The 72089-nt window shown below is 38.2% G+C and overlaps 2 pseudogenes; both read left to right on the top strand.

The window, feature by feature from the left end:
• The first annotated feature begins 32913 nt into the window (after nucleotides 1–32913).
• LOC138071876 (developmental pluripotency-associated protein 4 pseudogene) lies at nucleotides 32914–36780 on the top strand (annotated as a pseudogene).
• A 354-nt stretch (nucleotides 36781–37134) lies between these two features.
• On the top strand, nucleotides 37135–38542 carry LOC138071875 (poly(A) polymerase alpha pseudogene; annotated as a pseudogene).
• Nucleotides 38543–72089: the final 33547 nt, after the last annotated feature.

Genomic DNA, 72089 nt, shown 5'->3' with positions numbered 1-72089 from the left:
CGTGCTATAGCTTCTCATTAGTGGGAACTTCTCATTAGTGGGGAAACCAATGTATGTTTCAAGCACACAGGATAGCATATTGTGTCAAAGTGAGACTTATTACTTCTATGTGTAAAATGGCCCCTCAAAGCCACTTTAACTTCAGTCACTAACATTTTCAGGATGGTTGAAATTAAGACCTTTTATGTATCCTCACATTCTCATCATAGCTCCTCTAATAGCCTCAGGAGAGTGAAACACAAGCAGGTCCATTTCTAAGGGAAACAGGTTGCCTCTTAAAGACCAAATCACAAGTTCTGGCTGCTCAAATGGATGAGTCACAAATACCAAAGAATGCTATGGAAAATTTTCTGCCCTCAAGGAGATAATGATTTATTTAAAGAACCAAGATTCTCAACACAATTAGTAAACAAAGCAGAACTGCCCCAAATTATGTACAGAATTCAAGTGCTACAGGAAATAAGAGCAAGGAAAATTGCTGCTGACTAGGGATACCAGAGAAGGGAAGGCTTCTGCAGGACCCTAGTTCCCGCTCATGACCATCTCTCCAGCTGTAAATTGGGCATATGCCAGAATAATCCGAATGATTGCTCTTATAATTCATCACAAAATACTCCTTTCTTCCTGATCTCCTTCTGATTAGCCCAATCTCATTTGAGTCTCTTTGGATCCATTTCACAACACTGAATTTTCAGTTGTTGTTGTTCAGTTACTAAGTCATGTCTGACTCTCAACCTCATGGACTGCAAGCCAAGCCAAGCAAGCCAGGCTTCCCTGTCCATTACCAACTTCTGGAGCTTGGTCAAACTCATGTCCATCGAGTTGGTGATGCCATCAAATCATCTCATCCTCTGTCGTCCCCTTCTCCTCCTGCCTTCACTCTTTTCCAGCATCAGGGTCTTTTCCAGTGAATCAGTTCTTTGCATCAGGTGGCCAAAGTATTGGAGTTTCAGCTTCAGCATCAATCCTTCCAATGAATATTCAGAACTGATTTCCTTCAGGATTGATTGTCTTGATAGGTACACAATAAATACTTCGGAGAAGGCAATGGCACCCCACTCCAGTACTCTTGCCTGGAAAATCCCATGGGCGGAGGAGCCTGGTAGGTTGCAGTCCATGGGGTCGCTAAGAGTCAGACACAACTGAGCGACTTCACTTTCACTTTTCACTTCCATGCATTGGAGAAGGAAATGGCAACCCACTCCAGTGTTCTTTTTTTTTTTTAATTAATTTTTTTAATTTAATTTTAAAATCTTTAATTCTTACATGTGTTCCCAAACATGAACCCCCTCCCACCTCCCTCCCCATAACATCTCTGTGGGTCATCCCCATGCACCAACCCCAAGCATGCTGTATCCTGCGTCAGACATAGACTGGCGATTCAATTCTTACATGATAGTATACATGATAGAAATCATCCCACCCTCTCCCTCTCCCTCTGAGTCCAGAAGTCCGTTATACACCGCTGTGTCTTTTTTCCTGTCTTGCATACAGGGTCGTCATTGCTATCTTTCTAAATTCCATATATATGTGTTAGTATACTGTATTGGTGTTTTTCTTTCTGGCTTACTTCACTCTGTATAATCGGCTCCAGTTTCATCCATCTCATCAGAACTGATTCAAATGAATTCTTTTTAATGGCTGAGTAATACTCCATTGTGTACATGTACCAAAGCTTTCTTATCCATTCATCTGCTGATGGACATCTAGGTTGTTTCCATGTCCTGGCTATTATAAACAGTGCTGCGATGAACATTGGGGTACATGTGTCTCTTTCAATTCTGGTTTCCTCAGTGTGTATGCCCAGCAGTGGGATTGCTGGGTCATAAGGTAGTTCTATTTGCAATTTTTTAAGGAATCTCCACACTGTTCTCCATAGTGGCTGTACTAGTTTGCATTCCCACCAACTACCAGCCATATTTTTCACAGAACTAGAACAAATAATTTCAAGATTTGTATGGAAATACAAAAAACCTCGAATTGCCAAAGCAATCTTGAGAAAGAAGAATGGAACTGGAGGAATCAACTTGCCTGACTTCAAGCTCTACTACAAAGCCACAGTCATCAAAACAGTATGGTACTGGCACAAAGACAGACATATAGATCAATGGAACAAAATAGAAAGCCCAGAGATAAATCCACACACATATGGACACCTTATCTTTGACAAAGGAGGCAAGAATATACAATGGAGTAAAGACAATCTCTTTAACAAGTGGTGCTGGGAAAACTGGTCAACCACTTGTAAAAGAATGAAACTAGATCACTTTCTAACACCACACTCCAGTGTTCTTGCCTGGAGAATCCCAGGGACGGGGGAGCCTGGTGGGCTGCCATCTATGGGGTCGCACAGAGTTGGACACGACTGAAGTGACTTAGCAGCAATAAATAGTTTGATGAAAACGCATCCAACTGTTAAATGAATTGACTCATTAGTCACTATTCATCTCTTTGTTATCAAATTAATCAGCTAATAGATAGCTTTACATATGCAAGTAATGAGGAAACAGTTTAGCTACCCTAAGCAGGTATGACTTGGGAGTGAATTGTGGTAATTGGGATATATTACCTCCAAAATATATGTGGGTGCATTGCTGTAGACAGAGTTTGAAGTCTAAGACCTATATCTTTGTATAGCACTTTCTCATTTTTAGTGTAAGTATGGTTATATAAAGTATCCGTCCTAAAAATTAAACACTGCCCAACCATTTTTCTGTGTCTCTTTTATTGATTAATTGTCCTATTAATTCATTGTTTGCTACATTTAAAACAAAAGGTGAAAACTGGACCAGGCTTTCGAAAATGCTGGGTGGAGAGTGACCTATAACTAGAAAATACTTAATGACCGTAATGTTTCTTTTATTGATAGAGATTAAAATATGTAGAGTAGTGAATTTCATAACTTAGGCTTTTATTGAAACCTTGTCTCTACATCATGCCATATCCATACAATGGAAAAACTGGATAACAATGAGAATAAACTGCCTACTACTACTGTCAATCTTATGAGTGAATCTCACAGACCTGGTGTTGAAATAGAAAAGTACATTTCCTAATGATTCTTTTACTGTAAAATTCTACAAGTGGCAAAACAAATATGTACCGTTAGAAGTCAGGGCACTGGTCTCCTTGAAGGGGAAGGATTTGTGATGGAAAGGAAATAGAATGGTACCCTCTATGATCTAGTGCTGATCATATTCTATTTCTTCATCTGACTGCTACTTTCACAGTTGTGTTCAGTTTGTGGAAAATCATGGGGATATATAATTTAAATGTATTCATTTACCTATATTTTTATTTTTATAAAACATTTTAAAATTAGGTTAATATTTACCTACTGGGGTTACCATGAGGACTGATTCAAAAGGCATTTATGAAATTGCAGTTCATTCAATAAACAATCAATATACCTTACTTCCTAATATATTGATGCCTATACCCCAATGATTTTACCAACAGGGTCCTCGCATAATCTGTTTTATATATATATTTTAAATTTTTTTTATTTTTATTTTTTAGGCTGCACTGTGTGGCATATGGGATTTTGGTTCCCTGACCAGGGATGGAACCCGTGCCCTCTGCATTGGGAGCATGGAGTCTTAAACCAGTGGACCATCAGGAAAGTCCCCTATCGTATCTATTTTAATACATGATATAATGAAGCAGTACACAGGTATGTTTCAGAACATGCCTGCTCTTTCTTCTTCTATCCTGTAGACCTTCACAAACAACAAATGATGCCTTAATAGATCTGCTTGGTCAGGTTGCTCCTCACTGAAATTGTGTGCACATAGAGCAACTGTGGAATAGTATCCATCATAAACTAATAACAAACAGCAGCAGAATGGTGCTCATAGAAAACCCAAAAACTAGCTACAATCAGATTAAAGCACCCTTCTGTTTTTTCAGCTAGCAAGGAAAATATTGCTTGAAATTTTGACTTGGCAGTCCATCTCAAAGAAAGTAATATGAAAATGACTTCCTATATCATCAGTTTACTGATCAGGGCCTGGCAGATATACACGTTGTGTTGAGGAATTCTAACTCTTGGACCGAATGCAATGTGCTGAGACTTGTAATCCTTTGGTTCTCTGATTGTGCTTTTCTTGCAGATTGACTGAAATTAAGAACTGGATAATTTTAAAAGAACAGAATCTAATATGACTACTTTTATTTTTCAGGTTTTATCTAATTCTAGTCAGTTGTTTAGTCTGGTTTGCTCACTAATGGGAGCCAACATCCTTCTTATTACATATCATCCATTGCCCAATCTAATTATCAGATTGAAGTTAAAGGTGGGTCTTTGAGGGATTAGGTTTTACAGTGAAAGCACTATATACTGGAACTAAGCATCTCTAGTAATTATTATCATGCTTGTGTATTGTACACTTGGGCCTCCATGTCTTCATAAGAAAAAAGTTCCTGTGGAAAAGTATTTTATGGTTGCTGGAATTGCTTTGCATTTATTTTATTTTATTGATACAAGTAACTATATTAAGGCTTGAAGATCAATGTTGATCCTGCTTTCTGAAACCTTAAATAATCTACATGTCCCTAATGGAAGCAAAACTAGAAAACCTGAGTCCTATTGTAATTGATTTTTCTTACAGCTGCAAAATGTTTGTGAAGCAACAAGAAAAACAGAGGGAAAAAATCTAAAACAATTAGACAGGACGTTTCAGACAGTGGACTTGTTTATGTAGAGACAAAACACCAAGTGAAAAATCCTTCTTAACAAACTTTACGGCAGCACTTGCTCCAAAGCAATGATAAAAAAAAAACCCATGTTTGTAAAAATAAAAAATAAAGAAACCACCTTATTGATTTAAAAACAGAAAGGATAAGGCAATGTGGATTTAGAGGAAGTAAATGGAACTCTAATGTACGGGCAGAGGTTTTCATGATCCTTACACATGAGTCTTACTAACCTGTACTTACGTGATGTACCCATCAACCATGGATGGTTTTATTTAGTAATGATGTTAGCAGTCATAGAAAGTACACAATAGCAGACATTTGCCATTTCTAAAAGCTAATGTTTCTGAGAATAGTGACGATGTTGATTTGTCTACTTATTCAGGGTTGTTCTAATGAATAACGGGTAGATACACCAAGATCCCCTTTTTCTACAAGGGGAAGGGCTACAGATAACATAACTGAAGTCATGTAACTTCTAGAAGTTTTGAACATAACATAATTTCAGAAATAATTATTCTGCTTAGATGACATACAAATGACCAACAGCTTATATGAGAGCATCATCAATTGCCAGGGAAATGCAAACCAAGTCTATAATGAGATCCTCACACATGCTAGGGTGACTAGCATAAAAAAAAAAAAACCAAACAAGCAAACTCCAAAACAAACAGACAAGCAAAAAAATAAAACCAAGAGACTGAAAGTGTTGGCAAAGATAAGGAGAAGTCAGAACACTTGTACGTTGTTGGTGGGAGTATAAAATGTTGTAGCCGCTATGGTAAATAATTTGGAGGTTCCTCAAAAAATTAAAAATAGTATTACCATATGATTCAGCAATTTCACTTCTGAGTATATATCCAAAGGAACTGAAATCAGTATCTCAAGGAGATACCTGCACTCATGTTCATTGCAGCACTATTCACAACAGCCAAGATGTGGAAACAATCTTAATGTGCATCAGTGGATGAATGGATAAAGAAAAAGTATATACAAAATGAAAAATATTATTCAATCTTTGAAAAAGTGTCCCTAGTATGCAACCACATGGGACAACCTGGAGGACATTATGCTAAGTGAAATAAAGCAGATGCAGAAAGACATGTGGAATCTAAAATAGTCAAAGCCATAGAAGCTGAAAATAGAATGGTAGTTTCTAGGAGCTTGAAGAAGAGGAAAATGGGGTGATGTTGGTCATAGGGTATAAACTTCCAGACAACTTTTCTATTGCTATAAATTGCAAAAGCATGCTCGTGAAGATAGTATAAATGATTTCTCTCCTGCAGAAAGAACTTAATAATGCATAGTTCCCCAGTCTACCTTTCCATCCATCCATCCATGTTCGTATCCTTTGTTTATCCATTCAACTATTCATTCTTTCAACCAAATATTTACTTAGTGAGATTCCACTACATGTCAAGTAGTGTGCAATTAAATTGTTTTTAAAAAGATGTATTTGGAGATAGAAAAACGTGATAACAACTGAGAAACCCCAAACACTTGAAAGCTATAAGGAAATAAAAAACTTGAAACTTTTCATTGAGCTAAGTGGCTTCAACTACCTTCTGCATGCTCTGCTGGGAAGGTGCATTATAGATTGCTTGCACCTTGTTTGGGAGTGATTACCAATGGTGCTACTAGTTGCATTTGAAGAGATGACAGTGGAATTTTGCGTTTTACATTTCTCTTTAAATACTTTCTTAGGTTATATGTTTCAAGGGTACAACATATAACTTGCTATGATGTTTTCCATAATACCCTTCACTCTCTGTTGACCACATGATTAAGAGAAATTTAAAGTATGATAACACACCTGGGATGAGAGTATACACATTCTCCTTGAGGTATTGAAAACTGTTTTTATTTCCCCCTCCTCAGTACTACAGGTACAAGTCTGCCTTTCAAGTGGATCATACAATTAAAATTTAATTCTTAAATTAAGAGGCACTGTTAAAAGTGTTTTATTTTAAATCCACATAGAGGCAAATCTTCTAACAGATTATCTAAGAACAGACTCATTATTATCCTAGTTTATATGAAACTGAACACCCATTGGGCAGCTAACATTACTTCTCTCCTTGCTGTGGGCTTTATGCCCGGGACTTATGTTCAGTAGGAGTTTTACCTGATGAGCTGAGGAGGGTTGCAGCATCCGGCTTTGGTGGAGAGGTTCACACTCTGGCTGGGTGAGTACAGAGTGCTCATATTTATTCTTCCTCATTGTCTCATGTTCATGTGTCCTCTTAATAGACATTCATGCAGTGATGAGGCTATAAACCTCCTATCCAGATGGCAGACCCCTCTTTGAAGGAATATTTGCAAAGATCCCTGCCCAATCGACAGCAGTTTATTCCTTCCTAACACACTTATTTGCTTGCCATAGAGCAATAGGAGGTACCTAATTTGGGCAATATAAACTTGGCCATTTCAGTGTATAATTGTTGGCTTATTGAGCCAGGGGTATTTTCACTTTTATGACTAAGCTCACTGATATACTCTTGTTGATGAGTTTTCTGGTGCCCAAACATAAGCCCAAACTGCTTCCATATTCATTGGTCATTATTCTTAACTGGGAATTTCTTATACTTTCTCATATACAACATGAACAAGAAACAACCAATGGAAAAGCAACTATTGCACTGTCCAATTTAATTTTTACTGAAAAAAAATGTGTTTATATTTAGAAAAGTACACAAATTATAAGATTATTTCTCACGGAATTTCCATAAAGTGAACATGTCTAACCAGCACTCATATCAAGATAAAGAATATTACCTAGAGGCCTCAACTGACCCACGTGGTCACAATCCTCCTTCCTGATATATAACCACTATCCTGATTCTAACACCATAAATTAGTTTTCTCTGAATTTAAACTTTGTAGAAGTGCTGTGTACTCTTTTGTGTCAGACTTCATTTTCAGTTCAGTTCAGGCACTCAGTCATGTCTGACTCTTTGTGACCCCATGGACTGCAGCACGCCAGGCCTCCCTGTCCATCACCAACTCCTGGAGTCTACTCAAACTCATGTCCATCAGGTCGGTGATGCCATCCAACCATCTCATTCTCTGTCGTCCCCTTCTCCTCCTGCCTTCAATCTTTCCCAGCATCAGGGTCTTTTCAAATGAGTCAGTTCTTCACATCACGTGGCCAAAGTATTGGAGTTTCAGCTTCAACATCAGTCCTTCCAATGAATATTCAGGGTAGATTTCCTTTAGGATGGACTGATTGGATCACCTTGCTGTCCAAGGGACTCTCCAGAGTCTTCTCCACCACAGTTAAAAAAAGCATCAATTCTTCGGTGCTCAGCTTTCATTATAGTCCAACTCTCACATCCATACATGACTCCTGGAAAAGCTGTAGTTTTGACTAGATAGGCCTTTGTAGGCAAAGTAATGTCTCTGCTTTTTAATATGCTCAGTTGATCATAACTTTTCTTCCAAGGAGCAAGCATCTTTTAATTTCATAGCTGCAGTCAACATCTGCAGTGATTTTAGAGCCCCCAAAAATAAAATCTCTCACTGTTTCCACTGTTTCCTCATCTATTTGCCATGAAGTAATGGGACCAGATGCCATGATCTTAGTTTTTTTGAATTTTGAGCTTTAAGTCAACTTTTTCACTCTCCTCTTTCACTTTCATCAAGAGGCTTTTTAGTTCTTGTCCGCTTTCTTCCATAAGTGTGGTGTCATCTGCATATCTGAGGTTATTGATATTTCTCCTGGCAATCTTGATTCCAGACTGTGCTGAGAGTCCCTTGGACTGCAAGGAGATCCAACCAGTCCATTCTGAAGGAGATCAGCCCTGGAATTTCTTTGGAAGGAATGATGTTAAAGCTGAAACTCCAGTACTTTGGCCACCTCATGTGAAGAGTTGACTCATTGGAAAAGACTCTGATGCTGGGAGGGATTGGAGGCAGGAGGAGAAGGGGACGACCGAGGATGAGATGGCTGGATGGCATCACTGACTTGGACGTGAGTCTGAGTGAACTCCGGGAGTTGGTGATGGACAGGGTGGCCTGGCGTGCTGCGATTCATGGGGTCGCAAAGAGTCGGACATGACTGAGCAACTGAAATGAACTGAACTGAACTGAGGTTGCTTCCATGTCCTGGCTATTGTAAATATCACTGCAGTGAACATTGGGATACATGTGTCTTTTAGAACTGTGGTTTTCTCAGGGTATATGCCCAGTAGTGGAATTGCTGGGTCATATGGTAGATTATTCCTAGTTTTTAAAAGAATCACCAGTGGCTATATCAGTTTAAATTTCCACCACCAGTGCTACAGGGTTCCCTTTTCTCCACATTCTCTCTAGCATTTATTGTTTATATAATTTTTGATGATGGCCATTCTGACTGGTGTGAGGCTGATACCTCATTTTAATTTTTATTTGTATTTCTGTAATAATGAGCAATGCTGAGCATCTTTTCATGTGATCATTGGCCATCTGTATGTCTTCTTTAGAGAAATGTCTGTTTAGATCTTCTGCCCATTTTTTGATTGGGTTGTTTGTTTTTCTGATATTGAGCTGAATGAGTTGCTTATATATTTTGGAGATTAATCCTTTGTCATCTGCTTCATTTTTCAGCTAATTCTCCCATTCTGAGGCCTGTCTTTTCATCTTGTTGATAGTTTCCTTTCTTGTTCAAAAGCTTCTAAGTTTTACTAGGTTCCATTTGTTTAGTTTTGCTTTTATTTCCATTAATCTAGGAGGTGGATCAGAGAGAATCTTGCTGTGATTTATGTCAAAGAGTGTACTGCCTTTGTTTTCCTATAAGAATGTTATAGTTTCTGGCTTTACATTTAGATCTTCAATCCATTTTGAGTTTATTTTTGTGTATGATGTTAGAAAGTGTTCCAGTTTCATTCTTTTACACATAACTGCCCAGTTTTCCCATCACCACTTATTGACGAGGCTGTCTTTTCTCCATTGTATATTCTTGCCGCCTTTTTTAAGGTGCCCGTAGGTACATGAGTTTATCTCTGGGCTTTCTATATTTCTATCTTGTTCCATTGGTCTGTATTTCTGTTTCTGTGCCAGTACCATACTGTCTTGATGACTGTACCTCTGTAGTGTAGTCTGTGGCATAGTCAGGAAGGGTGATTCCTCCAGCTCAGTTTTTCTTTCTCAAGATTGCTTTGGCTATTCTATCCATCATTTTGTCAGTGATATTTATCCTGGCACTTATGAGTAGTTATAGTTTATCTATTCTCACTGCTCTATAGAGTTTCATTGTATGAATATGCAGTGATACAGTTACCCTTTTACTATTGATGGGTACCTGGGCCATTCCCAGTTTGGAACTATTACAAATAGTGCTGCTATTGTGCATTCTTGTACATGTCCTTTGGTGCACATGTCTTTTGACCTGTCTTCTTCTTGCTATAATTAGAAGAAAAATTATGAAGTAAGGTGAAAGTACTCACCTAAAAAAGGATAAGCCCACGATGCCACTATTATTTGGAACTTGCTATGTGACTAATTGTATTTTGAACACAAACAGTTCCCTCTATCACAGTACTTTCCCTCAGGAACCCAAACTCATTGAGTAACTTAGAAAAGTGGCCCCAAGATACTTTTGTTCTCATTTGAAAATCAACGAGATTTCAGTTAGGGATGAAAGCAAAATTTAGGATAAAAATATGCAAGCTTAAAGCCATATAGAACAGCACAGCCAAAGCACTCATTAAAATTACTCATGGACAAAAGAGATTTGCACTAATTAAAATGCCTAGTCACTGTAGTGTGGGTTAAGAGGGAAGATTGACTTAATACCAAATGGCTTTATTTTATGGCTTTACATCAAACTTTTGAAATATTTTCAGTTAAGGAAATGAACGGAAAATGAAAAAAAAAAACCTCATAGGGCAGCAGATAAAATACCACAGATCTAAAGAGATTCATTATAATCATTATGGCAGCATTTTCTATCACATTTATGAATTTGGGCAATTTTTATTGCACTTGTTGTTAAGGGACGATTGAGCAGGTGCCATTTTATGAGCTACTAATTCTTCAGTGATTCCCAAGTGGAGGATCCACACACAAGGGTCAATTATTATGACTCTAATAGAAATGCTGTGATTGGGAAAAATGCAAAGTAACATTAATCTCCCCATTGCTCCCTTGAGCAGAGTTCGGCTGTCAATTTTAGTCCTGAGGAGCTCAGAGACCACCAACATGGCCAGAAGGGTTTTGGATTTGTTACATCAAGGGCACAGTGAGCTGAATATTTTTAATATGACTTTTTAAAAACCAGTTCTGACTTTTAACATTACAGGAATATTTAAAGGAAAAGAAGCCTAAATATGAGTCCTATAATTAAAATATAGACTGTGTTTCAGTATATTATCCCAAGATTTTAGCCTTTGATTTCAAAATCAGTCCTAGTTTAGACCAAAAGTCCTGATTCTTCTCTGGCTTTTATTTCAGTCTTAACATGACTAAGCATAGAAGATTTTATTCAGGTGACAGAGAATTTATATTCTTGTTTCCCATGAAAATTAGAACAATCACAAATCTTTCTACAACTTGAAACAATCATTGTGGAATACTTAGCACCATCATTACACTTTTGGCACCCAGTAAGGTTAGGCTCCTTCTTGCAAATGTTTGTATGATATTGACACATAACTAGCATTTACTATATATGGATAAGGCCATAGAAATAGGAAGAAAAATAAGGAAGGGTGAAAGGAGATTAATATTTATTGATAACTTTTTATGTGCAAGGCAATAAGTAGTAGCTGATTTCACTCTTTTGATAATGCTGCAGATATGACTTATTAGATTAGAAAGTTAAGATTCAGCTAAGTTAAATATCTTCACCAGTATCCCTCCCTAGTGAATGGCAGACTCAGGAATTGGAGCCACACCTACTTGCCCACAATACTATCCACTATACTATGTGGCCTTCTCATTCTAAGAACTGACTCTCAGTAGTTAAGATCCTTAATGTCCTCTGGAAGGGTTCAAAGGGAAAATGTTGGTTCACCTGCCAGTGCACCAAAAGGTGCTTCAAGTTCAAGATTATTGTGTCTCAATCAGTTTTGACATCGGCAGCATTTCTTGAGGAATCTAAAGGGATGCCTACCGCTTTCCGGTAATGGGTCCCAGGAAAACAAGGAATGCTCAGCTAACAGCTAAAGGCCTCAAGAGGGCCATGTTCATGAGGGGACAAGACTGCTACACTTCCTTGTCTCCAGGCTGACCCTGCCTCTCAATTTAGAATAGTCTCTACCTTCATTTCCTCATTCCTTGTACTCAGTTTGCTGTCTTCTCTATATCCATTCTCCTCAGACTCCAAAACATTCTCTAAGCTGCTGCCAAAGATCTTGAGGCTTATAAAGTACAAATCAGACCACATCTTTCTCCTCGAAAAAAATTCTTTCATTCCAATAGCCTTATGATTAGATTAGCAGTGAGGAATTGGGCCTTTCTTCCTTCTCTGGCTGTTCCTCTCCCCTTCTCTCCATTCACCCTCATATTTTTTTTTTCCTGACCATTCTGAAATATTCAGGGTATTTCAAAATATCTGTCAATGTGACAAGCTGCTTCATATCTCCAAGTCTTCTTTAATGCAGTTTTATTGACTTAGAACATCCTTTCTTCCCTTTCCTTCTAAGAAAATTTGTCTTTCATATTTCAGCTCCAATTTTAATTCATTTAGATCTCTCTGTCCAATTTCTCTGTCCCATTAAATACTCAAATATGATAGTATTATATTGTTGAATCACAATAATTCACTTGACTGTTTTTCACATTACATGGTAAGCTGCTTGAGGACAGGGCTATGTTCAGGTATTTTATTCTCTATACACAGCATGAGAACCTAGCCTCTGTGTCTTGCCTCTTGAATGAAAATCTAAGCTCTGCCACTTACTGACTGATTTGTCACTTTTTAGCCTCACTTTTCTCATCTGTGAAATGGATAACTACCTACTTTGTAGGGTTATTGTTAGGATTAAGTCAGATTAATTTATGTCAAGAAACTACAATGTCTGCCTGTGTTAAGTAGGCAATCAATGTTAGCCATTACTATGATGAGAAGAATGGCAACCACTTATTTAATGAGTAATCACTCTCAATGTATAATAAAAATCATGAATTCAGTAAATCTTTTAATAGACTTTTGAAGGACTTCCACCTTTGTCATGCCTATCAGAGGGACTGTTAACAAAAGCTAAAATTTTTGGTGTCTAATAGAGAAAAGGAACTAAGATACCTTCTAGTATCCTTGTTACATTTTACAGATGAACTCATTGAGGCTGTGTAACATCAACTCTATCACTTAGGGTTTCAGAAGAGAAGTAGAGCCATTCTGAGTGACATCAAATAAGGCCTTTATTAAATGGATTAGATCATGGGCAGCTTCCCAGGTGGCTTGGTGGTAGAATCTGCCTGCCAATGAAGGAGATGCAAGAAACACAGGTTCGATCCCTGGCAGGGAAGATCCCCTGGAGGAGGAAATGGCAACCCACTCCAGTATTCTTGCCTGGGAAATCCCATGGACAAAGGAACCTGGTGGGCTACAGTCCATGGAGTTTCAAACAGTTGGACATGACAGAGCATGCATGCACAAGATCATGGGCAATTTTGAGAGGTGGTAGAGAAGTCTCTAGAAAGCTTTTGCTTTCATGTCTGATGGTGAGTCTGAAGTCACAGTAGGTCAGCAGAACCAGAAGTCAGAGAGCAAAGCTTGACCTGAGGTAAAGGAGCATGAAGACAAACTGGAACCTTCAAAAACAAACTGTGACAGACTGGAACTCATGTTTGTCTCACCACCTACAACCTTGAGATACAGGTAAGCTGAAAAAGGAGACATCTGCCCTTGAGCCGCACATATTCCTGGCCTAAGACTTGGAGAAACTGAAGGGCAAGGTGTGGCAGGAGCCAAAGGAGCTGAGAGCTAGTAGCTATTGGCGCCAACTGGGTGTGCGTGTGCTGCAAGAGAGCTCGGGCCCTGAATTCACCTTCAGAGCACCCTGCCTGCTGCCTAGCTTTCACCTCCTACATCTCATGCAAATTTCTTTTGTGGCCAACTGTAACTTGGAGAAACAAATGACTGGAAATGCAATTCCAGCTCAGATAAACTGGCACAGTTTAAAGCTACTACATCGAGTAACAAGTCCAGAAATAGGCAATTGTAGAACTGCCCCCCTGCTAGAACCCAATGTTCTTTTCATTAAATTACTCTCCCACCTGTAATAAATAGCATCAGTTGCAAGCTTAAGAACATACATTTTACTTTGGAAGGAGTGTTAAATTTTTGAAAATAGACCTCAAGTCACTGGATTTTCATCTAAAGCAATGCCAATCTTTCCAGTAATTCTCAGAAAATTTGCCTTTGTAATATCAGATGGTTTGTAAAGTCATTTAGGTCCAACTTTGTCGCTCAATATGATGTCCACAGTGGAAATTAGTTGGCTTAACACCAGTCCACGCAGGTGGTGTGTGTATATTTCTTGACAATATAGGGAAGATTTACAGAGTTCTGGTCCTGGTCAGGAAATTCTGAATTGTTTGATTTTGGTCAAAATCACACAAACTTATTTATCCATGGAGGCTTTTGGTCTCCCAGAGATGGCCTAATCTAAGACCACAAAACCAGAAGCAGCCAACAGCTATTTTTTGTCTGATTTTGTGAAAACCTAATACTCCAAACTCTCCTACTTAGGAGAGATGGAAATTTTACCTGTAGGAAAATATGAATTTCTATGAAAGTTTGGTTTAAGTAGCTTCGTCCACCTTATTACATATGGCTTACAAAGTTATGCGAAAAATACAATGAGCAGAATACTCAGCTGACAGCTCAAAGACTTTTGAAAAACCACCTCTAGGTGGCGTTAGAGCTCTGTTTCTGCTCTGACATCTTTGGGTTCCTATTGAAACAGTCTCCACTAACAATTTGTGATAATTATTAACCTGATGACTATCAGTATTCCCTTACCTTTCGTAGTTCCACTTACCTTAATGATAATTTCTTTATAGTGCTCTGTTTAGAAAACACATTTCTTCGAGTCTTCCCACAGATCTTGTTTTGCGTTTCTTGTCAATGACTTGGCTCAAAAATATGGACCAGTAGAGTCTCATAATATCCTATACTGTATAAGGCGTCTTTATAATATACTGATTTTTTTTTTACTGTCATTTGCTTTGAGGAGGACAGTAAGAGCCCTTTAAGTGTGCCTGAAAGCCACTTTTTCCCCATGATAAATGGCAGATTCCAAGAATTTTCTTTCTTTTCTGTGGGTGAAACTTCACTTAAAAGGCTTTGCTTATGCAACCTAGGTTCTCCATGGTACAAGCAGGGTTGACTCACAGGGCACATTCACTTTGTTGAAATAGCTGAGTCTCCATGGGTGAACTGAGATGGCGGAAAGCACAGTGTGAGAATGGGAACTGGCTTCAGAGTCCAGTTTTAGGGCAGTGGCTTTTCTGAATTGAGGAATCAGAGTTTAGCATCTTCAGAGGACCTCTTGTATGGAAGCCAGTGTCAGGAACGTCTCTCTACAAAACTCACCTCACCTCCTCCCTTGTACCCACTTTTTTTCCCTTCTGGGTCCAATGCTGCCCACCATCCTTGTTAATCCTTTTCATTCTATTAAGTAAAACAAGGATATTTACTGATAATAGTCTAATACAGCACAGATGTTTTCATTTAACAGGTATTCTTTACTATTGGGATAGAGCAGTGGTTAAGACCTTGGAATTTAGAGTGAGAGATGTAGGCAGAGTTTAGCCTTGCCACTTACTAGCTGTGCAGCCATAGGGAAATCAGTTCACGTCTCCAAGCTTGGTTTCCTGAACAGTACAGTAAAAACAAGACCTCAGAGCCTCACTGGGAGGATCAAATGAAATGTCAGTGGGTATAGTGATTAGCACTGAGAGAGCATGTCATAAGTGGTAGCTCTTACTATTTTTAATATTATTTATACAGAAGTAAAATTATAATGGCACCTGATAGTGATTTTAAAGCATGGACTTGGATAATAGTTTATAGAGAATTTTGCCATTTTCTTCGTGCTTTCTGGTGCTTTCAAGGTTTTGTATTAACTACATAATTGGAAATTTTTAAATAGGATATTTTTAAGATTAAAAAAGTCAATATATATTTGCTGCAATGCTTAGTAAACTTATTTGCCAAGACAACCGTGGTGGGCAAAATAATGCCCCTCCCTCCAAAGATGTCCATGTTCTGATGCCCAGAAAATAAATGTGTTGCCTTAAATGGTGAAAAGGGACTTTGAAGATGTGGTTAAGGGTTTGCTAAAGACCTTGTGATGAAAAGATTTCTACTGGATTCTCCAGTGGACCCAATCTAGTCAAATGAGCCCTTCAAAACAGAAAACTTTTGTGGGCTGTGGTCAGAAATGTAATGACAGAGGGTGCAAGAGATGTGATGTGGAGAGAACTCAGTCTGCTTTTGCTGACTTCAGAGGTGAAGGGAGAGGGCTACAAGACTGGGGCTGCCAGCAGTCTCTAAAGCTAAAAGAGACAAGTTAACAAATTCTTCCCTAGAGAGGAATACAGCTCCTGCCAACACCTCATGCTTAAGCCATTGAAATCTGTGTTAAATGTCCAAACTACAGAACCAGAAGATAATACATTTGTGGTGTTTTCAACCACTAAGTCAGAGAAGGCAATGGCACCCCACTTCAGTACTCTTGCCTGGAAAATCCCATGGACGGGGGAGCCTGGTGGGCTTCCATCTACGGGGTCGCACAGAGTTGGACACGACTGAAGCAACTTAGCAGCAGCAGCAGCAGCAGCAGCAACCACTAAGTTGACAGTACTTTGTTACAGTAGCAATATGAAACTAATTTTTAAAAAAAGCTAAATATTTACCAGTGTTTAAGTTTTTTGCTCATGTATAGACCCTCTGCCATAATCAGCAACCAAATTGCTGCCCTTAGGGACAGTGTCATTAAAATCATAAATGCTAATAGTGGGAACAACTTCAGCAATCATCTAATTCAAGTCTTATATTTTATACATGAAGAAATTAAGGCCTGGAGAGGTCTGTGACTTCGCTTGGAAACATTATAATGCTTCAAATGGCCAATAAGAGAAAAGCTTCAATCACCCCGATTTTTAAAAAAATATGTTTCTATCTTTTGGCCATGCCATATGCAGGGTCCTAATTTCCCAATCAGAAATTGAACCCATGCCCCCTGTATTGACAGCACAGAGTCTTAACCACTGGGTCGCCAGGGAAGTCCCTCACTCACCCTTTTTATACAATAAGGAGTTTCATCATCTCATGTAAGAAGAAACAAGGCAGGCTTCCCCTCAGCATATCAGGACTCTGACTGTTGGAATCTCCCTTGGCTCTGGGTATCAGCAAGATGATTGCACCAACACTAAGCCTCACATCCACATGTGACAATGCCCAAAAAAAGAATGGGAGTGTCTCATCCTGTATCTCCTTAACAGTGAAGAATAATTTCCCTTACGCCCCCCTCAGTTAGATGTGCTGTGAGTCTGAGCATGAAATCTACATCCAGACTGACTGTGTTTGCATAACAATGCTGCTACTTAGCAGCTTCATAACCTGACTTGGGCAAATTATTTACCCCCTTTGTGTCTCATTGTCCTCACCTGTAAAATGGAATGAATATATTTTGCCTGCCTCGCTGAGTTTGGGGAGGACTGAAGCAGTTATTGTGTTGCGTGACTTAGAACATTTTCTGGCACATGGTGAATATGTACTCATGTGTGCTAAGTCACGTCTGACTCTTTGTGACCTTATGGATTGTAGCCCATCAGGCTCCTCAGTCCATGGGATTCTCCAGGCAAGAATACTGTAGTGGGGTGCCATTTCATTTTCCAGAGGATCTTCCCAACCCAGGGATTGAACCCACATCGTGTGTCTCCTGCATTGCAGGTGGATTCTTTACCACTGAGCCCCCACTGAAGCCCCCATAGTGAATATAGAAGCTACCAATTTGTTCAAGGGTGTCCCAGGTGACTCAGTGATAAAGAATCTGGGCATCAATGCAGGAGATGCAGGTGACGTGGGTTCAACATCCTTGGGTCAGGAAGGTCCCCTGGAGAAGGGAATGGCAACTCACTGCAATATTCTTGCCTGGAAAATCTCATGGACTGGGGGGCTACAGTCCATGGGGTCGCAAAAAGTCAGACATACCGAGGGACTAAGCACCAATTCGTACAAGCCTCCTTGGATCCAAAACCTTAGAGTAGTCTCCTTCCACAGTGACTCTGGGCCCAGCCACATGACTTGATCCAACTGTTGAAATGATCCTGGGCACGACAATGGCAGAAACTTGAAAGACACTTGTTGCTCTTGAACACCGCTCTTGGATGAAGCTGCCTAGGTAGGATAACCTGCTAGAGAAAAGAAATACATTGCTTGTGTAGCCCTGGCCAACAGGTAGATAGATGAATGAGGCCATCCTAGGTCAACGAGTCACCAATCATCCCCCAGGCTGATCACAGACAGCTGTGCAAGCCCTCATGAGTTAAGTTGCAGATTAAAGTCACTGAGTTGTAGGATGGTTTGTTATATAGCAAAGGCTAACTGATACAGTAAGCACTCAAAAAGAATTAGTTATCCTCTGCTATCAATTCTCACTGATTCATCACCAACAATGGAGTGATGTAAATAATCACGGCAACGGTTCGCTCAGACCAGAGGCCCTCCTCCTTGCCTGTGTGTCATTAATCCTATGTGAAGTATTAGCAAGTGGCAGAGGTGATTGTGCCATGCAACGAGGGTTGGGAGGAATCATTTGATCAGGAGTAATCACGGAGAAGGAATGGATGTTGGAATGTCAGTTGTCAAAATCATTACACCCATGATCACACAGCTGGTCAGTAGCGGCACAGTGAGATTGTCTGGCTCTCCTGAGCCTCTGCCTGCTGGTTTTTCTATCACTGCATGCTGTGGAAGACGGTGATACCCTCAGGCACTCACAATAAGTTAATTATTGGGCATATTGTCCAACAGCAGAGGGAAACTTGTTCACACTGTTTTTCTTTGAGCTGCACATATTCTCAGGCAAAATAGAAAACTTCACATACCATTACTGAGACCTCTTTTCCTTTTTTCCTGTATGTCCAGCAGCTGCTGAGTGTTCAGCATCAAATATGAGAAAGTAAGCCAAATATACTGGAGGAAAACCTAGAGAAAGCAAGCTCAGCTTTAAAAAAAAAAAAATATGCTAAGTTTGCTGACTCAAGAGCCCAGGACAGCTTAATAAAATTGAACAGAGAAAAACCAATTAAACACTTTAAACTGCTATTCTGGGGCTCACCAAAACAACACAGATCAAAAGAGGAAATATTCAATTATTACTAGCAGCTGGATTTTCATGAAAGTTTTTTTTTAGTTAAGCCAAGTCCCCTCTCTTGCTGCTGCTTCCAGGAGGGCTAAGAGATTTTTCAATCTCCAGAAAGTACTCCACTGTGGATTTGCCCACAGAGATATTCAAAGAAATCCTAATGGCCTAATGCACATCTCTGAGTGGCCCGCTCTTTTCAAAAACTTTCAGGGGCTCCCCATGGCTTGTCAATATCCTTGACCTGGAAGACAAAGCTTTTTGCAGTATGATCCCCTGCCCTATAGCTTTCTCTATTACTCTACCTACTTGTGGCCTGAATTCTTGACATATTATGGGGCTTCCCTGGTGGTTTGGATGGTAAAGAATCCACCTGCAATGTGGTAGACCTGGGTTTGATCCCTGAGTTGGGAAGATCCCCTGGAGGAGGGCATGGCAACTCACTCCATTATTTTTGCCTAGAGAATCTCAAGGACAGATGAGCCTGGCGGGCTACAGCCCATGGGGTTGCAAAGAGTCGGACAGGATTGAGCAACTAAGCACAACATACCATCATTTAATGAATCCTGTCCTCTACTTTCATTGTCTGTGTCTGTGCCCCACTCCATTCCCATTTCTTCCATATGTCCTCATCGACAAGTGCATTTTTAAAAAACCTCAAATGCAAACTTCATGAAGCCTTTCCTTATCTTTAGTTGCAACTCACCAGCCGTGGACCACCTGCCATACTTGCTGTAGCTCAGGAGAACACATACCAGAAGAGCCATGAGGAATCTGCATTGTGCTGGGTGATTCTAAGGAGGTGTCAAAGAGGCGAGGCCATTTCTGGACCAGATGCTGTCGGAAAGTGGGAATGCTTGGTAACTTGGTATTATGGTAACCTTTATCTAAGAGGCAGGAAAATTAAAGCCATGTTAGAGCTCTTGGTGCAGAAGTACATATTAAACAGAAGAGTGGATCATTTTGTGACTTTACTGTTGCAGAGTGTCCTTCCCTCTGTGACTCCGTTTGATCATTTTTTATGTACACTGCATCTATATATTCTGTTTATAAACCTTGTGTGTTATGTTCAGTGGGGACATCTCAGCTCTCAGGACTGTTTGTCCTTTTCTTCTGTGAGGCTGGTTTGATTCATCGTCTCAAGATCTCCATAGCACACCGATGAGGGAAATGTCCCACAGATACATCAACAGGGGCCCTCATAGATTGTTCTTTTGTTTCTAGTTGACACTTAAATTTGTTACATATCCCATTAAAAACACAACTGATTCATGTCAATGTATGGCAAAACCACTACAATACTGTAATTAACCTCCAAGTAAAATAAATTTAAATGAAAAAAAAACACAACATGTTTTTAAAATGTAACATGTTTTGCAAAAGAGGAAAATTTGGCATGACTTGACTTGTAGGTCTGCATGGAAGAAGCTGAATAGCAAGTATCACTTTTGGATAGATGGACGTGTTCCCTCCAGTTGCCCACAGCCCCAGCCTCTCACACTGTGTAGGCTTGTCCATTTACACTAGACTCATAGTCCTTGCCAGCTTCCCTAGGGCTGTCTGAGACTATGGTCTCATCTCATCCATGTTTCAGAGTTAAATAAGGGACTGTATAGAACAGTAAGAAGGATGAAACAGTGCTTGTGAAGGACCATATACTAAACATTTTAGGCTTTGTGGACCAGGCAGTCTCTGCAACAGCTACCCAACTGTTAACACTAGAGCAAGAAGGCAGCCGGAGACAATACATAAACCAATGACATGGACCCAAAGAAACTATTGCCAAAAACAAGTGGTAGACAGGCTTTAACCCACAGGACTAGTGCTAACGTTGAGGCCCATTTCTGCCATTTGATCACAAGCCCAATGATCATGTCCGAGTTTCACATTCTCATCTATAAAATGGTGATACTATTTGCCTTACATATGAGAATCCAGATGGGATATTGTGATGTGAAAAATCTTTTTAAAATATGAAGCACTGTATATTTAAAAGATACTCTTAGCTTGTATAGCCATATATTTAGGGAACAGAACTGTTTATCTTTCTGCAGCAAGATTGTGGTAGGCCTGGAAATGTACCACGTAAATCTCCCTTCAAGGAAAGACTGTGAAGAGTGTGCTCAGATGCCGAGAGCAACCTCACCCAAGGCAGACATCATTGTGAGTGAGCAAGATGGGAGTATGAAGTCTCTGCCATTTTGGCCTCAGTTCTCATAGGCAGTACTCATTGCAGAGCATTGCTAGATTGGCCAAGGCTTTGTGGAATCTGCACGATGTCAGCCCAACTTTTCTTTCTGCTCAATCATGCTTCACGAGTGGATCATTAGTAAATATCTTGTACCCTGACCTCCACCTGGGATATGCCTCTGGAGAGAACAACCTGTAACAACAATAACTGACTGAGCTCCTACTATGTGTGTTGTTCCTTTTGCATATTTCCTTTCTTCATTCCAAGAACATACCCAGACCTTGCCTTGGGACCATTTGTGTTCTTTGAAGATAATCCTCCCTTTGGGCCAAAATCTCTGATGCAAATATGCTTGAGCTTGAAGGGTCTGGATGGAGGGATGACCTGAGAGGGGAGTAGCCAACCCCGGGGGAATGGGATTAGTCTGGACCAGGAAAGGATCAGTGGTTTGAGCTCTGTGTTCTGTAAGCATCAAGACCTGCCCACCATGTATGTATAGCACCCCAGCAGAATTACATAACTCAGAGTCTGGAACTGAGAAATCGGGGTACTGATACTAGCAAAACTCCTGGGTCCAGAGGACCTCTTCAAGTCAGGCTTGGCCCATAGATCAGAAGCCAGATGGGAACTGACAATCAAATTTATTTTAAACTTTGCAAAGAAAAGTAATGTGATACATTTTGCATAGCGTAGTTATTAAACAAAATCCAGCCAGCTGCAGTTATATCCCTTTAAGAAACATTTTCCAAACAAATATGCTCAATTATTTTTGAGAAAATCTACAACAAATGTTCAAGTACTCATTGGATCCATAAAGGTATATGAAGCACCTACTGTACCCCTGGCCTTCTGCTGGGCACCTAGTGATAAACAAGATAGATGTGATCAGTAAAGAGGTTGCAGCTACCTTTTCTTCTGCTACTGCCAGCAGTGTGTCAGGGCCAGGCAGCTGGAATTACAAGAACCCAACAGGGCCTTCTAATCTTGAAGAGGTCAGTGCAGCCTCCTGCCACTTCCTGGGAGATGCTGATTCACTTCAGTGCGGACAGAGCATCTCAGAGGCTGCCAGGACCTGTGACTCTCTTCTGAGTGCTTTCTTTGACTGCATGAATAAGACAGGCCTGAGGTATGTGGGCAGGGAGAGAGGAGGGTGTGGATTTAATGTTTTTGGGAACAGCCCTCAACCACTGAAAACAGGAGTTGGACGATAAATACCCCTGCTTGCTTGCCCCTGGGGTGGGAGAACCTGCAGATGTGCTCTGCGACATCTCCAGAGGTCCCCAGCGGGATTCAGCCACACTTGCCCACAGCAGTAATATGCTCACTAACACAACCTGTCTTGGCTTCCTTCCTTCCCTTCCCTGTCTTATTTTCCCAGTCCTATTCCAGGATCACCTAGCAGACTACAAGCACTTATATCCCCATCTTGGCATCATTTCCTGGGGAACATAAACTAAGATCCTACCACCTTCAGACATGCATCAGTCTAGGGGGAAGGGACGCTGTGACCACTCCCATGTCTACTCCAGTACCATGTATGCATGAAAGATTCATCTCTGGGTCCATGTTGATAAATGCACACTTACAGAGTGTTGTTCAGTCACCAAATCATGTCCAGCTCTTCACAACCCCATGGACTGCAGCACACCAGGCTTCCTTGTCCTTCACCATCTCCTTAAGTTTGCCCAAGTTCGTGTCCATTGAATCGGTGACGCCATCCAACCATCTCACCCTCTGTTGCTCTCTTCTTCTGCCTTCAATCTTTCCCAGCATCACGGTGTTTTCCAATGAGTCGGCTGTTCCTCTCAGGTGGCCACAGTATTGGAACCTCAGCATCAGTCCTTCTAATGAGTATTCAGAGTTGATTTCCTTTAAAATTGACTGATCTGACCTCCTTGCTGTCCAAGGGACTCTCAAAAGTCTTCTCCAACACCACAGTTCAAAAGCATCAATTCTTCAGCACTCAGCCTTCTTTATGGTCCAGCTCTCACTACTACTGGAAAGACCATAGCCTTGACTATGTGGACCTTTGTTGGCAAAGTGATGTCTTTGCTTTTTAACACACTGTCTAGGTTTGTCATAGCTTCCCTGCCAAGAAGCAATTGTCTTCTAATTTCATGGCTGCAGTCACCATTTGCAGTGATTTTAGAGTCCAAGAAGAGAAAAAATCCATCACTACTTCTACCTTTTCCCCTTCTAGTTGCCATGAAGTGACGGGACTGAATACCATGATCTTAGTTTTACTGATATTGAATTTTAAGCTGGCTTTTTTACTCTCCTCCTTCACCCTCATCAAGAGACTCTTTAATTCTTCACTTTCTGCCATTACAGAGGTATCATCCGTACATCTGAGGTTGTTAATGTGCTTACAGAGTAGCATATCTCTAAGCACGCTGTCATAGGCTGAAAACTGTAGACAAACAATTTGCTCTGTATTCCTAATGAACAGAAAGTGCACTGAGGGCAGGTGTGGGTTACTCCTGCTTCCCTCCACGCTAAGCATGATGTTGGGGACCGAGTAAGGGCTCATGATGGAACTGAGTTTCTTCTCCAGGGAATTGACCCCTGCTAGTAGACAATGGCATCCCACTCCAGTACTCTTGCTTGGAAAATCCCATGGATGGAGGAGCCTGGTGGGCTGCAGTCTATGGGGTTGCTAAGTTGGACATGACTGAGCGACTTCACTTTCACCTTTCGCTTTCATGCATTGGAGAAGGAAATGGCAACCCACTCCAGTGTTCTTGCCTGGAGAATCCCAGGGATGGGGGAGCCTGGTGGGCTGCCATCTATGGGGTCGCACAGAGTCGGACACAACTGAAGTGACTTGGCAAGTGACTTAGCAATAGTAACTAAGCAGATGTTTAAGAAGTCAAGTAGTTCCCTTAATCCACATTTCTAGTTACTCTTTGGAGTCTGAAGGAATGATCTTGTGGTTTCTTGAGTGAAAGAATTGAATGCCTCTGCATTTCCATGGAGTCTTTGAGCATTTATATGCAAAGTAAACAGATATGATTAAAAGCAAATATCAACAAACATGATCTAGAAAGGGCCATATACTAAACATTTGAGGCTTTGTGGCTGGTCTCCATCACAACTACCCAATTGTGCCATTCTAGCACAAAAGGAGCCAGAGGTAATGCGTAAATGAATATTTCAAAAAAAAAAAACAAACTTTATTTACAAAAACAGGTGGCAGACTGGATTTAGCCCATGAGACTTAGTTTTCTGACCTTTGGTCTAAGGCAGCATTGTCAAATGGAACTCCCTGCAAGATGAAAATATTTTGTAATCTGAGATATCCAGTATGGTAACTAAACTGTGGCTAATGCTACTGAGATTTACATAGGCATATGTGGCTAGTGACTACCATGCTGGACACCACGTGGTGGTGTTGGGCCAATCTTGACAAACCTCTGACCACTTAATCATGTTTCTGTCAACATTTCTGCCTCAACTGCTTATTCATTGGGAAACAGTGTTGGAAATAATGAAAGTGAGAATGACATAATGTTCTGTCTTTCCAGTGGAACTGACAGCCTCCCTTTTGCTTTCTGTTTGGTTGGCTGAATATCAAACATATGGAGGAGACAAGCCATGATTTCTCCATGGGCATGCTAAGGCATGGGTAAAGCTCTTAGGCATATAGTTCATGAGTTTCAGTGTCTCTGCCAATAATTCAGACATCTTCAGGTGGTCTGAGGTATGAGTACAGGCCTCATCAAGATTGGGGCTAAAGTTTTTCTTCTCAATAGGCTTTTTCACTTTACTAGTACTGTCAGCTCCAAAATTCTGACCTTTGAGCTGTTGATGACTCAGTTTTGGCAAGCTCATTTCCCATGCCACCCCCTTCTCCTTTTTAAAGTGTGCTTTTCAAAACTAGCCTAACAGGGATCATTTCAGTGCACGATGGAATGGGCACTTATTGAGCAATAAAATTGTGAATTTATGCTTATGGGTTTCCGGAAGCAACTTTGCCACAATCCTGTGAAATCTTGCTCACAGTTCATCGAGCTCTGACTGGATCTTGAATTATAGTTGATGCTCCAAACAGAAAGTAATATTTGTCACATTCTATAACTATATGTTCTACAGCTTTAGAAAACTATGAATTGCTTTGACAAATTCACTCTGCTTGAGCTGAAATAACTCTTTACACCCTGGACCACACACTTCTAGGTGCCACTATGTTTTACTTTTATGTAGGAAAGTATACATACTGAAATTTGAGGCATTTTCACAAGCTCAACACAAACATGGAACCAGCGTGTGGAATCGATATCTTTACTTGTAACTTTTTTTCTATTATTTATTTATTTAGTTTTTATTTTTTTGATTTCACATAACCATAATCAATCATGTATGCACTATATCTGGATCCTTTTACATGTGAGATCCATCTATTCCATTTTGCTATATACAGTTATAGATTGTTCATTTTCATGTATTATGATATTCCATTGTGTGAATGTTCCACAATTCATTTATCCATTCAACTCTAGATGAATATTTCTGATTTCTAAACAACTCTAAACAAAAGTTTATAATAAACAGTTGTTATGAACATGCTGGTACATGTCTTTGGTGCACATATGCAGAATTTCTGGATCACTGGATATGCATATACTCACTTTAGGAGATCTTGCCAAACAGTTTTGTAAAATGTTTGAATGATTTCACACTCCCACCTGTAATGTATGAGAATTCCACTTTAAATCCTTACCAACACTTTATTTTTCTTAATTTTTATAATTTATTTTATTGAAATATAGTTGATTCACAATGTTGTCTTAATTTCTTCTATACAGCAAAGTGATTCAGTTATATTTTTTCCATATAGAATAGGGAATATATTAATATTTGCCTGTGCTATCCAGGAGGACCTTGTTGTTTATCTATCCTATATATAATAGTTTGCATCTGTTACTCCCAAACTCCCAATCCATCTCTCTCTTACTCCATCTACCCTCTGGGAACCACAAGTCTGTTTCCTATGCCTGTGAGTCTGTTTCTGTTTCCTGGAAGTTCATTTGTGTCATTTTTTACATTCCACATAAAAGTGATACTATATGGCATTTATCTTTTTCTGACTTACTTCACTTAGTATAATAATCTTTAGGTCCTTCCATGTTGCTGCAAATGACATCATTTATTCTTTTTTATGACCGAGCAATAATCCATTGGGGGTGTGTGTGTGTATCACATCTTCTTTATTCACTCATCTGTCAATAGACATTTAGATGATTTCCATGTCTTGGCTACTGAAAATAGTGCTGCTATGAACACAGGGGTGCCTGTATCTTTTTGATTTATAGTTTTGTCCAGATATATGCACAGAAGTGGGATTGCTGAATCATACAGCACCTCTATTTTTAGTTTTATAAGTTACCTCCATACTGTGCTCCATAGTGGCTGCACCAATTTACATTCCCACTAACAATGTAGGAGGGTTCCCTTTTCTCCACACCCTCTCCACCATTTGTTATTTGTAGACTTTTTAATGATGCCCATTCTGACCAGTGTGAGGTAGAAACTCATTGTAGTTTTGATTTACTTTTCTCTAATAATTAGCAATGATGAGCATTTTTTTATGCCTATCAGCCATCTGGATGTCTTCTTTGAAGAAATGTCTATTTAGGTCTTCTGCCCATTTTTTGATTAGGTTGTTTATCTTTTTATATTGAGTTGTATGTGCTGTTTTTATATTTTAGAAATTAATCCCTTGTTGGTCACATCATTTGCAAGTATTTTCTCTCAGTATGTTGTCTTTTCATTTTGTTTATGGTTTTCTTTGCTGTGCAAAAGCTGATAAGTTTAAGTCTCACTTGTTTGTTTTTGCTTTTATTTCTGTAGCCTTGGGAGACTGACCTAAGAAAACATTGCTATGATTTATATCAGAAAATGTTTTACCTACGTTCTCTTATGGTATCATGTCTTCTACATAAGTCTTTTAAGCCACTTTGAGTTTCTTTTTGTGTATGATGCTGGGATGTGTTCTAATTTTATTGATATAAATGTGACTGTTCAACTTTCCCAATCACCACTTGCTGAAGAGACTGTCCTTCCTCCGTTGTATATTCTTGCCTCCTTTGTCAAAGGTTAATTGACTGTGGATGTGTGGCTTTATTTCTGGATCTATATTGTTCTATTGATCCATGTGTCTGTTTTTGTGCAGTGTCATGTAATTTGATTACTGTATCTTTATAGTATTGTCTGACATTTAGGAGAATTATGCCTCCTGATCTGTCCTTTTTTTCCTTAGGATTACTTGGCAATTCTGGGCCTTTTATGATTCCATATAAGTTTTAGGATTATTTCTCCTAGTTCTCTGAAAAATGTCAGGGGTAATTTGATAGGGATCACATTAAATCTGCAGATTGCTTTGAGTAATATGGCCATTTTAACAATATTAATTCTTCCAATCCAACAGCATTGGATACCTTTTCATTTCTTTGAATAATCTTCAGTTTCCTTTATTAGTGCTTTATAGTTCTCAGCATATAAATGTTTCACTAACTTGATCAGTATTATTTCCAAGTATTTTCTGATGTGATTTTAGATTGTTTTTTACAAACCCTTTCTTATATTTCATTGTCAGCGTAAAGAAAAACAATTGATTTCTGTATGTACATCTTGTATTCTACTACCTTACTGCATTTGCTTATTCTAATATTTTTTTGTGTGGAGTTATAGGATTTTCAATATAGAGTATCATATCATCTGCATATAATGATAGTTTTACCTCTTCACTTAAGGTAAGATTTTATTTCTTTCTCTTATCTAACTGTTGTCACTAGAACTTCCAATACTATGTTGAATAGAAGTGGTGAGAGTGGGTATCCTTATCTTCTTGCAGATTTTAGTGGGAAAGCTTTCAGTTTTTCACTATTAAATATTATATTGGCTGTGGATTTATCCCATAACTTATATTATGTTGAGATATGTTCCCTCCATACCCAGTTTTGTAAGAGTTTTTTTTTTTTTTTTTTAATCATAAATGGATGTTTCAGTTCAGTTCAGTTGCTCGGTCGTGTCCGACTCTTTGCGACACTATGAACCGCAGCACGCCAGGCCTCCCTGTCCATCACCACCTCCCAGAGTCCACACAAACTCATGTCCATCGAGTCGATGATGCCATCCAGCCATCTCATCCTCTGTCATCCCCTTCTCCTCCTGCTCCCAATCCCTCCCAGCATCAGAGTCTTTTCCAATGAGTCAACTCTTCACATGAGGTGACAATAGTATTGGAGTTTCAGCTTCAGCATCAGTCCTTCCAATCAACACCCAGGACTGATCTCCTTCAGAATGGACTGGTTGGATCTCCTTGCAGTCCAAGGGACTCTCAAGAGTCTTCTCCAACACCACAGTTCAAAAGCATCAATTCTTCGGTGCTCAGCTTTCTTCACAGTCCAACTCTTACATCCATACATGACCACTGGAAAAACCATAGCCTTGACTAGACGGACCTTAGTCGGCAAAGTAATGTCTCTGCTTTTGAATATGCTATCTAGGTTGGTCATAACTTTTCTTCCAAGGAGTAAGCATCTTTTAATTTCATGGCTGCAGTCACCATCTGCAGTGATTTTGGAGCCCCCCAAAATAAAGTCAGCCACTGTTTCCACTGTTTCCCCATCTATTTCCCATGAAGTGATGGGACCAGATGCCATGATCTTCATTTTCTGAATGTTGAGCTTTAAGCCAACTTTTTCACTCTCCTCTTTCACTTTCATCAGGAGGCCCTTTAGTTCTTCACTTTCTGCCATAAGGGTGATATCATCTGCATATCTGAAGTTATTGAGATTTCTCCCGGCAATCTTGATTCCAGCTTGTGCTTCTTCCAGCCCAGCATTTCTCATGATGTACTCTGCATAGAAGTTAAATAAGCAGGGTGACAATATACAGCCTTGTCGTACTCCTTTTCCTATTTGGACCCAGTCTGTTGTTCCATGTCCAGTTCTAGCTGTTGCTTCCTGACCTGCTTATAGGTTACTCAAGAGGCAGGTGAGGTGGTCTGGTATTCCCATCTGTTTCAGAATTTTCCACAGTTTATTGTGATCCACACAGTCAAAGGCTTTCACATAGTCAATAAAGCAGAAATAGATGTTTTTCTGGAACTCTCTTCCTTTTTCCATGATCCAGCAGATGTTCGAAATTTGTTCTCTGCTTCCTCTGCCTTTTCTAAAACCAGCTTGAACATCTGGAAGGTCACAGTTCACGTATTGCTGAAGCCTGGCTTGGAGAATTTTGAGCATGACTTTACTAGCGTGTGAGATGAGTGCAATTGTGAAGTAGTTTGAGCATTCTTTGGCATTGCTTTTCTTTGGGATTGGAATGAAAACTGACCTTTCCCAGTCCTGTGGCCACTGCTGAGTTTTCCAAATTTGCTGGCATATTGAGTGCAGCACTTTCACAGCATCACTCCCAGGATTTAAAATAGCTCAACTGGAATTCTATCCCCTCCACTAGCTTTGTTCATAGTGATGCTTTCTAAGGCCCACTTGACTTCACATTCCAAATGGATGTTAAATTTTGTCAAATGCTTTTTTTGCACCTATGGAGAAGACTGTGTGGTTTTTGTCTTTTGTTGATTTGGTGTATCACATTGATTTGCATAGTTGAGCCATGCTTGTGGCCCTCAGTTGAATCACATTTGGTTGTGGTATGTGGTCTTTTTTATGTGTTGTTGGATTTGGTACCCTAATATATTGTTGAGAATTTTTGCATCTATAGTCATCAAAGACATTGGCCTGTAATTTTTTGTTGTTATTGGTGGTGGTGTCCAGTTTTGGTATCAGGGTGATGATGGCTTCATAGAATATCTTTGGGAGTATCCCCTCCTCTTCAGTTTTGAGAAGAATTTGAGAAGAATTAGTGTAAGTTCTTTTTTGTATGTTTGGTAGAATTCCCCTCTGATACCATCTGGTCCTGGGCTTTTGTTTGTAGGGAATTTTTTATTCTATTTCACATTGACTGATCTGACTCTTTGTGACCCCATGGACTGTAGTCTGTGGAATTTTCCAGGCTAGAATACTGGAGTGGGTAGCCATTCCCTTCTGCAGGGGATCTTTCTAACCCAGGAATCAAACCCAGGTCTGCTGCATTGCAGGCAGATTCTTTACCAGCTGAGCCACATGGAAGACTCATCTACTGATCAGTTTATTCAAATTATCTACTTCTTTTTGATTCAGTTTTAGTGGGCTGTATGTTTCTAGAAATTTGTCCATTTCTTCTAGGTTGTATAATTTGTTGGCATATAATTATTGCTAGTATTCTCTTACAGTTTTTTTTTTTTTGCATTTCTAAATTATCAGTTGTTATTTTTCCTTTTTAATTTCTTATTTTGTATTTTTGGGTCCTCTCTCTTCTTCTTGGTGAGCCTAGCCAGAAGTTTGTCAATTTCATTTACCCTTTCAAAGAACCAGCTCTTGATTTTATTGATTTTTTTCTATTAAAAAATAATTCTATTTGACTTATTTCTTCTGTGATCTTTACTATTTTCTTCCTCCTGCTTGTACCTAACTTTGTTCTTATTTTTCTAATTCCTTTAAGTAGTAGGTTAGGTTATTTGAGATTTTTCATGTTTTTTTTTTAAATTATTTTTTTATTTAATTTTAAAATCTTTAATTCTTACATGTGTTCCCAAACATGAAACCCCCTCCCACCTCCCTCCCCATAACATCTCTGTGGGTCATCCCCATGCACCAGCCCCAAGCATGCTGTTTCCTGCGTCAGACATAGACTGGCGATTCAATTCTTACATGATAGTATACATGATAGAATGCCATTCTCCCAAATCATCCCACCCTCTCCCTCTCTCTCTGAGTCCAAAAGTCCGTTATACACCGCTGTGTCTTTTTTCCTGTCTTGCATACAGGGTCGTCATTGCCATCTTTCTAAATTCCATATATATGTGTTAGTATACTGTATTGGTGTTTTTCTTTCTGGCTTACTTCACTCTGTATAATCGGCTCCAGTTTCATCCATCTCATCAGAACTGATTCAAATGAATTCTTTTTAACGGCTGAGTAATACTCCATTGTGTACATGTACCAAAGCTTTCTTATCCATTCATCTGCTGATGGACATCTAGGTTGTTTCCATGTCCTGGCTATTATAAACAGTGCTGCGATGAACATTGGGGTACATGTGTCTCTTTCAATTCTGGTTTCCTCGGTGTGTATGCCCAGCAGTGGGATTGCTGGGTCATAAGGTAGTTCTATTTGCAATTTTTTTTCATGTTTTTGAAGAGGATCAACTGCTTTTCTTTGTATAATTTTTGAATTTAGTTTTTGAATATATAATATAGTTTCAAGTTCAAAAACAAAAATTTTTTTAAAAATATACCAATTATATCCCTTCCACTGTCATGTTAAGTTCAACTAGGTCCCACTATTCCTCTCTTCATGAAGAACCTTTTTTTTATTACTTTTAGTTAGGTTTAGTATTTTATTATTTTTCTATGACTTCAGGACTTCTTTATGCAGTGTGTTCCAATTTAAATGTGCAACAACTTTTCCATGGAAAGTAGCAAAAAATCAAGACAGTGGCCCCACTTTGAATAATGCAGGAGGTGGGCTTTTAAATTAATTATTAATTAATTTTTATTTACCCTAGGACTTTTTTTCACACTGTCAACACTATATCAACAACAGTTGAGATGATAGCCATTATGTTCAATCATAGAGCAAGAAGCAGAAGCCTAATTTACTAATTATTCCACATCTGAAAGATGAGATTTGTACATGCTATCTAGTGCAGCTATTTTGTCAGGACTAAAGAAATGGGTATTTTAAGAATAAAGCTTGAAAACCAAATAGCTAAGATGTAAGTCATTCTCTTCATCCTCTAAGCTGTGAATTCTCTGAACAGAAGGACTCATAGGCATTACAGGAGTTACATAAGCAAGCATGTATGATTTGCTGTGGATATGCTGACTTAATTGGGCTGGCTAATATTGGGCTCTTTACTCCCCAGTTCCTGAGCACCTCACTAGTAGTAAGTTGGACCCTTCAGAAGGTGCATTATCTCTTTGGATCCACCTGGGCAACATTACCACAAAAAAATTTTACATAAAGAGCATTGCTTTCTCTATAAATGTTTCTTTTTACAAGCTTGCTGAGGTGCTTAAGTTCCACTTTGAAGAAGAATCAAATAACATATTCATGAAACTTTGGACTTCTATGTGTACCCTGTGCCACAGTGGTCATATGTTAGACTTCAGGAGGAAAGTCCTATGTACTCTACAAGTTATTCACCAAAGGTGAAGTGTTGTCAAAAGTAGCAGAGAGAAAAACACTTACGATCACAAGTAGTTACAAGTGTATGTTTCAGACAATTAGAAAACAATCTTCTAGCACAAAATGATCTTGATTTTCCCTCAGCAATAGTAGACATGTGGGAAAGCCTTTGAAATTTCCTTAGGCTCATATCTGGGAGAACTCCGTGTATGGCTGTACATAGGTGTAGAATATTGTTTGGCCTCTGGAAATGGAGCTTCTACCTTGGAGTATTTTAGGGTCATATTTTCCCAGGAAGGGCCTCCAAACACCTTTTATCTCTCCCCAGGAGAAAAAAAGTCCAACTATAGCAACTGCTTAGTCAGAGAAGCAACTGAATATAGGTACAGTCATGCGAAGCCAGTGCCAACAAATGTAATGCATAAACAGGAGAACATTTCAGCTGATGCCAGTTGCCATATAACTGAAGGAAAATCTCTTGGTAGTTTTTTGGGCAATGGAGCTAGGCACCAAGGTGGTTGAAGTATTTCTGATGACATTTTAAATATACATTGTTATTAATTTTAAGGAAAGATTAAGTGTGCTAACCATCACAGTTATTTTGATTTACAATGTGTTATGTATTATATATTGATACATTTATGTAATAAGTACATTAAATACTTTGCAGCAACTAGGAAGACTTCTAAGTTCTATATAAAATTATATAATAAATATAGTACAATACTTTTAGAACATTCCACAGTTTCAAATTGTAAATCAATCCAAGTTACTTTAACTCCCTTTATTAAATAAGGCAATCTGATAGGCTAAGCCATATCTAAAGTTTGCAGGTTCCAGAGAAAGCTGTAAATTAAGCTAGCAGAAAAATAATGTATGTTCTGTCCTCATACTGTGTACAGTAAAGAAATGACTGGTCTCCAGCCCAACCTCCTTTCCCTCTCCTCACCTTGGCTCTGTTTCAAAAGGGGTCACATAGTCACGTGAACACTCAACCCACATGTCCAATCTCCATCCTCCATCTACCTAACTCCTCTGCAAACAGCCACTTCTTAGCTAATTCTCAGACCCAGGGGTGCACATACCAGCAGCATTTCCACCCTAAAATGCATATAACCAATTAAAAAACCCATATACACCTTGGATGAAGAAGGAAATAGCAACTCACTCCAGTATTGTTGCCTGGAAAATCCCATGGATAGAGGAGCCTACTGGGCAACAAGTCCATGGGTTAAAAGAGTTGGACACGACCGAGCAACCCACACACACACCTTGGAAGCTGAAGCGTGGTCTAGAATGAGTTGAGAAAGACTTGAGTTCCAAGTGGACTGCTCACACTTGGCAGGGTCATAGTAGAGGGCTAAAGCAGGCCCTCAAAGGTACAGGGAACAAGGCAGGAGCTCTTCTTAGCTCTTTGTAACAATGATACAACTGCCCAAGTGGTTGCTTGAGCCAGTGGGAAATAACAACAGTAACAAGGATTCCAGCTCTCACACAGCTTGCAATTTAATTGATGGAATAAATTTCTTCTTATAAGAATGAGTACAACTCTCAGATATATCTTACCAGGAACTTAAAAGGAGTTGCTTAAGGCAACCTCTTTCAATACACAAAAACAGTGCTTCCTTTTAGGAAATACTGTAAGGGGGCTTTTCTTTGGAAACTTCCCTGTTGCTCACGTCCCTTCATTACATCTCCAATAACAGACACTCTTGAAAGGTATTCTTATCACCTATATCAGGAGTCATTACTTTTTTCTGTAAAGGACTACATGGTAAATATTTCCAGTTTTACAGGCCATATCTTATTGCATCTGCTGCAAACATTCAGCTCTGTCTCTGGAGTGCAAAAGCACATCTAGATAATACATAAACACATCAGGAATAGCCAGGCTCCAATAAAACCTTATTCACAAAAGCAGGCAGTGGACTGGATTAAGGCCCTAGGCCATAGTTTACATGATTTATATTATGACCAAATAAGGAAGAAAGATAGGAGTTGGAGGCAGGAAAAAAAAAAGAAAATCTCTGGGAAATAGAGCCAAATATACATACTCAAAGAAAGAAATATTCTTTAAAAAAGACACGAAAGAAGCTGTGTCATAGAATGATATACTGAAGGAATGATTGCAGGTGTGTGTGCATACACACACATGGGACATACAGAGAACAGCAATAGAAAGCATGATAGATAGAAGTACACAAATGCCAACATCTGATCCTATTCTTCAATTGTATTTACATACTTAAATATAAATTTATGGAAGAATATTGCAGTAAGTTATTTTAAATATTAAGCCAATTTCTAACATTTACTAACTAAACCTTTTCAAATCCGCTCTGCCTCATCTTAACTCCAATTTCATATTCTTAAAAAAAAGATGTTGTATTTTATTGCATAGAAAAGTAGCTATATTTTAAAATAGCATCTATTTATCACCTATGCGATATGTTATCAAAAACTTGCATTGCCTTTTTTAAATTTCAAAATGTGGTTCTAGCAGAAATTATCTTGGGGACTTGGTCTAATTTAATGGAAGGCCAGTTTGAGCCTGAAGAGCATAACATTCTCACCAGTGACCTGAACATCAAGGACGATTTTATTTCCTCTCTTGATTCAGGGAAAGAATTACTGGAAAAACACATAATTTGATTGAGGAAAATTTTACTGAAACTGGAATGATTTAAGTTTAGGATGCTTTCAACAATATTATGAACTTCAGCCATTGTTTGCTTTGCATTGGTTGCCTCTCTGCAGTCAGCCATAGCCGAGGTTTTCAAGGACATCTGGATTGTGGAAAACTTTAGCACATTTATCCTTGACATTTCCGTGAGGGGAAAATGATATTTGCTAATGTGAGAGCTTATTACACATTGCATTTTACCTTGAGAGAGTGTTGATTCTTTGTGATATGTGGATACTCATGAAAGTTACATTTGACAATAGAAGTTGTATTTTCAGTTTGCCTGCAACTGGAAAAATGTACTTTCCTGTAACTGGGGGAAGAGAGTGCTGCCTTTCTACACTGCTTCCCTAAAGAACTGATAGGATTTTGCGGACTGTCTCCACTAAGTGTTTGCATGCTTGCTTTCCCTTGGCCACACTCCTTCAATATTTGAGAACTACATATCAGAGCATTTTGCTATTCCCAGCGTAAAATATCAACTTCATTTGCTACATGTTGGACAGATGGAATGTTTGGGTCCTAAGACAGGGGGAAATACTGCTGTAGGAAAGAAAAGCTTAAAAAATAAATAGAAAAATCTAAGCCTAAGCCCAGGGTCCATCTTAATATCCAGTGATGTTAAACCCATTGTTAGGATTCCAGATTGTCAAAGTTGACAGGAACTTTTTTAAAAATCATCTCATCCAAATGCAACAGAGAAAAATGGAGGTGACTTATAAAAGGTCCTATTACTAATTTATAGAAGAAGACAAACAAATCTTAACCATCCCAGGATCCTTTCTACTTTGCTGTAACACTGCCTCCATTTTCCACAGTCTTTTCACAGTTCAATCTGTTCATTCCTTTAAAAATCATTTAGGAGAAGTCAGGAGAGTCTTCATTTTATCAACCTTGACCTTTCTGAGCATGGAGAGCACAAACAAGGAGTTATGTAACCTCTGAGCCTCAACTTCTGCATCTGAAAATTGAAAGAAAAGGAGCATTGTCCTGTGGAACAATACCTGATGGAAGAACAACTCCAAAGAGAAATCTGAAGAACATACGAGTTGCAAACTTACATCAGTAGAAGCTGAAGAGGGACAGGGAACTTCTGGTGAAGCAGAGAAAGCAAAAAACTCAGCACAGGGGACCAAAAGAAAAAGAGATACAAAAAATAGCACAGCTTGCGGTCCAGGAGACACATCACAACGCTGTGCCGGTGTGAAACCTCTGAAGACACCGACGCGGATCCCCATCCCCCCTCTACCTGAAGTCCTGCCGCCTGTCAACCTGGTCCACAGGGATGTCATTCGTGCTTGGTGCCAGCAGTTAAAACTGAGCACCAAAGGCCCGAAACTAGATGGATATAAACGACTCTGTGAATATGCTTACCCTCATCAAAAAAACATTCCTGCCACAACACAGGAGGCCAGGATCCTGTCACTATCGAAAAGGATAAAGATAGAAAAGGGGGAACTACCACTGGAATGCTCTGTTGAGAAAACATCTTCTGATGGGGCTGCTCCTCTTGCACGGGGGCCACCTGCCCTTGAGGGAGCTCCTCCGCCTCTTGAGGCAGTTGTATCAACTTCTGCCCTCGACTCAGAAGCTGTGTTTGCCTCCTGGAGCAGAATGACAGCCAGGGCTGTGAAGACGGAGTCAGTAGGATCACAAGAGACCTGTGGAATAAAGTATTAACAAAAAGCCTGCAGTGAGATCATAATACCAGTAAAAGGGTACAGCTATGATCATAATTAATGATAGAGAAGTGACTATAATCAACGCCACGGTGACTAGACAGCTGAACTCTGGGCCGCTCCACTCTCTCCATGCTTCCTGCTTCCAGGGTGCACAGCCTGCTTACAAGGTTACATGAAAAAAGAAAGCCTGTGAACTGATGGGAAACAGAAGCAGAAGTGACTGACTGTCCAAAGATGCCCAGCCCTAAGGGAGCAGAGGACGAATGAGACTGGGACATTTGAAAAATACTAAGTCACTGAATGGAATTAATTTGCTTGAAAATGCCTCAAGTAAATCTCTACATTGGACAAGATGGATCTTATAGGCAACAGTGGAAATTTGGTCATGTACACCTTAACCAGATACTCAACCTTATCATCACCAGGCATGGTACAAACAGAAATGTGTTTCCTGACGTGATACAATGTATCACTGACAATATTCTTGCCCCAAAGAATCTATTCACAGGGAAGCAATCAGTCATGATTATGCCTCTTGTCTCAGCGTAATTAGGTAGGCTTACCTTCATCGGGGTGTCAGTTACTTAGATGCACCCATCCATATGTAAATATTCACAGCCTATGCACTTAAGATGTCTATATTTTATGTGTATTTTATGTGTAATTTTTTAAGTGTTCCGGATTAACTGATACATTATAGTGTCTCTAGTAAAAAGGCAGCTAGAAAATTTTAAACTTAAAACTTTTATTTTAAAATAAAATTATCTAGGCCAGAGCAGGAGTGAGGCTGGACCAGGGCTGAGGCAGCCAAGGCCCCTCCTTCCCATATCAGCAGATCCTGCCCAGAGTATGGGGGACTGCTGTTGCAGGCAAGGGGGGCAGAGTATGACTGGGCCGAGACAAAGCTGTTTCCAGTACAAAGCAGGAATCGCAGCAAACACACCCGCGACAGAAGCACTATGGCATTACCTCTCCCTTCCGCTTAGCAGCCCCCAAGGAGACTAACTGCCTGCTTATACAAAAACTAGTGGAGACTCTGAAGCCCTTTGGGGTTTTTGAAGAGAAAGAGGAACTTCAGTGCAGGATTTTAATTTTGGGAAAATTAACCTGGTAAAAGACTGGATATGAGAAATCAGTGAAACCAAGAATCTTCCACAATCTGTAACTGAACATGCTGATGGGAAAATGTTTACACCTGGATCTTACAGATTAGGAGTATATACAAAAAAACTGCCAATATTGATGCATTGTGTGTTGCAACAAGACATGTTGATTGAAGTGACTTTGTCACCTCATTCTATGATAAGTTGAAATTGCAGGGAGAAGTAAAAGATTTAAGAACTGTTGAAGAGGCATTTATTTGTACCAGTTATCAAACTGTTTGATGGGATAGAAATTGATATTTTGTTTGCAAGATTAGCACTGCAGACTATTCCAGGAAACTTGGACTTAAAATATAACAGTCTGCTTAAAAATTTAGATATGTATAAGAAGTCTTAATGTTTGCAGGGTTTTGATTTTGTTGCAAATCAATGAAGTGGTTTTACGAGATGGTCTACATCTAGTATCAAACATTGACAACTTCAGGTTAACCCTGAGGGCTATCAAACTGGGCCAAATGCCACAACATCTACTCCAATATATCAGGTTTCCTCAGTGGTATCTCCTGGGATATGCTCGTAGCAGGAACTTGCCAGCTTTTTTCAAATGCAATAGCATCAGCTCTTGTACATAAATTTTTCTTGGTATTTTCTGAATGATATGTGTTTAGATTATATTAAAATAAAGTTGATTATAGACACTGAAAAAAAAATAAAAATCATTTAGTGTGGTGAAATATCACCTTATGTATATTAGGATGACTCTTATTAAAAAAAACATGTAAGTGTTGGTGAGGATGTGGAGAAAAGAGAAACTTAAACACTGTTGATTGGAATGTAAATTGGTACAGCCACTACAAAAAAACAGTATAGAGGTCAAAAAATATGAAAAATAGGTCTTACCATATGATCTAGCAATCCCACTTCTAGGTATTCATCCCAAGAAATTGAAGTTAGCATCTTGATGAGGTACTTGCACTCACATGTTCATGGAAGCATTAGTCATAACAGCCAAGACATGGAAGCAACCTAAGTATCTGTCAGTGGACAAATGGATAAAGACAGTGTGGTATATACATGCAATGGAATATTATTCAATAGTCTTTCAAAAGAAGGAAATCCTGCCACTTGTGACACCATGAATTAATCTGGAGGACATTATGCTAAATAAAGAAGGCAGACACAGGAGGACAAATACTACATTAATATATTAACTACTACACTAATATGAGAACTTTAAAATAGTCAAATTCATAGAATCAGAGAGTCAAATGATGGTTTCCAGGGGCTGGGAGGAGGAATTAATAAGGATTTATTAGCCATAGGGTGCAAAGTTTCAGTTATGCAAGATGAATAAGTCCTAGACATCTACTGTATAGCATAGAGCTTATAGTTTACAGTACTGCATCATCTAGTGTAAAATTTACTGAGAGAGTAGATCTTATGTTAAATGTTCTTATCACTAATAAAAACTAATAATAAATTAAGAGAGTGGAAGGAAGGGTTGGCAGGTGATATGTTTATGGGATGGGCTTCCTGATAGCTCAGTAGGTAAAGAATCTGCCTGCAATGCAAGAGACCCCAGTTCAATTCCTGGGTTGGTAAGATCCTCTGGAGAAGGGATAGGCTACCCACTCCAGTATTCTTGGGCTTCCCTTGTGGCTCAGCTGGTAAAGAATCCACTTGCAATGTGGGAGACCTGGGTTCAATCCCTGGGTTGGGAAGATCCCCTAGAGAAGGGAAAGGCTACCCACTCCAGTACTCTGGCCTGGAGAATTCCATGGATTGTATGTCCATGGGGGTCTCAAAAAGTCAGACACGACTGAGCGACTTTCACTTCACATGTTTATGGCATAGGTTATGGTGATGGTTTTAAGTATGTATGCATGCACGTGTGCTAAGTTGCTTCAGTCATGTCTGACTCTTTGTGACCCTATGGACTCTAGCCCACCAGGCTCCTTGGTCCATGGGATTCTCCTGGGTAGTTATCTCCAAACTCGTCTACACTGAATAGGTACAGCTTTTTGTCTGTAAATCATACCTCAGTAAAGTAGTTTCAAAACAGAAGTATTTACTGAACACATATGGTAGGGCAAATGTCCCTAGACACTACAGATACGAGGATATATAAGATAGGTAATAAGTCGCAGACTCAAGAAAAACAGTCATAAAAACTAATATGGTAATCTTTATAAAGCAGAATGGACTGGATGTTCTGGGAACATAAATGAAGGGATAACCCATTTTCCCAGGATTCAGGGTGATACATTTCCTCAAACTGACTCAATTTAGCCACAAAGGATCAGCTTCTTTAGTTTACTTGGTACCAGAATGATCAGTATGCAGTCCCTGTTCTTTGCAATCTTCATACATTCAACCTATATTTATTGAGTATGTACAATTTATACACAAAGTGATGGAGTTCAAGCCACAGACTTTGCATAGCCTTCACACTTAGTCAGCATGCAACTAAAAAGAAGATAGATTTTCATGGACCTTAACACAGTCTGTAACAAACATAACCAAATAAAGTAGGGTGTGAAGGGGAAGAGAGAATATTTCATGAAAAAAAAATGAATATGGTAGAAATTCCCTGAAATGAGAAATATAATGTAAATAATATTTAAAGAAAATTTGATATAGACATAATTGAATGAAAGAGAACATTTTAAAAAACCCCTAGCCCTACTGCTGCTGCTGCTAAGTCACATCAGTCGTGCCCGACTCTGTGCGACCCCGTAGACGGCAGCCCACCAGGCTCCCCCGTCCCTGGGATTCTCCAGGCAAGAACACTGGAGTGGGTTGCCATGTCCTTCTCCAATGCATGAAAGTGAAAAGTGAAAGTGAAGTCGCTCAGTCGTGTCCGACTCGTAGCTAGAGATAGATAGTAACATTTTGGTATCCAGTTGTTTTCATAGATTTTTCTTAGATACACAAAATGCAATTTTTTTCTCAAAGAAATTTGGTTTACATTGTACGTATTATTTTATGATCCAAAAATTTTACTTGATAATATAGTGTAGGCATGTTTCACTCTAGTTAATTCTCTTCTAAAATGTGGTTTTTATACAAGTGTATATCATAGAAATAATTTATTAAAGTTTTAGGTTTATTCCCTATGTTAATAATTTAAGGTTGTTTCCCATTGCTTTTTTTTTTTTTTTTGCTCTTATAAGTAACACCATAATGAACACACTTGTCCATATATCTTGATTTGACTCTTTGATTCTTTCAAATTCCTAGAACTTGAATCATTAGGTCCCACTTTAAGCTTTTAATACACACAGACCAGTTATTTCCCAGAAAAGTATAGCCATTTTAATCCCATAAATGATTCACCCTAGATAATAGAGTTACCAATTTAAAAAAAAAAAGCATTTCAGAGGCACAAATTAGGTATCATTTTTACAACTTGTGTTCCTTTGATTTAATAATATATTATCATGACCTACTTGTACTTTTTTCCACTGTGAGTTGTTTATGGATGTCCTAAGACCAATAGACCAGCAACCAATTCTTATAAGCAGTGTGTTTTTCTTTTCTTCCCCCACCTCCAAAAACTTGAATCTGTGTACCTTAAGGTAGTTAAACTGTTGCAAAAAAAATTTAGCTATCTTTTCCTGTTAAATTTGTTTATGGTGCTTCCTGATGTAGGATATAGAATTCTTTTTTATCTTCTCCCTCTAAATTTTAACCAGTGTCTCAGAATTTAGGAAAAAGGAGTCCATTCCTTCACTGAATATTTTTACTGGAAATTTTACATGTATCTCAGATTAATTTTATATTGGGTTGGTTGCTGAGCTCTTTATCTTATTTCAATTAAGTGATTGCTTTTACATTCATTTCTCTGGTAAATTATTGTGAATTTAAAATGTTACATTTGTAGCATGAATTTCACCATCTATCAGCACAAGTGTCTTTTTTTAAATTTTTTAATTTTTTATTTTTAAAATTTTTATTTTTACTTTATTTTACTTTATAATACTGTATTGGTTTTGCCATACATTGACATGAATCCACCATGGGTGTACATGCACTCCCAAACACAAGTGTCTTTTTTTCTGAATTATCTTGGCCATTCATTCATTCATTCTAAAACACTCATTCAGCTCTACCTATTTGCTATGCTCTGTTTCAGGCTTTTGTTGCTGACTTGGTTTTTTTGGTAACATTATAATAACATATTATTTTATCATAAACTGTTTTCAATAGAGACATTTTAGAAAATTTAAAAATAAGCAAATTATACAATAAAAATACCTACAATCTAATCACCAGCCTTAATACTTTGAACTGTAAACTTGAGTGATAAATATTCCCAATAGATGGATAGTTTTTTTTAATGTGTACTTTGTATATAGACCTTTAATTTTAATTTTAAATATATTATTAACATTTTCCAATGTAACTAAATATTTTTATAGTATTGTAATAACTTAGTTGTATCTCTTAATATGGATATACCATAATCTATTTGCGCATATTAGATATTTTCAGGTTTTACTATTATAAAGTATGTCATGATCAGTATCTCCATGCATATGTCTTGCATCTGAGTATTTCTTTAATATATATTCCTGGGAATAGCTCATGTATTAGAAATTTTCAGAGGAAATTGAAAACAGTTTTGTCACATTTCTAAATATCCCATTGATATTTTTATTGAAATTGCATTTTAAAGTCATAAATTATTTTTTGTCCAGTTGACATCTTTGAATATTGAACTTTCTCTGCTTTGATATATAATTCTCTATTTGTTCAGTTATTCTTGAATTTAAAGTATTGTCATTTTCTTTAAATATATCTTTTATTGGTAGACATTTTACTTGGTGTTTAATATTTTGTGTTGCTATTGCAAATGGTCTCTATGTTTGGCAATATCAAGTTGTAAGACATGGTTCTACAGTCAGAATACCTTCTGTTTTTAGTTCTATTTCCACATATTCACAGCTTTTCCAATCAGGCCTTCTAGAAACAGACTACTGACCAAATAGAATGGCAAAGCAGCTCTACCATTGTACTATATTAGTGACTCAGCTCCTCCAATTCACCTTGTCTGCTTGAGTCTTCATTTCTGCTTTTCCTCTCCCTTTCTGCCTTTTGGTATATACAAATTTCCTTCTCTCTGTTTTATGTCTCAGCTCCTGAGATATTCTAGTGACTGTATCCCCATGTGTATTCACATTAATAGAGAGAATCTAGTTGGTTCAGAGATTACAAATAAAGATCACCTCATTTCGGCAGGCTGAGGCTTTGGATGCTTGCTTAAGAAGGTGGTTGTGGATACAGTGGGTACTCAGACAATATTGTTAATAAAGGAACTTGTTTATTATTATTTCTTTAAATTTTACTTTGTTTTACTTTACACAATACTGTATTGGTTTTGCCATACATCAACATGAATCCACCATGGGTGTACATGAGTTCCCAGTCCTGAACCCCCCTCCCACCTCCCTCCCCATACCATCTCTCTGGGTCATCCCAGTGCACCAGCCCCAAGCATCCTGTATTCTGCATTGAACCTAGACTGGTGATTCGTTTCTTACACGATATTATACATGTTTCAATGCCTTTCTCATTGTTTTCTAGAAGTTGTATTAATTTTATACAATTATTTTATAGTCAGATGCTTTGTTGAGATTTATTGTTATTCTAAGAGTTTGAGAAGTTCCTTCTCTTAAATTTCTACATGGATATTTTCTTCAAATAGTAATTCTGTCCCCACCTTTTTAGTACTTATACCTCATTTCTTTCTCTTAATGTATTAGCAGTGGATAGATATTCTGGAAGAGAATTACAATACAGTGGAGACAGGAGACATCCTTAATCTTGTTTCTGACTTTAGTGGGATTGGGGCTGTGTTCAATATTTAATATGTTGTTAGCTCTTGGTTTAAGACATAAACTTTATCATGCTGTGGTGGGATTTTTCTAGTCTTAATTTACTAACGGTCATTATCAAAACCAGATGATGAATTTAGTACATGCTTTTTGAACATCTAATGAGTTGATCATTTATCTTTGATCTCCACTGCCTAATTGGTATGATATAATATGTTCTATTTTATCTGATTCTATAGATTTTTTTTTGCCAACATTTGCACAACAGAGGTTTACCAGTCCCTGTAAGCCTTCTGACTTTGTTTCCCTTGTCATTCTATAGAAAATACATAGTTGCATTTTTCATCCAAAGTATTATTTCTCAGTAGAGGAGAGTTTGATTTTAGGATTTTTTACCACTTGCAATGCAGGAGGCCTGGGTTCCATCCCTGGTTGGGAAGATCCCCTGGAGAAGGGAAAGGCTACCCACTTCAGTATTCTGGCCTGGAGAATTCCATGGATTGTATAGTCCATGGGGTCACAAAGAGTTGGACAAGACTGAGTGACTTTCACTTTCATTTTTCTTCTTGTTTCATTATTCAGGCCTTAGATCATCCTTGCATTTACTTTTGCCAAATGTTATGAATTTACCAATTTTTTCTCCCTGCCTATTAGCGGAATATACATCCTTGCCCATTACCATGAGGTTTTCAGAAATGTCCCATGAGAAAGGTATATGTCCTTTCCCCATGGATATAAGGTTTGGGCACATACCTTGATTTGCCCAATATATTGCCAATGAACTGGTTATATGTTACAACTAAGTAGAAGCAGAAAGAAAACTTTTGTGTGTTTCAGTCCTTTCTTTTCCTCTCTAAAATGAGAAATACATGTTCTATATAGATGCTGATCCTTCAGAAGGGATCCTAGAATGAAGAAGACACATGGAGCAGGGCCTCTGTCAGTTGAGTTCAGTCGCTCAGTCGTGTCCGACTCTTCGCGACCCCATGAATCGCAGCACACCAGGCCTCCCTGTCCATCACCAACTCCCAGAGTTCACTCAGACTCACGTCCATTGAGTCCATGATGCCATCCAGCCATCTCATCCTCGGTCATCCCCTTCTCCTCCTGCCCCCAATCCCTCCCAGCATCAGAGTCTTTTCCAATGAGTCAACTCTTCGCATCAGGTGGCCAAAGTACTGGAGTGTCAGCATTAGCATCATTCCTTCCAAAGAAATCCCAGGGCTGATCTCCTTCAGAATGGACTGGTTGGATCTCCTTGCAGTCCAAGGGACTCTCAAGAGTCTTCTCCAATACCACAGTTCAAAAGCATCAATTCTTCAGCACTCAGCTTTCTTCACAGTCCAACTCTCACATCCATACATGACCACTGGAGAAACCATAGCCTTGACTAGATGGACCTTAGTTGGCAAAGTAATGTCTCTGCTTTTTAATATGCTGTCTAGGTTGGTCATAACTTTTCTTCCAAGGAGTAAGCATCACCACAGCCCAAATGTAACATAAGTGAAAAGCAAACATTAGACATAAGACACTGAGAAATAGGGGATGATTTTTACCACAACATAACCAAATGAAAGCTGAAAACATCAAGAACCTGTCTTTTGAAAAAATCTGTGTACTTAGACAGTTTTCCCAAATGACTCCTAATTTAACCAGAGTAATGAAGCTAAGTATTTTTATACTATTTTCTAACCTCTTCACAGACTAACCTAATTGAGCAGAAGCACTTAAACAATGATCCAAGGCCTCTTTGTTAGTAATAGAGGACAAAGAAGAAAGTTACCCACATGGCTAATTCCCTCTAATTGTGTTACTGAGCAAATCTTTTTAATATCTTGATGTTCTTCCATTAGATACACATAGTACCCAAGGGATGCATATTATGTTAGTTATGCATCTCAAACCCCTATTTATTTGCTGTTGCCAACTTCTCAGTTGGTTGATAGATTAATAAGAATGACTTCATTGTCAAGTTCTGGATTAAAGCCTCATCCAAAATACATGAGCTGAACTACAATAGTAAAAGGCTTTTACAACCAAAAGAAGGACTTTTTTGTTTCATTAACTTATTCATAAATCATGCTGAGATAAGCAAGATTACAGTTGTTGTTGCCCCTTTCATTTTAGTTTACACAGGGAATCAAAGTTTATACTTAAATATGAAGAAATTTTCATCATCAGGTGTTACCAACCAATGAATGTTTGCTTTGGCTCCAGTTCATACATAACAATACATACTAGATCAAAACATAATACCTAAAATGAAATGCAATCAGTATTATTTTTATTTCTTTTCCCAGTTGTGACAATCATATATTTTAGGAAATTTTCCCAACATTTATTTTGCTCTCATTTTTATCTAAAACTCCAAGTCTTTGTTTTGATGGGAAAAGTTTTCTCTTATTACATCTTTTGTTACTGTTTCTGTTCCATTTCTTCTGATATGCTCTTCAAAATTATGATTATCTTCATTTGCTGAATCTCTACTCTCTGGCCTCCACATTTATAATTTCTCATAATTTTTTTTAAAATCTCTCTACATTTCCTCTCTACTTAATGGAAAATACTCAAGTTTTCTTCCACCTTGATGATTTTGCAGTCAAGTTTCCTTGTTACTGTTTCCAGTACAGGTTTTTAATACACTAAATAATTTCCATTTCTCTACTAAGCTTTATATCTAACATTCTTTTGATTTCCACTTTCTTTCTTTCTTACCATATCTTGTGTCCTAGCTCTTACTTCGGGTAGTCATGTTTTGTTAAACAGTAGTCTGAACAAATATCATATGCTTTCTCTTTGCTTCTGTTTTTCTGTAACTAATGCTTTCAAAATTTTGTTCTCCCATTGCATCTTTTCATGTGCTGTCTCTTTCCCGTCACTCAGTGTTGGAGTTTTATTGATCCCTCTCCATGAAATTCCAATTGGTTCTCTAGCCAGGTGGGCAGATCCCTCCTACATCACCTCTTTGACCCCTGGAGACCAGTAGATTGCCCTAGTTGCAATGAGAAGCTAAGTAGCATGTTAGGGGAAGGGTAGATATCAGACATTTCAATGCTTTGACAGCCAGAGAAAAGAAGAAAATAAGAGTTGTGAGGAATGTTGTCCCTAAATAGATTCTTCTGTGTGTGTGATGATTTATGAGAGCCCTCCACTTTTTGTAGCAAATATCCCTGCCCCTATGCCAAATAACTGATGTGTTCACACCCACCCCTGGCCCTCATGCTTTTTTCATGGGATGACTTTCAGGATTTGACTAGCTACATTTTGATTGCTATTGAACTCAGCAGCAAAACTCATTCCCAGAGCTCCCCTTCACCTTCAGAACTTACCCTTCATTATTAAGGAGGTGTTTGTGAATTTCTGCCAGATCTCATCTACTTAACTTCTGGTAGTACTCAACTGCCTTCCTAGGAAAATTCATTTATGCAAACATTTTGTAACTTCTGTTGGGCTGGCCAAAATGTTCATTCAGGTTTTTCTCTAAGATGTTATAGAAAAGCCCAAATGAACATTTTGGCCAACTCAATATTTATATGGTTCCAGACCACTGAATCAATGTAAATATTTTAATGTTTGGTATATGTGTGCCATTCTTCCATAGATGGTGGCCTCATTATAGCAGAGAAAGAAAAATGTTATCGTATTTTCCTGTACCCCAGTGTTTCTCCTAAAATCCACTTAGAATTTTCAAAAGAATGGAGAGCGTGATGGTTTTCTGCATTATACAACAAGGATTTTCGTTGATGAAGAATTTACTTTCATCTTTGGAGTCAGAAACCCATTGGCCAGGAATTTTTCTTTCTTTCTTTTTTTTTTTTTTTGAATAATTTTATTTATTTCTTTATTTTTGGTTGCACTGGGTCTTTGTTGCTGCACACAGGCTTTTCTCTAGTTGCAGCGAGCAGGGTCTACTCTCTAGTTTTGGTGTGCAGGTTTCTCACTTCAGTTGCTTCTCTTGTTGCAGAGCACAGGCTCTAGTGTGCAGGGGCTTCAGTAGTTGCAGCACGTGGGCTCAATAGTTGAAACTTCCAGGCTCTAGAGCACAGGCTCAACAGTTGCAGCTCATGAGCTTAGTTGCTCAGTAGTATGTGGGATCTTCCCAGATCAGAAATCTAATCTGTGTCTCCTGCATTGGCAGGCGGATTCTTTACCACTGAGCCAACAAAGAAGCCCTGGCCAGGAATTTTCCAAAGTCTGTCCATCCTTATTTTCAAATGTAATTTCCAACTTTTTATACTTTACTAAACTTACCACCTCACTGTGATCTTCTTCAATGTCAAGAGTTAAATTTACCTCTCTCTTCATGTCAAACACAAAACTTTTGGGATGGGGATACCTTCCTGTCTCGAAACCTACAAATTTACCATTCTTTGTCCTTTTCCCTTGAAATGGAAATGGTGTCCATTTTCCTGCACTACCATTTGTCTCCAAAACTGTTTAGAACCCCCTAATCTACCCCCACACAAATAATTCAATGATATTTTATCCCAAGAGCTACTTTTGCAGTCTTTCTCATTTCTCTTATCTAATCCAACACTTTGTCCTCTCAACCTTCTGCCATCACCCTACATGAAACAATCATCATCTATAGGCTGGATCACTGCAGTTGCCTCTCAGAGATCTGCCCAGATCCACTATTACCTCCTCCAGTTTCCACTATATTATAGCCAGAGTGATCTTCCACGTCTATCAGAAATGCAGATCTGATCACTTCCCTCTACCACATTTCAGTGCTTGCTACAGAAGAAAGCAAATCCTTCACATGTTTCTACCAACCTTTCCAGCCTAAACCTAGCACACTTGCTCCTCATGATGCAAAGTGTTTCTGCATACATTCCCTGTGCATAAAATGTTCTTTCCTTTTTTCATTGCCTGATCAATTCCTTTTCACTCTTTCATGCTTGTATTCAGTCACATCCAATTCTTTGTGACCCCACAGAGGCAAGAATACTTGAGTGGGTTGCCATTTACTACTTCAGGGGATCTTCCTGACCCAGGGATCAAACCCTCAGCTCCTGCGTCTCCTGAATTGGCTTGCAAATTCTTTACCACTGTGCCACCTGGGTAGCCCTTTAGATTTCAGTTAAATCATCATTCTCTTGGAGAAGTGATCCTTGACTTCTTGACTTATTGGACCTTTCCCTGTTAGAATATAAATTCCAGGAGAGTAGAGATAACATATGTTTTAATTACAATTTTATTCCCAGCACCTAGTATAATACAAAGAACAGAGTGTGGCTCAATAAATATCTGTCAAATTAACGAGGACCAGACATAGAAAAAGGGATCTACAATGGAAGCTGAGAAAAAATAAGCATGAAAGTTAGAAGAAACTGAGCTTTACAAGCCTTGGCTTCACAAGCTAGGGGCAGGGGTGGGAGGAGAGCATTAAAAAAAAAAACAAAAACAAAGAAAGGGAACCATAAAACCATCAAATCCTCCTGGAAAGTCAAGCGGGCCCATTGTTGTTGTTCAGTCACTCAGTCGTGTGCAACTCTTTGCAACCCCATGGACTGCAGCACATCAGGCCTCCCTGTCCATCACCAACTCCCGGAGTCCAGCCAAACCCATGTCCATTGAGTCAGTGATGCCATCCAACCATCTCATCCTCTGTCATCCGTTTCTCCTCCTGCCCTCAATCTTTCCCAGCATTAGGATCTTTTCAAATGAGTCGGCTCTTCGCATCACGTGGCCAAAGTATTAGCGCTTCAGCTTCAGCATCAGTCCTTCCAATGATGCAGTTAACTAATATGTGGGTAATTTTTAGTGCTTTCAATAGAGTGATGAGGGCTGAATCAGAACTATAGTGGGCTGAGGAGTATAACAGAGAAGCAGAGATAAGAGTGTATAGACAGATCTTTAAACATGCTTGTCTCTGGAGAAAAGGAAAGAAGTAGAGTGGTATATGTAATAACATGTAGGTTAAAAGGAGTATTTTATTTTAAATAATGGGAAGATTGTTGTTATTGTTTAGTCACTAGGTCGTGTCCAACTTGTTTCAACCCCATGAACTGTAGCCCACCAGGCTCCTCTGTCCATGGGGTTTCCCAGGCAAGAATACTGGAGTGAGTTGCCATGCCCTCCTCCAGGGGATCTTCCTGACCCAGGATTGAATCTGTGTCTCCACATTGGCAAGCAGATTCTCTACCACTAAGCCTATGGGAGGAAGATACTTAGGTTTAAGTACTGCTAGAAAAGAAGCAGTTGAGAGAAAGATTGAAGATACAGAAATTAAAATATCTGTGGAATAAAATGAATATTATTTTTGTTAAGAGAAAAGAAGCAGATTCCCCTGAAAAGAGTTTTACTTCCAGCCACCCAGGATAGACCTGTAAAATCAAGAAAAGTAATTCATATTTTAATATAAAGTATGAGAGTGAAAATAAGGTAATCACAAAAATGATTTAGGTTTAATCTCTAAAGGGTGTGATCTGTACCCCCTCATTACCCTCCCACCTGGGATGTCACCATAGATTTAGGAAACATTGGAAACGTATGTCTTGAGAGCTTTGAAAGTGAAATGAAAGCTGAATGCTCATATCCCCTACTTCAAAGTTATTTTAATAGGTTTAGTTCTTAAATAATGCTAATTTTTTCCTATTGGAAATTTCTGAAGCATATTCCTAGTCGTTGTTGTTGTTTCCTTCTAGTTTACAAATTGATTACTCTTGAGTAGCATGATAATGATAAAAGAGAAAAGAGGACAGGGGATCAGAAGGACTCAGTGACAGCTCTAGTTCTGTTGCTAATTAGCCGTGGGATCTTGCCATGCTGTTTAATCTTCCCTGCCTTACTTTCCCCATCGACAAAATAAGGATAATAAGGTCTATCATACTTTTCTCACAGGGCATATATCATGAGGATCAAACGAGTTCATAAGTATGAAAGCCTTTGTACTTATGTAAAACGCTGTACAAAGCAGCTGGATAAGAACACACGAAACCTCAGTACAAAATGTTCCATCACTTTCCAGGCATGTGACTTTGCGCAGACTCCTTAACACTTCTGTTCCTCATTCTCCTCTCCCAGGAAATGGGGGGTGATATTCCCTAGCCCTGGAAGTGTTTACTATGATTAAATGAGTTGTAAATGAAAGGTGAGAGCATATTTGTTAAATGTGCCTTGATTTGGGACTTATTCAGCCTATGATTTTGTTTTTTTTTGTTTTCAGTATAAGGGGGGCAGATGCTATACTGAATGGTTTGACATTAGATAGGATTCAAACTCTGGGGCTTTCCTGGTGGCTCAGTGATAAAGAATCTGCCTCCAATGTGGGAGACCCAGGTTTGACCCCTGGATTGGGAAGATCCTCTGGAGAAGAGAATGGCAACCCACTCCAGTATTCTTGCTGGAAAATCCCATGGACAGAGGAGCCTGGCATGGTTACAGTCCTTGGGGTCACAAAGAGTCAGACAAAACTGAGTGACTACACACACACACAAGATTCAGACTCTAATGGGTTGAAGTCCTTTATAGCTTTGCTATTTGAAGGGCAATCCCAGGGAAGCAGCAGCACTTGGGCGCTTACTAGGAATGCAAATCTCAGGCCCCACTCCAGACTCATATCATCAGAATGTACATTTTACCAAGATCTCCAGATGATGTGTGCACAATTAATTTTGGAAATCAGTTTAATAAGCCATCCACTTGCAAGAAGTGCATTCAAAGAGAGCAATGTACACACTGTTACCTATGATGCCATTGCTTCCCAATCATTTTTCCTTTTGTCTTCAGTCCCCCAACTCTCTTATACTGTGAAAATAAAATGAACCATGGAAAAGAAAAATGGAGCAAGAAGCTGAACAGTCTTCTAGCATATTCGTTCAGTGGTTTTACACTAGTTCAAGAAATAGCTCCAGAGCTGCCATGTGCCTTTCTATTGTCACTCCTTAGATGTCTCTGTCTGTAACAACACTGTCAAAGTAGGGACCTTCTTCTCCTCATTACTCATGGGTTCTATAACTCACCACCACCATCTAAAGCACTATCAAAATGTGCTGTGCTAAGGAGAGTGTCCAAGTTACTGCTCATTAACAACCAAGATAACTATGGAGCTACAGATTTTCCTGGTAGCTTCTCGAAGGTGAAGGTGAAATATAGAAAAAGTATTTAAGTGATTAGTTTATAACTTTTTAATAGGCATTAGAGGTAGGCCCGGAGAAGGCAATGGCACCCCACTCCAGTACTCTTGCCTGGAAAATCCCATGGACAGAGGAGCCTGGTAGGCTGCAGTCCATGGGGTCACTGAGAGTTGGACATGACTCAGTGACTTCACTTTCACTTTTCACTTTCATGCATTGGAGAAGGAAATGGCAACCCACTCCAGTGTTCTTGCTTGGAGAATCCCAGGGACGGCGGAGCCTGGTGGGCTGCCATCTATGGGGTCGCACAGAGTCGGACACGACTGAAGCAACTTAGCAGCAGCAGCAGAGGTAGGCCACTTTTAAAAAAAAGTAGGAAGAAAATAAAATCGAGTCTGTTGCAGTAAATTTTAGTAATAATCACACCACATAGTCTGAGTCTATCATAGGCAAAAGTTTGGTTGTTTCTTTTTTTTTACTTTGTTAAATGATCAGTTTGAAGATGAGGGAAGCTTGTTATGGTAGACAGTGATGATATTTCAGCAATGAAGTAAGTTTGCACATTGCTGATAAACGTAAAGTAAGTCTACCCCATTTCAATCCCCAATCTATCGCCTTTTGCTAAATATCAAGAGTCATCTTGCTACTGCTCCAAAGGAAAAAGATTTACAAAGTATCCCAAATAGGTTAGCATATCCTAGGCTGAAAAGATATGCCATAAGAATGAACATATGAGGATGTTATCAGGGGAGTGTTTCTGCATGAAGCGCACAATTTTTAAAATCACTCTATTTTTTCTTTCATTAAGGTTTTCCTTTTAAAAGGCAAATGGTCCTTTAAACATAGTGTCCAAAGTTTTGATTTATAGAAAACTAGATGTTAGTGCAGTTTGATTTAAGTGTCTTTGGGGGTGGCTGTGACTTTCGAAGCAGTATATATTGTATTTATGTGGTGGCCTCTCACACAACATTTAAAGATTTGTGTGTCCCTTGGAGATACAGGTGAGAGAATTGTTGCTCTTTACTTCATGCTAACAGGTTCAAATTTTCAATTTGTAATTAAATAGCCCATAGTCATCTTGAAGGGCTGTTAGAAGTGGTGCTATTTAAGCAAACTTCGAGGAAGTTATGGCAAATAAAGGCTCAGAAGATGGTCACCTGAGAAATCATGATGATTAAAAGAGACCCACCAGGGCTCTTAGAATGCAGTTAGCAGTGATTGTGAGCCTTTGAAAGAAACACGGATCCAGTCATTGCTAAATACAGTCAAGAGTGAATAATGGATTCTGCTCTTATGATCTGGCTGCAAAACGCATTTATTTTTTTAAATTATTTGTTTATTTTTCTATGACTGTGCTGTGTCTTCATTGCTGCTCTGGCCTTCTCTAGTTGAAGAGAGCAGGGGCTACTCTCTAGTTGCAGTGTGGGGGCTTCTCTTTGCAGTGGCTTCTCTTGTTGCAGAACTTGGGCTCCAGGGCGTGAGGTTTTCAGTAGTTGCGACTCCCAGGCTCTAGACCACTGGCTCGGTAGTTGTGACGCAAGAGCTTAGTTGCTCTGAGGCATGTGGGATCTTCCCCAATCAGGGACTGGACCCATGTCTCCTGCGTTGGCAGGCGGATTCTTTACTACTGAGCCACTAGGGGAACCCCTGGTTGCAAAATGTAGAAAAGAAAATATATGAATTTATATTTACAAAATGTCTGAAAGGCAGGGAAAAACTAGAATTTCAACCAAGGAAGCAATTTTGCTGTAAATGCAAATTAGCTAGGATATTATCTGATTTATATCCCATGTTAGGTTTGGTCTTGTTCTAGGTATAAGTATGGACTCTTCACAGGTGTTCAGGTTCAAGGGAAAATAGACCTACTGATAATTTTTTTAAGTTCTCAGTTTGCTCACCTTTCCACTTCTAGCTGTTGTGAGAACAAAACCCCAGTGAATGAGACTCTTATGCTTTACATTTTTCAGAAACAACAAGAAAATGTAAAAGAAACAAGCAGGTAGTAGACAGTTTTTTTCTTTTAAAAAAGGAAGGAAAGAAGGAAGGAACATGGGCAGGAAGTCAGGAAAGCAGGGAGGCAGGCAACCTGTGTAACCTGATGTGGTTCACTAAAAATTCATACCTTCCAGAGTATCATCTCCAGTTAAGGGCAGTTTATGATTAGATACTGTTCATAGGGTTCTCAAGGCAAGAATTCTGAAGTGGTTTGCCATTCCCTTCTCCAGTGGACCACATTTTGTCCAAAATCACTGCAGATGGTGACTGTAGCCATGAAATTAAAAGACACTTGCTCCTTGGAATAAAAGTTATGACTGACTTAGACAGCATATTAAAAAGCAGAGACATTAACTTGCCTACAATGGTCCGTCTAGTCAAAGCTAGGGTTTTTCCAGTAGTCATGTGTGGATGTGAGAGATGGACTATAAAGAAAGCTGAGCACTGAAGAATTGATGCTTTTGAATTGTGGTGTTGGAGAAGACTCTTGAGAGTCCCTTGGACTGCAAGGAGATCCAACCAGTCCATCCTAAAGGAAATCAGTCCTGAATATTCATTGGAAGGACTGATGCTGAAGCTGAAACTCCAATACTTTGGCCACCTGATATGAAGAACTAACTCATTTGAAAAGACCCTGATGCTGGGAAAGATTGAAGGTGGGAGGAGAAGGAGACAACAGGGGATAAGATGGTTGGATGGCATCACTGATTCAATGGATATGAGTCTGAGTAAACTCCAGGAGTTGGTGATGGACAGGGAGGCCTGGCGTGCTGCAGTCCATGGTGTCACAAAGATTCAGACATGACTGAGGGAATGAACTGAACTGATGATTAGATACTGTGAGCAGCTATCTTGTTAATATGATTTGATTGAAACTGCAAATTGATATCCTACATCAAAGCAGCTCTTTCTCTGGTCATATTTTTGGGAAATTACCTTTCAAGTTATGGTTTTAAAAGGCAATAACAAAATGTTGTTTGTATTTTTACTATAAAAGCAGTGCTCTGTTCCTGCAGAATTTTTTAAAATATAGACAAAGCAAAAAAAAATATCGTTTTGACTTCACCACCTAAAGAGAGTACTGTTTACAATTGCCTATGAAGTTTTGTTTTTCAGTATATACACACACATTATACAAAATAATGTTATGTAACATTATATGGGAAATGTCTTCCTCATCACTGCATATTCTCTGTAAATTATTTTTTAAAGACTGAATGGTCTGCCACTTTGTGAATTTGTAATAATTTGTTAATCCATTTCTATTGAGGAATGTTTATATTATTTTTAATTTTTAGAAACAGTGCTGAAATCAACATTATTATTGTTTGGTGGTTCTCAGCTAGGGGTGGTTTTGTCCCTTGTGAACTATCTGGGAACATTTTTGGTTGTCATAATGGAGAGGAAGGGGGAGATGGCATTGCCATGTACTGAACAGAAAAATATATTTCACAAAGTTGTTGAAACCCAAATGAGATCATTGGTTGTGCTTGTAAAATCAAAATATTGGTTTCCACTTATTGACCATAATACTGTCTTAAATTCTATCTACAGAATAGTCATATTTCTGCTGAAAATTTTTAAAGCATGGAGATATGAATATTTTCATAGGTAACATAATTGTAAGCAACCCCCCCCACATGTACAAAGGAAAATTTTCCAAATATTCATTATCAAAATAATCTCTCCATACCATGTTTTTTTTTTTTCCCTCAAAAAAAAAATAGTTGTTTTCTTACATATTGTTAATACTTTGCCTTTATATTGAAGGGATAATATGTGATTTGGATAGATATTGTTTACTTTTGCCTGATCTCTTGTTTCCTTGGTCAAGCTTTCCAGAGCTTTGTCAGTTTAAGAACCAAACTTTATTTTTGCTTTTATTTCCATTACTCTGGGAGGTGGGTCATAGAGGATCCTGCTGTGATTTATGTCGGAGAGTGTTTTGCCTATGTTCTCCTCTAGGAGTTTTATAGTTTCTGGTCTTATGTTTAGGTCTTTAATCCATTTTGAGTTGATTTTTGTGTATGGTGTTAGAAAGTGTTCTAGTTTCATTCTTTTACAAGTGGTTGACCAGTTTCCCCAGCACCACTTGTTAAAGAGATTGTCTTTTCTCCATTGTATATTAAAATTTAAAGCTTCTGCACAACAAAGGAAACTATAAGCAAGGTGAAAAGACAGCCTTCAGAATGGGAGAAAATAATAACAAATGAAGCAACTGACAAACACCTAATCTCAAAAATATACAAGCAACTCCTGCAGCTCAATTCAAGAAAAATAAATGATCCAATCAAAAAATGGGCCAAAGAACTAAACAGACATTTCTCCAAAGAAAACATACAGATGGCTAACAAACACATGCAAAGATGCTCAATATCACTCATTACCAGAGAAATGCAAATCAAAACCACAATGAGGTACCATCTCACGATGGTCAGAATGGCTGCGATCCAAAAGTCTACAAGCAATAAATGCTGGAGAGGGTGTGGAGAAAAGGGAACCCTCTTACACTGTTGGTGGGAATGCAAACTAGTACAGCCACTATGGAGAACAGTGTAGAGATTCCTTAAAAAACTGGAAATAGAACTGCTATATGACCCAGCAATCCCACTGCTGGGCATACACACTGAGGAAACCAGAATTGAAAGAGACATGTGTACCCCAATATTCATCACAGCATTGTTTATAATAGCCAGGACATGGAAGCAACCTAGATGTCCATCAGCAGATAAATGGATAAGAAAGCTGTGGTACATATACACAATGGAGTATTACTCAGCCAGTAAAAAGAATACATTTGAATCAGTTCTAATGAGGTGGATGAAACTGAAGCCTATTATACAGAGTGAAGTAAGCCAGAAAGAAAAACACCAATACAGTATACTAACACATATATATGGAATTTAGAAAGATGGTAATGATAACCTTGTATGTGAGATAGCAAAAGAGACACAGATGTATAGAACAGTCTTTCGACTGTGTGGGAGAGGGCAAGGGTGGGATGATTTGGGAGAATGGCATTGAAACATGTATAATACCATACGTGAAACGAATCACCAGTCCAGGTTCAATGCATGATACAGGATGCTCGGGGCTGGTGCACTGGGATGACCTATAGGGATGGGATAGGGAGGGAGGTGGGAAGGGGGTTCAGGATGGGGAACACATGTATACCTGTGGCAGATTCATGTTGATGTATGGCAAAACCAATACAATATTGTAAAGTAATTAGCCTCCAATTAAAATAAATAAATTTATATTAAAAAAGAACCAGACTTAAATTTCATTGATACTGTCTTTTATGTGTGTTTTCTGTTCCATCATTTTCCTTTTTTTTCCTCTTTTTTTCATGTTTTCTTTGAGTTCATTTTGCTCTTCTCTAAATTCTTTTTATATATGTCTCATTCATTAATAATCTTTTATAACACACACATTTAAAATTATATCTTTCCCATCTTCAGTTCATCTTGCCTGGCTTGGTTTAAACTGTTAATTATTGTTACCTCAAAATATGTTTTAAATTCTGTTATAGTTTTCTTCTTGGATTAGTAGATTTAGAACATATGGGAATATTTTGGTTTTGTTGCAGTAACTGTTTTTAAAGATCTCTTGTTTAATTGCATGTCTTGTGTGGTGTCGACCCTTTAAAACTGATGAAAAAAATTAGGGGACAAAATGGTCAGTTTTTCAAAAATGTTTTTTATTTGTGTGTGAAAAGAATGAATGCTCTGCAGCTATTGAGTATAAGTGCTATATATATTTCTATTAGTTGAAATCTGTTATTCATAATTGTCTATGTTCTTGGTGTTTTTCTCTTTATGATTTTTTGACAAATACATTTAAAAAATTTTCAGTGTGATTGTATTCTTGCTTATTTTCTCTCGCCTGTTGATTTTTGCTTTATATGTTTTGAATCTATATTATTAAGTATATCCAAAATTATTTTTATAATTTTGTCATGAATACTTCTTTTATTATAAAGATGTGGCCCTTAATGGAATGTGACTTTACTTTAAAAGTCTTCCATGCAATATTAATACAGATAATAGGGTTTCTTGAATTTGGTATTTGCATGCTAATTTATTTTTTATTATTTTATTTTCAGCCTTTCAAAAACTTGTTTAGATGAATTATTTTAAAAATCATATAATTGAGTTGTTATTTTTCTTGTCTGACAATCTTTGTCTTTTTAAGTAGTGCAGCTAGTATATCTAATTCAATGTAAATTTTGGTAGATGGGATTGGATATACCTATCTTTTTTGTACCTTATATCTTTCCCACCTATTTTTCATTTGTTTCTCTCTCATTATCTTTTGGGAATGTGTGTTGATATCTTTATTTTTTCCTTGCTTTTCATTAACTCACTTGAGAATTATGCAGCGTGTTTCTGTTCTGTTATTTGTTACCCTAGAAATGATAGTAATATACCAACTGCATCAAATTGTGAAATAGATCAGTGCTTTTTACCTTCCTTCTAGAAAATTTGAGTAGTATAAAACAACTCAGTTACACTAATACTCTTCCTAACATATTATTTGCCTGTATTTTAGTATTAATTTGTATTTATATGAGACACAGACATAGTTATTTATTATGTGTTTATTTAGTCACCATTTATTATTTAATCACATATTTACTACTTTTTGAAGTTTTCATTATTTTTATATCTTAGAACTTATGTCTATGGTTACATTTCTATGCTTTGAAGTAATTTTCTTAGAATCTATCTAGGAAATTAGGATCTGCTGTTGATAAACTCTCCCGTGTGTATTTATTTATTTGTTTTATTGTTTTGGTTTGAAAATGCCTTTATTTAACCCTCATTCTTAAAAGTTATTTTCTCTGGATATAATTCTATAATAGATTTAGCAGTTATTTTCTCTTAATACTGAAAATATTTTCTTGTCTCTGTTTTCTCTATAGAAGTCATTCTGTTATGTATTTGATGGTCCTTTAATATGTTGGGGCATCCCTGTGGCTCAGCTCGTAAAGAATTCACCTGTAATGCAGGAGACCTGGGTTCAATCCCAGGTTGGGAAGATCACCTGGAGAAGGGAAAGGCTACCCACTCCAGTATTCTGGCCTGGAGAATTCCATGAACTATATAGTCCATGGGGTTGCAAAGAGTTAGACACGACTGAACAACTTTCACTTTTAATATGTTGCTCTTAATATTTCCCCCTTGTCTTTATAGTTCTGTGTTTCTACTCTGATGTGTCTAATTGTGATTTCAGTATTTATCCCTTGAGAAATTAATCAGTCTTAAGGCTATAGAATGATGTCTTCATTCTGTTCTGGAATTTTTTTCAGTCTTTAAATTTTCATGTAATGCCTGTGCCACATTCTTTTCCTTCTCTCTTTTTGACATTGTGATTAAATAGATGTGAAACTTACACACACAACCTTCCATGCCCTTCTTTTTTCATATTTTACACGTAAATAGAAACTCTGTCCTTCAAATGGATCCTGCATCTATAATTTCTTCTGAATTACTAACAGTTTGCTAATTTTCTCTTCAGTTGTGTGTGCTGGGAACTTGTTCATGTACTTCTTAAACTTGGTTATACTATTTTTCTTTACTAGGATGCATACTTGATTATTATCTGTAACCTGTTAGGTTTTTTCTTTAATAGATTATCTGTTCCTTGTTGATATTTTCAAAATTATGTGTTTTAAGAAAATATAATAAGTATATTTAAGCTTATGCTTATGAGCAATTTACCCTCCCTACTTCAACATCTAAATTACTGAACAAATATGTCAAACAACAGTTTTCAGATATTGTGGGACAGGCAGCTCAGCGAGGCAATCTCTGAGGGAAGGGAAGTAAATGAGAGAGTCCAAACTCACTGCCTGGAGAAAGTTTCAAGGCCTCAGTGTGGAGAGGTGAAACCCAAACAGAGCCTCTGTTCTTTCTTAGTTGAGAAGACAACATTTTTTGTTGTTGTCGTTTTTTAATTTTTTTAATTGAATTTATTTATTTTAATTGGATGTTAATTACCTTACAATATTGTGGTGATTTTTGCCATACATTGACATGAATCAGCCATGGATGCACATGTGTCCCCCCATCCTGAAACCCCCTCCTGCCTCCCTCCCCACCCCCTCCCTCTGGGTTGTCCCAGAGCACCAGCTTTGAGTGCTGCAAATGCAGGGAAGTCAAGGTGTTTAGAGTTTGCATGGTTGAGTAACAGGAGATAACTGCTGAAGAGAGCTCCAGAGACCTACAGAGGGTCAGACATACAGACGACCTCCAGTCATCACCTGAACACAGGTGCAAGTATGCATGTGAGAAAATACCCAAGGCCAGGGAAAGATCCATCAGGGCCCAGAATAGTTCATGTGCCACCAGAACAGTGGAAAAACCTTATTTCTAAGGCATCAGGTAGAGTATTCAAGATTAATTAGTACCTTTTTAAGGGAGGAAAATTAGCCCCAGAATTAATAGTTGTCTGGTTTTACCTAACAAAGTTTTGAAATAAAACCCTTTTGATGTAATTTAACTATGCTCCAGAAAAAACAAACCTCAAGAGTATTTACCTTCTTCCAGCTCACAAGAAGGTAAAATTAAAATGTCTGTATCCAATTAAAAAAAATTATTAGACTTGCAAAAAATCAGAAAAAAATGTATCTCATAATGAGAAAAATCAACCATTGGAAACAGGAAACAGAAATTACAATGATGACAGAATTGGTAGACAAGGACATTTAAAATGATGATAACTATATTGCACACGTTAAGGTAGAGCAGAGCATTAGCATATTAAGGAGAGAAATGGAATATATTTTAAAAACTCAAACATCTAGAGATGAAAAAAATGATTTTTAGGTGAAAAATACATTATATGGAATTAATAGCAGATTAAGCACTTGATGCAGAAAAGATCAGTAATCTTGAAGACTTGGCAGTAGACACTATCCAAAATTAAACACATAGAGGGAAAGGACTGAAAAAAATACACAGAGCATCAGTGAGCTATGGACAACTAAAAGTGGCCAAATATGTGTGTAATTGGAGTCCACAAAGATGAGGGAAATGGATGGGAGAAACATTTTAAAAAGTAACACACAAAATTCTTCCAAATTTGATTAACAGCAGAAAAACTATAAACCACAGATCGAAGGATCTCAATGAACCTCAAGGATGAGAAATATTAAACACCAGTGTACTTCATAGTGAAATTATTCAAAATTAGAAATCATGATAAGATCTTGAAAGCAGCCAGAGAAAAAGTACAGGTGAACAAAGATATAAATGACAGCTGACTGCTCATAAAAAAGCACAAGCCAGAAGATAGTAAAATCATGTCCTTAAAATTCTGAAGTGAGGGGTGGGAGAGTCAACAGTTGTGGGACTGGCATGAGGGAAGCAGATTTACTCTTACCCTGAGTAAAATGGTCCCAGTGCAATATAGAAAGAATGTCCCAGTGAAGATGGGCACCAGAATTTGTGGTTTATACCCCCTTTTCCCTATTGAGTCATTTAAAGAAAAACTCAAGTTAGCTGGTACTGATAAATGCCTCGAATAAAAGAAAATTCAGTGTTGTGTCTGTCACTCTGGATCCCCATGTACCCTTAGATTTTTGTTCAGTAATTTTGTATTCTCTTAACAGCACTTTGACATCTTTAGTTTGTTTTCATTCAGAGGATGGTCTGAACAACCTGTGCTGTGCTTAGTCGCTCAGTCCTGTCTGACTCTTTGCCGCTCCCATGGGCTGTATCCCACCAGGCTCCTCTGTCGTTGGGGATTCTCTAGGCAAGAATACTGGAGTGGATTGTCATGCTCTCCTCCAGGGGATTTTCCCAACTCAGGGATAGAACCCAGGTCTCATGCATTGCCTGCAGATTCTTTACTGTCTGAGCCACCAGGGAAGCCCCTCAATATTTCTGAAAATGTCACTAGTAAATTTCATGGTCATTTTCCACCTCACTACAAAAGTATTGTAAATGTTTTGTTATTTAAAGGTCATAGTTTAGGCAATTAATCATATTGGTAATATACAATAATGTGAAAAGTTGAGTACATCACTGAAAGGCACAAGGTGTAGAAAGGAAACAAAGTAATGTAGTTGCCTCTCTGCACTTTACTACAATATAGAACTACAACTCATCCCTCAGGGACCTCACTGTCTGGGCAGGACACTCTGACTTGCAAGAAGGGCATGTTATCAATTAAAAAAATAAAAACTTCATAAAGCCGAATTTACTCTTCATTTTAAGCTAGAAGTGGACATTAATAGGATTTCTAATATTGTGTCTCTGCTGGTCTCCATGGATCATGTTGTTGAAAGCAGAACCATATGAGCTTGTGATATTGAAGTAAAAATGAACAAATATTGGTGTCTTCTTATGGTTTAACTCACCCCATTTCAGAAACTACTGATACAGGCAAAACGGCACAGAATTGGGAGACAGAACTTTGAGTCGACCATTTGGCTATCTTGGAGCTCTCGAGACATTACTTTGCATCTCTGAACCTCTGGAATATTGTGAGGCTTAAACAACATAACTTTCTTAAAATGTTTACCAAATTCTGGCACAATGGGGAATCAATTTAGCATAGTAGTTCAGATGGTGGTCCAGGTATCAGTCAACTGTGAAATAAAACTAGTTCTGTCATCTACTAGATGAGTCACCTTGGTAAAACTCCATAAACTTTCTATGCCTCAGTTTCCTCATCCATAAAACAGGGATAAAAATAATACTCACACCACAGTGTTGCAATTAAGATTAAATCCCTATGTTTATAATATACTTAGAAAACTGCTTGGCACATAGTAAGCAAATAGGTATTCTTTTTATTATAGTAGAATATCATTAAAAATTGACAGCTTCCTTCCACCCCCTTCAAGTGAACACAATCAAGAAATGCAAACAGAAGAATACTAATGCAAATGAGCATCATTACTCATATAGAAACTAACAACATTATTGAAAATAAGAGATATCTGGAATTCCAGTCACGATGAACAGAAGGTTCATGCTTATCAGAAGGCGAAAGACTAGAAATGCAATCATTATTTCTTAGTGTAGGAAATGGTCATCCAGACTCTCTCCTCTCTCTCTCTTCTTATATCAGATGGGAAGTCGAACAGCTGCGTTGGTTACTTGCAGTTTTTCAGTAATGCGCTTCACTTTGCCAGTGTAGAAAATCAGTGCATTGAATTGTTGAAATCCTCTATATTCCTTCTCCACATGGCTTCTGCTCCAAGGAAAATGTGACATAAGGGGCTCACAGCTAGAGTTACTATCAAAAGCTAGGCAAGCAGAGAAATATTCATGCCCCTATAGGATGCTGCAATTATGGAATACAATAGCAACTTTAGGCCAAATGTTGAATCCCACAAGGATCAGTTTGAAATGTTTGCCCTAACTTTGTCTTATACAACACATATTTTGCAGTTTTGTAGTCTTTTTTAAATTTTCCATTGGTTTTTATTTTGTGCCAGGCATTTCTGTAAAAGTCCCAAAGAGTCTGAAGTGAGTTATATTTATTTCCAGAAATGGGTACACTCATTGCTCTCACTTCCTTATTAGAAAGTTGAAAGCCTTTGTAAATAGAAGTTCCTAACTTTTCTTGGCTCCTGGCACCCTTAGTTTCTCAGTAATTTTTCATGGCTCCCTAGCCCTCCCACCCCCAAAAACTTAATTCCATTTACTAAGCAGTTGGTCCAAAGAACTTAATAAGTATTAATATCCTAACAACTTAGTAGCTGTTTGGAATAATATTTACATTTTATAATACTTACAAATTGAAAAAAATTAACTTCAAATAATCACAATTATTTACCAATGGGATATATGCATTTGTTGGTCACTGTACAACGTCTCAAACCTTGGAATCCAGTCGGACACTACAACAGGCATCTCCTGTTCCACCTTGATTTTTGCACAGCTCTTGCTTTTTATCACAGTTACCAGAATGCCAGCTTTGCAAAGATATAACATCGTCAAAATGAATGTAGTCTTCCTGTAGTCCACAGGTGTTACTGAGTTTACCTTGAAATTTTAAACTATACTATGGTGTGCCTGTAAGTTTACTGTGTTGCCCTGTGACACCTTGAACACAATTTGGGAACCAGAGGTTTTTGCCATTTCATATACATTTTAAATTATTTCAAATAGGTATCCATTATGGACACATTGCTTGATGGAGCTAAATATCACTTTCTACTTTTCAGAGTATTGTTGTTGAGAAGGAAGCTGGATGGTGGTATTTGAATAAGTAAATGTAAGGAGTTACATCATCATAAAATATTTTTTGAGACTTTATTGAACATAAAGGGTGGTGAGGAAGGCAAACAGAATTCATGTCCCTTAAGATGTTAGTGTGTTTGACTAAATGATTTATATCTATGAGATCTGATTATTTCTTTTTCTCAGTGAACTTGGTTAATACCTCTCCTATATCTCTGCTATATAGTTCTTCAAAATTTGATTTACCTTTTTTTCTGCTCATCCCCTCCCTCTCTCTTTCTGCTATCATATCTCTCCCTCTGCTTCCCAGCAACCCACACTCAAATATTGTTATCTCATCATCATCCTAATAAGTTCTATGATTCCCAACTTTGTGTTTTTATCCACGGTATTTCCTGTCTGATAGAATCAATTTCTCCCTAGTTTTCACTAACAAACTCCCATTCATTCTTTTTTTTTTTTTGATTTTGTTTATTTATTTATTTATTTTAAAATTTTAAAATCTTTAATTCTTACATGTGTTCCCAGACATGAACCCCCCTCCCACCTCCCTCCCCATAACATCTACATTCATTCTTCTAGCCCACCTCAAATATTTTTTCTTAATGAAATCTTCCCCTTCACTGACCCTGACTATTCTTCCCTTTTCAGGAAAAATTACTCATTTACCTCTGTTTCTTCTTATACTTCTCAGTGTATATGTCTGTGTTTCTATTAGTGTTCAATAAGATAAGAAACCCCAGAAGGGAGAGCAGAGAAAAACAGAAAGGTGGAAATAGAGTCAGATGACAAGGGATTTCACAAAGAGATTCTGCTTTCCATGATTTTAGTGGGGAGCAGATTAAACAGTCTGTGTATTTTTGTGTCTGGAGCTTGAAGTCTGCAGAGAAGTCAGTAAAAAGTGAAGATATTGAAGAAGCAAGGAGAAAGTGGAATCTGCAAAACTGAGCTTGAGCTAATGAGAACTTACTAGAACCTAGGGTGGTTTCTCACTGCCTCAAGATTCCAACTTTGACAATGGGGATACCCTGCAGGAGAAGCTGGTACTCACCACCAAGCAGCTAAACATTCCTCTGGCCTAAGAGTCAGAGAAGTTGAAGGAGAAGCTGGAAGAACTCCAGCCCCATACCCATTCTGGGAGCTCACAGAGAAGCTTAACTGAGTTGTAGCAGAGCCTCCTGTCCTACATGAACCTTTCAAGGAAAAATGAAGATGGCAGCTCCTTTAATTCTGCCTTCTAAATCTCACACAATATGTATCTCTTTTTTTGCCTATGTTATTTTATTTGAGCTTCATAACAACTCTCTAGAGAGCATGTAACATTTTTTAATTGAAGTATAGTTGATTTATTAGGTTGAACAGTATGAAAAGGCAAAAAGATAAGACACAGAAAGATGAACTCCCCAGGTCGGTAGGTGTCCAATATGCTACTGATCAGTGGAGAAATAACTCCAGAAAGAATGAAGAGATGGAGCCAAAGAAAAACAAACAAAACCCAGTTGTGGATGTAACTGGTGATAGAAGCAAAGTCCGATGCTGTAAAGAGAAATATTGCGTAGGAACCTGGAATGTTAAGTCCATGAATCAAGGCAAATTGGAAGGGGTCAAACAGGAGATGGCAAGAGTGAACATTGACATTTTAGGAATCAGCGAACTAAAATGGACTGGAATGGGTGAATTAACTGAGATGATCATTATATCTACTACCGTAGGCAAGAATCCCTTAGAAGAAATGGAGTAGCCATCATAGTCAACAAGAGAGTCTAAAATGCAGTACTTGGATGCGATCTCAGAAACAACAGAATGATCTTTGTTTGTTTCCAAGGCAAACCATTCAATACCATGGTAATCCAAGTCTATGCCCCGACCAGTAATGCTGAAGAAGCTGAATTTGAACAGTTCTATGAAGACCTATAAGACCTTCTAGAACTAACACCCAAAAAAGATGTTCTTTTCATTATAAAGGAATGGAATGCAAAAGTAGGAAGTCAAGAAACACCTGGAGTAACAGGCAAATTTGGCCTTGGAGTACAGAATGAAGCATGACAAAGGCTAATAGAGTTTTGCCAAGAGAACGCACTGGTCATAGCAAATACCCTCTTCCAACAACACAAGAGAAGACACTATACATGGACATCACCAGATGGTCATCACCGAAATCATACTGATTATATTTTTTGCAGCCAAAGATGTAGAAGCTCTATATAGTCAGCAAAAACAAGACTGGGAGCTGACTGTGGCTCAGATCATGAGCTCCTTATTGCCAAATTCAGACTTAAAGAAAGTGGGGGAAACCACTAGACCATTCAGGTATAACCTAAATCAAATCCCTTATGATTATACAGTGGAAGTGAGAAAGAGATTCAAGATATTAGATCTGATAGAGTGCCTGATGAACTATGGGCCACGGTTCATGACATTGTACAGGAGACAGGGATCAAGACCATCCCCATAGAAAAGAAATGCAAAAGAGCAAAATGGCTGTCTGAGGAGGTCTTACAAATAGCTTTGAAAAGAAGAGAAGCAAAAAGCAAAGGAGAAAAGGAAAGATATGCCCATTTGAATGCAGAGTTCCAAAGAATAGCAAGGAGAGATAAGAAAGCCTTCCTCAGTGATCAATGCAAAAAAAATAGAGGAAAACAATAGAATGGGAAAGACTAGAGATCTCTTCAAGAAAATTAGAGATACCAAGGGAACATTTCATGTAAAGGTGGGCTGAATAAAGGACATAAATGGTATGGACCTAACGGAAGCAGAAGATACTAAGAAGAGGTGGCAAGACTACACAGAACTATACAAAAGAGATCTTCGCAACCCAGGTAATCACGATGATATGATAACTCACCTAGAGCCAGACATCCTAGAATGTGAAGTCAAGTGGCCTTAGGAAGCATCACTATGAACAAAGCTAGTGGAGGTGATGGAATTCCAGCTAAGCTAATTCAAATCCTAAAAGATGATGCTGTGAAAGTGCTGCACTCTATATGCCAGCAAATCTGGAAAACTCAGCAGTGGCCACAGGACTGGAAAAGATCAGTTTTCATTCCAATCCCAAAGAAAGGCAATGCCAAAGAATGCTCAAACTACCACACAATTGCACTCATCTCACACACTAGCAAAGTAATGCTCAAAATTCTCCAAGCCAGGCATCAACAGTATGTGAACAATGAACATCCAGATGTTCAAGCTGGATTTAGAAAAGGCAGAGGAACCAGAGATCAAATTGCCAACATCTGTTGGATCATCGAAAACACAAGAGAGTTCCAGAAAAACACCCATTTCTGCTTTATTGACTATGCCAAAGCCTTTGACTATGTGGATCACAATAAACTGTGGAAAATTCTGAAAGAGATGGGAATACCAGACGACCTGACCTGCCTCTTGAGAAATCTGTATGCACTTCAGGAAGCAAAAGTTAGAACTGGACATGGAACAACAGACTGGTTCAAAATAGGGAAAGGAGTATGTCAAGGCTGTACATTGTCACCCTGCTTATTTAACGTATATGCAGAGTACATCATGAGAAATGCTGGGCTGGATGAAGCACAAACTGGAATCAAGATTGCCAGGAGAAGTATCAATAACTTCAGATATGCAGATGACACCATCCTTTTGGCAGAAAGTGAAGAAGAGCTAAAGGGCCTCTTGATGAAAGTGAAAGAGGAGAGTGAAAAGTTGGTTTAAAACTCAACGTTCAGAAAATTAAGATCATGGCTTCTTGTCCCATCACTTCATGGGAAATAGATGGGGAAACAGTAGAAACAGTGTCAGACTATTTTCAGGGGCTCCAAAATCACTGCAGGTGGTGACTGCAGCTATGAAATTAAAAGACGCTTACTCCTTGGAAGAAAAGTTATGACCAACCAAGACAACATCTTAAAAAGCAGAGGCATTACTTTGCCAACAAAGTTCCATCTATTCAAGACTATGGTTTTTCCTGTAGGTGAGAGTTGGACTATAAAGAAAGCTGAGCACTGAAGAATTGATGCTTTTGAACTGTGGTGTTATAGAAGACTCTTGAGAGTCCCTTGGACTGCAAGGAGATCCAACCAGTCCATCCTAAAGGAAATCAGTCCTGAATATTCATTGGAAGGACTGACGACGAAGCTGAAACCCCAATACTTTGCCCACGTGATGCAAAGACCTGACTCATTTGAAAAGACCCTGATTCTGTGAAAGATTGAAGACAGGAGGAGAAGGGGACGACAGAGGATGAGATGGTTGAATGGCATCACCGACTCAATGGACATGAGTTTGAGTTAACTCCAGGTGTTGTTGATGAACAATGAGGCCTGGCGTGCTGCAGTCCATGGGGTCGCAAAGAGTCAGACATGACTGAGTGACTGAACTGAATTTAGGTGTCCAGCAAAGTGATTCAGTCGTATATATATATGTACTTTTCCAATTCCTTTCCATTATAGGTTATTATAAGATATTGAATATACTTCCCTGTGCAATACAGTAGGTCCTTGTTGATTATCTATTTTATATATAGTACTGTGTATCTGTTAATCCCAAACTCCAAATTTATCTGCCCCCTTCTCTATACCCTTTTCTAAACATAAGTTTGCTTTCTACGTCTCTGAGTCTTTCTGTTTTTTCTGTTCGTGTCATTTTTTGCAATTAGATTTTACATATGAGCAATATCATATGGTATTTGTCTTTCTCTGACTTACTTCACTTAGTATGATCTCTAGGTCCATCCATGTTGCTGCATATCACAATATTTCATTCTTTTTATGGCTAATAGTCCATAGTGTGTATGTATTTGTGTGTGTGTGTGTGTGTATAGTAAATAGTGCTTCAATAAACATTTGGGTGTGTGTATCTTTTCTAATTGGAGTTTTCATCTTTTCCATATATATGCTCAGGAGTGGGATTGCAGGATCATATGGTAGCTCTGTTTTTAGTTTTTTAAGGAACCTTCATACTGTTCTCCAAAGTGCCTGCACCAACTTACATTCCCGCCAACACAACAGTGTAGGAGGATTCCCTTTTCTTTACACCCTCTCTGGCATTTGTTACTTGAAGAGTTTCTTTTATATATCATATAAACTTTAATTTTATATTAGAGTGTAGCTGATTGACAATGTTGTGATAGTTTCAGGTGAACAGCAAATGGGGACTCAGTCATATATATACCTGTATCCATTTTCCCCCAAACTCCCTTCCCATTTAAGCTGCCAAGTAACACTGAGCAAAGTTCCCTGGGCTATACAATAGGTCCTTGTGGTTGTCCATTTTAAATATAGCAGTGTGCACATGTCTATCCCAAATTCCCTAACTATCCTTTCCCCTCATCCTTCCCCTGGCAGCCATAAGTTTGTTCTCTAAGTCTGTGAGTCTCTTTCTGTTTTGTAAGTAAACTCCTTTGTATCTTCAGATTCCATATATAAGAGATGTCATACAATATTTCTCCTTCTCTGTCTGACCTACTTCACTCGGTATGACAATATCTAGATCCATTATTATTATTTCATTCTTTTTAATGGCTGAGTAATATTCCATTGTCTATATATACCATATCTTTTTTATCCATTCCTCTGTCAATGGACATTAAGGTTGCTTCCATGTCTTATCTACTGTAAACAGTGCTTCAGTGAACATTGGGGTGCATGTATCCTTTCGGGTCATGTTTTTCTCCAGATATATGCCCAGGAGTGGGATTGCAGGATGATATGATAGCTCTGTTTTAGTTTTTAGTGAACCTACATATTTTTCTCCATAGTGGCTGTACCAATTTACATTCCCACCAACAGTATAGGATGGTTCACTTCTCTCTACACCCTCTCCAGCATTTATTGTTTGTGGATTTTTTAATGATATGGCCATTCTGATTGGTGTGAAGTGGTATCTAATTGTAGTTTTCATTTGCATTTCTCTAATAAAGATGTTGAACATCCTTTCATGTGTCTCTTGACCATCTGTATGTCTTCTTTGGAGTAATGTCTGTTTAGGTTTTCTGCCCATTTTTTGACTGGGTTGTGTGTGTGTGTGTGTGTGTGTGTTTTTAATATATATTAGTTGTATCAGCTGTTTGTATATTTTGGAAATTAATCCTTTGTTGGTCCTTTGCAAGTATTTTCTCCCAGTCTGTAGGTTGTCTTTTCATTTTGTTTATGGTTTCCTACAATATGTACTCTGTAGTCCACAGTAATCTGGACCTCTGAAGAGAAGGAAATTCCGAGAAACATAGTTTTGACTTGGCTAAGTTGACACAGTGCAAATATACCACAGTCTTTAAGTGCCCTTGCTCAGGTGTCTGTCTCTGCCCCTAGAATGTGGCTACTGGAGAGCAGGGACCGTGTGTGACATAATGTATCTCTAATGCTTCATGCAAAACCTGACACATAATAGACACTCAGATTTTTGTTGAGTGATGAATGAATGGACAGACGAATGAATAGGAAAAGATGTTGAACATCATCAGACATTATACAAGTAGTAAATAGCTGGTCATATTACAAGAGAATTGACTTGTTACCGAAAGCAAATACTTAACATAGCTTACATACTCTAACCCCTTTAGGATGAGATGAATATATTTAAGCCTATCAAAATTTTATCATGTATATAGAACTTCCAAATTTATGGATTATGTTTATAGAGGCTCACTTGGTAACTTATTATTTAGTTAAATATAACTGAATCACCACTTTTCTGGACATATATGACAGCAAAAATATTTTTAAGACAAGCCACAATTAAATTATAAAAATAAGAATACATCTTGACTTACTAGTTAAATACCAATTTTTTATTTAATTTCATTTATATATCTCATATTTCAGAATCCACTAGCACAGAAGTCACTGAAGATAAATATTGCCAACCTATCTCTGTCTGCATTTCTATTTATCACAACTTCTCCTGGCATCAATTCAATCCCAAGTCCTATTTTTCAGAGTGTTTTAGCCTGTTTTAAGCTCCAGAGCATCACTACCATGATCATTCCTTAATTTTCAGTCTTCAAAGGCATCATCATATATAGCCTATACTCATCTGTAATCACGTGATTAATAGGCTACAGCAAGACAGAACTCCAACTCTATATAGAAGAGCATCCTTCATAGAAAGGCTTTAAGAATAAGCATACAAGTTAAACTTATTCTGATCCTTATGGAAGCAAAATCCAAACCTTGCCTTGCTGTCATTATGGGTAGGATGCACAAACATGTCTCACTAGTATCCCCAGAATATAAGTAATCTTTCACTTTTGCTATTGGCTCATTACAAAATAATAAAAATTTAAAATAATAATAAAACTTGTTAAAATAAAATAAAAATTTGATCCTTGACTTTTGTTTATATCTTAAGGTATGTGAAAACTTTTACAGATATGACAAACATATAAGAAATTCCATTTTACTAAGAACAGACTAACTCTAATCTTGGTTACAATGGAATCCTCTTTTTTTTTTTAATTTCTCTAAAAGCCTGTTGTATTTTTTATTTAACGAATCAGTTATTATAACCCCTGGACAACTTTTCAAAGTCCTTAGCAAGTAAACCTCTTTTCTAAAAGTTTGTCTCTGCATCTTCAAACAGAGAGAGGGAACTAAAATTTATGAGTGGCAACTCTGTGCTATAAGTAGGTTATGAGGCAGTCATTCTTACTCTCATTTACAAGTGAGAACATTTATGATTATAAATGTTAAAAATTTCCTTAAAAGTAAACAGCTAATAAATTTCAATTCCAGGATTTTAACTTAGGATTTTAACCAGTTGTAGAGGACAAAGCTTTAATTTCCTCCATTCTGTCATAATGCTTCCCTACCCACCATTACTACACAGTGATTTCCAGGATTGAGGGTAAGTTTTAAGGAAGCATAGCATTTCCTTTCCTAATGTTTCAAATTATCCTTGGGCACAGTCATTATTCATTCATTCTTTGATTCAATGAATATTCAATGAGTACCTTATATATACCAGTCACTTCTCAACATGCTAGAGACATATTGATGAACAAGACAAAATCCCCCTTCTTAATTGAGTTTCTATTCTAGTGAGGAATACACATATAACCACAGAAATAAATATAGTGTCAAGTAATTAAAGAAAAACATCACAGGGTTAAGGGATGAAAGATGAT

The sequence above is a fragment of the Capricornis sumatraensis genome, chromosome X, assembly GCF_032405125.1.
Source record: "Capricornis sumatraensis isolate serow.1 chromosome X, serow.2, whole genome shotgun sequence".
NCBI lineage: Eukaryota > Metazoa > Chordata > Mammalia > Artiodactyla > Bovidae > Capricornis > Capricornis sumatraensis.
Note: the sequence above shows the minus strand (reverse complement) of the source record. Positions and strands in the feature narration are given on the sequence as shown.